The 71,568-nt window shown below is 47.6% G+C and overlaps 1 protein-coding gene across 2 annotated transcripts; it reads right to left on the bottom strand.

The window, feature by feature from the left end:
- Nucleotides 1-12,194: 12,194 nt before the first annotated feature.
- Nucleotides 12,195-63,351, bottom strand: PKD2L1 (polycystin 2 like 1, transient receptor potential cation channel). 2 transcript variants are annotated; one of them, XM_082223578.1, is made up of 15 exons: nt 62,778-63,351; nt 50,168-50,281; nt 40,585-40,712; nt 37,688-37,941; nt 35,711-35,935; nt 34,645-34,873; nt 32,304-32,474; nt 29,338-29,519; nt 24,432-24,552; nt 21,880-21,978; nt 19,743-19,864; nt 18,186-18,303; nt 17,934-18,070; nt 16,211-16,358; nt 12,195-13,137 (listed from the first exon to the last, which is right to left on the bottom strand). In XM_082223578.1, exons 1-15 carry the CDS (start codon nt 63,076-63,078, stop codon nt 12,940-12,942), a joined length of 2,547 nt encoding a protein of 848 aa, XP_082079704.1. In that variant the 5' UTR covers nt 63,079-63,351; the 3' UTR covers nt 12,195-12,939. The 2 variants fall into 2 exon arrangements, with proteins under 2 accessions (XP_082079704.1, XP_082079703.1); XM_082223577.1 differs by lacking the exon at nt 12,195-13,137 and having other exon boundaries at nt 14,467-16,358.
- Between the last annotated feature and the right edge of the window lie 8,217 nt (nt 63,352-71,568).

Genomic DNA, 71,568 nt, shown 5'->3' with positions numbered 1-71,568 from the left:
AGACACAGTATTGCTATCCAACCATACATGTAATGGACGTCGCTGATTTGCGACTGGCCCAGCTGGGTCAAAACTCGTAAAAGCAGATTGTTCCCTCAAAGTTCATCAGTGTTGTTCATGTGACAATTCAAAGCCCTAAACCGCCTCAGTCCTGTATACCTGAAGGAGCATCTCCACCCCCATTGTACAGCCCGGACACTGAGGTCCAGCTTCAAGGGCCTTCTCCCTCATTGCGAGAAGTGAGGCTACAGGGAACCAGGCAGAGGGCCTTCTCGGTAGTGGCACCCACCGACCCACCGTGCGGAATGCCCTCCCATCAAATGTCAAGGAAATAAACAACTATCTGACTTTGAGAAGACATCTGAAGGCAGCCCTGTTTAGGGAAGTTTTTAATGTTTGATGTTTTATTGTGTTTTTAATATTCTGTTGGAAGCCGCCCAGAGTTTAATTGGTTGTTTTGATGGATGTTTTATCTGCTTTTTTATTATTTCGTTGCTGCATTTTTGTGAATTATTGCATTTTACTGTGTTAATTCTGTTGGCGCCATTTAGTGGAAAGGTGGGCTCTAAATTCAAAAATCCCAAAGGCCGTTGCATTGTTTTAGATATTTGTGGGGTAGGTTGTGCTGAGAGAAAATGACTTGCACAAAGCCATGGGGGGAGCTTTGTGGCTTAGCAAGGATTTCAACTGGGTTCATGGCATCCAAGCCTAACATTAAACAAGCTGTAGCTCAAAATCTGCTCCACTTCTCAGTGGGGAGTAGTTGCGGTGGACTGTGTGGCCACCCATTGCTCACCGGGGGCGGGGGACTTTGTCCCCCATTGCCCGGGGGATCCCGGCCACGTCAGAGCCCGGCCAGCCAATCCGCTGGCCGGGGTGGGTGTGTGTGTGTGTGGCCGGGGCAGTTTAAATGGTTTTTCGCCTACCTCGTAGCAATCATCACAACTTTGTTAGGGTTGCGGTTAGCCATTGTTTGACCCTGTTTGGGGGAGGGGAGGTGTGGCCATCACCTGCCCCTCCAAGCTTAAGGGTATTCCGTTACAGGAATCCGGGGGTCTTGATCTTGTTCGAAGCCCGGTTGGGGGCTAGGGCCTTGAAACGACCTTGATGGGAACACCAGGGGGAGCTTGAGTTGGTTTGCATTGACAGCGCTCCCCCTACCAGTGGTTTACCCTTGCTGGACTTCCTGCGCAGAGGGCAGGAATCAGATATAGTCGGGTCCAATCAATGCCTAAGCCAATACCACTCACATTCTGTAATTCAATAAAGCTGTGGCCCAATTTGCCCAATAGTAAAGGTAAAGGGACCCCTGACCATTAGGTCCAGTCGTGACCGACTATGGGGTTGCGGCGCTCATCTCGCTTTATTGGCCAAGGGAGCCGGTGTACATGTGGGCAGCATGACTAAGCCGCTTCTGGCAAACCAGAGCAGCGCACGGAAACGCCGTTTACCTTCCTGCCGGAGCGGTACCTATTTATCTACTTGCACCTTGATATGCTTTTGAACTGCTAGGTTGGCAGGAGCAGAGACTGAGCAACGGGAGCTCACCCCGCCGCAGGAATTCGAACCGCCAACCTTCTGATCAGCAAGTCCTAGGCTCTGTGGTTTAACCCACAGCGCCACCCGTGTACCTTTGCCCAATAACATAAACTTAATGTCTGTGTCCTGGTGTGAGTTATTTCCCAACGAGGGGGTGGCTGAGGGGTCTCGACAAGCAAAGGATCAGACCTGCACATCCTGTTAAAATCGGTAATACTTCATTAGGTTGCATATGGACAGTTGTATTAGGGTTCTTCCAGACTGTTGCTATTTTGTGGGTGAGATTCATTCGCATTCTGGCAGTGAATGCGGATTTGATGCTCTTACACAACAAAGCCACTTCGGACTTTTTGCAGGAAGGAAAGTGCTGAGGAAATGCGGGGTGACAAGTGCTTCACAAATAGCTTAAGAATGCTTAATAACATCAAACATTAAAAAAGCACTTCCCTACAGAGGGCTGCCTTCAGATGTCTTCTAATGGTTGTAGAGTTACTTATCTCTTTGGCTCAAGGGTCACATAACTCCATACCCTCCATCATTTCTCTGATGAAAATTGGGACGTCCTAAGGTACGCGGGTGGCACTGTGGGTTAAACCACAGAGCCTAGGACTTGACAATCAGAAGGTTAGCGGTTCGAATCCCCGTGACGGGGTGAGCTCCCGTAGCTCGGTCCCTGTTCCTGCCAACCTAGCAGTTCAAAAGCACACAGTGCAAGTAGATAAATAGGTACCACTCCAGCGGGAAGGTAAACGGCGTTTCCGTGCGCTGCTCTGGTTCTCCAGAAGTGGCTTAGTCATGCTGGCCACATGTCCCAGAAGCTGTACGCCGGCTCCCTTGGCCAATAAAGTGAGATGAGTGCCGCAACCCCAGAGTCGGTCACGACTGGACCTAATGGTCAGGGGTCGCTTTACCTTTACGAAGGAAGAGTGGTTCGTTCCAGGATCAGAACAGAAACCAGGACGGCTTCTGCAAATCCGGGACTGTCCCTGGAAAATAGGGATACTTGGAGGGTCTATGAAGGCTCGACAAACAGGTAACCTGGAAGCTACTGCAAACACTGCTAACTTGTCCCATTGATTTCAACAAGATTTCAGCACGACTAATTGTCTTTAAATGAGGGGTTTCCCCCTCATGATTTATACAGAAAATGAGCAATGGTATAAGATGCAATAATCACGAGTGCTCCCTTTCAGGGCTAGAATCCTGGAAAATTTTCACTAAAAAGCTTTCTTTGAAGAGGAATCAACCTGATGGCTCTTATTTATCTGGGAATTGAATTTCATAACAAAGACTTGCCTCCTTTTTCTGTGTTTAAATATGTTATCTTTTTCACTGAGCCTCTCCCAGAAAGATGTGAGTTGGCACAACATGCGAGATTATATAGTGGCAGCTGCCATAATCTTCGGGAGCAAAGTTCGGCCTGCTCCGCACTCGCCCTGAATCCATGCGCAGGTCACCATAACCTGGTCTTTCATAACTATATTTGATTTCTCATTTTTACATAACATGCTGCCAGAGGCTTTGGAGGCCAAAGTTCCTGTGGGAGCTGCTCATAATCTGAACTCTCCCTGCTTGAAAAGGAAAACCTCATATTGAGTCAACCCTAGACCTATTTGTTCCCCCCCTTGTCTTAATTTTGAAAGATCTGGGGAAAATATTGAGGGTTCAAGCCTTCCAGTGGCTCACTCAAGAGCACACATTTTTTTGTGTGTAGGGAGACCAAGCAGAGTGAAATATATTCGGAGTCGAGTGTGGATTTATTCAGCTCATAGTAGTGAGGAATGGAAGTTCCCCCGAAATGTCTGCTTTATATACATTATTTACACAATGGGCCACACGTGATTGGCTAATTTTGGGATTCTCCTGTCGGCCAATCAGGTTGCGGATTCACTTCCACCTGGAGTTGGATTGGGTGGCTCCTGCGGACCAATCAGACTGCTGCAATCTGGATCCTATTGTTCTAGGACCAATCAGACTGCTGCATTTTGGATCCTTTTCAACTCAGTACGTAACACAGAGCCTCCAAGTGTTCCTATTTTCTAAGGACAGTCCAGGGAATTACAGAAGCTGTCCCAGATTGCGTGTTCAGACCCAGAAACCTGCCCCCTAAATAAATTCACACTTGACTGAATTTTTTGGTTTGGTTTTTGGCAGAATTTAGGCCACAACTTTATTGATTACAGAAAGTGACTGGTTGCATAGGCTCTGGTTCGACTAGCTCCCTGCACCGTTGCAGGGAGCGCTGACCCAGGGTTCCAGCATAGGTCAGCCAAGGGTGAACACCTGGATAAGCGGAAAGCCAGGAACGGGCTATCTCCGCCACCCAAATGTCCCCCTGGACTCAGGCACAGGCACAACCCCCTCTCAGGGGTTGACCAAACCGTCAAGTCCCTGGATCCTTTAACGCAATACCCTTCACATAGGGATGGCGAGAGCGTTCTCCCATCCCTGTCACCTGAACCAGAGCCTATCTGCAACCTTCCAAGTTGTGACGATTTGCTACGTGGCAGGCGAAACCCAAATGACAGCAGCCAATCAGCCAAGCGGGGAAAATTCCTGCCATGCCCCTGTCCCAACGACAGACGACACACGACGGCATAGCAAGGTCAAGCGCAACAAGCCCTAAAAGTAGGGAGAGGTGGGCGGGTGTTCCGAATGCAAGCGCCATAAGAGGAAGCTCTGGGTCACATGCACGGGCATAAATAGGTCCCTCGAACCATTTGGACTGCATCCCATTGGCCAGATCGTACCCAGCTTCGAGGGACCTACCAATCGGGTGTTGTGGCTGACCAAATGTACCCACCTACAACACAGGGTGTTAAGTTGTGGGTGAACATATCAGACAACACAGCGATTCTTCAGACAGCTCTTGTTTATTCACAGGCCAGAACAGAACTGAACTGAAGGGTTGTGCCAACCTGCTTATACAGCGCTCAACTACAAAGCAACAGTAACAACTTTCTGTAACTATCCAATCACTGAACATCACTTTCAATTCCTTATTTGCATATGTGGACCTGATTGAAAACTATCTACAGCATCCCCCTGCTGGCCCAGGGCGAGAACTTCAGTACATAACACCGGGTGTCGGTTGTCCAGGTCTCACCGCAATACGTGCCCTCTTTAAGGGAGGACCCGATTTCTGATTTGATCTCAGAACGTCCTGGTTTTCTTATTCTCATCCCCTCCACATCTCAGAGAACAATTAAAAGTGGTTTGTGTGTGTAGGTGCCAAAACTGAGTCCTGTTTATGCTGAAAATAAAATTCCTGCACCAAATGAAGGAAATGGTGAAGCTGGCCTATGAAGCTCTTCCTATGATTTTGAAGGAAAATGTCACCCATCCACTTTAAAATTTAAATTATTTAATTACAGGCAGCCATTTTTTAAAAAAGGAAATGCATTTACTGCTTATTCCTTTATTGTAAATGGAAGCTTACTCTGTCTACTGAGAAGTTAAGTCCCACTGAATTCAATGGAGCTTACTCATAGGTAACTGGATAAAGACTGGGCAGCCTTTCACTGCAATCCTAAGCATTTTTACTCAGAACTAAATCTCACTGAGTTCAATAGGATTTACTCTCTGGTATGTTCCCGATCAGGGACGCGGGTGGCGCTGTGGGTTAAACCACAGGGCCTAGGACTTGCCAATCAGAAGGTCGGCGGTTCGAATCCCTGTGACGGGTGAGCTCCCGTTGCTCTGTCCTAGCTCCTGCCAACCTAGCAGTTCGAAAGCACGTCAAAGTGCAAGTAGATAAATAGGTACCGCTCCGGCGTGAAGGTAAACGGTGTTTCTGTGCGCTGCTCTGGTTCACCAGAAGCGGCTTAGTCATGCTGGCCACATGACCCAGAAGCTGTACGCCGGCTCCCTCGGACAGTAAAGCGAGATGAGCGCACAACCCCAGAGTCGGCCACGACTGGACCTAATGGTCAGGGGTCCCTTTACCTTTATGTTCCTGATCATCCTCACAGTTTCCATTATTATTATTATTATTATTATTATTATTATTATTACCCGCATTTTCCGTGACAGAGACTTAAGGCAGCTCACATTTTATTTCTTTCCATTTATCTGTTGAAGGTGTTGTACTTGATCTCTTCCTCCGCACATTTTTTCCCTTTACAACAATCCTCCGAAGTAGGCTAGGCTGAGAGGTTGCACTTGGTTCAAGGCGGCAGTTGTGCATATGATGTCTCTGTGTGTGGCGAGACCAAATGCGGGAGAAGCTTCCTGATGCAGAAAAGGCTGTCCCAATTTTCATCAGAAAAATGTTGGGTGGGGGGGGTACGCAACTCCACACGCCACGCTAGACTTCATCGCGCACATGCGCAGAGGTGTACGACAATGTACAATGCGTTGCAACACCGAATTGAAGTATCTATGAGAAATATCCCAGTGTGCAACCTTCTGGGCATGACGTTCGTACTGAGGAAAGAAGTTTTTGAGGGCACTTCCTTTGCTTCAGTAATGTCTCGACACATGGTTTCACTGGCATGGAAATGCTTCATGTCGTATATGTCAACAATCTAAAGCAAATTATGCAGTCCAGCCCTATGAACTTTACTTAGAAATAAGTCCCACCGAGTCCAATAGGCTTGCTCTAAAGCATGTTTGCATAAGGCTGACACCAACGTTTCCGAACCCTGCCCTTGTCTGCTCCACAAAACGTGTAGAGCTACAGGTGACCTGAGAAGATCAGGTTGGATTGAACAGCTCAGCTCTTACGAAACACTTGCTGATGTTCCTTCTCTTGTTTTTCTTCATAGCCAATAGCATTGTTTAGAAAACTTTGAAAGGAGAAACGCTTTAGAAAGTGTGATAGGAATTTTGAGGTCTTAGATATATGTTAAATGTTCATAAGTGTACCAACCATGCACATACATAGATCAAAATAAAAAAAAATTATTTTGACTATGGCAGACCAACACGGCTACCTATCTGTAACTGATACATAGATCAGCACAGGAAGACCGACCTGGAACCATTTTGATTCCCAAACTGACCAAATGTTTTCTCTGTAAGGTCAAAAGAAAATGGAAAAGCCTCCCCATTGTCTTTTCCTTCACAAATCCTGTCTTAAGGGTATGTCTTTGTTTGAATAGGGCGTGAGTCTGTGACCTGGCCCTGGAACTAAGTATTTATCATTACAAAATACTGGCAATCCAATCAAGTAACCTGCCAGCCAGGAGATAAACAACGACAGGAGAAAAACAACATTCAAATTTCTGTTTTAAGACCGCCTTTTCTGTGATGTAGGTATGATGTATCTGAGGGGTGGTCTTAGGTTACACCCCTTCTGTGACGTATGTATGATGTTTCTGGGCGTGGTCTTGATCTACAGGGTGGCAATTTCAAAAGTCTTTATACGGCCTTGCGCGCCATTGTTCTGGGTTCCTCCTCTCTCCTTCGGGTGAGGGGAGCACCCTGTTGCAACAGATCAATAAAGATCAAGCTTACTAGCTGCTTTGCTTCTCAGTATTCTCTGGTTTGCCTCTGTTATTTTCTCCTACCAATAGGGAACCTATGTAAGGACTCTATATGGGCTCTTGGATACCCCATAAGGGAAAAGGACAAAAGTAAAAAACATTCTGGAAAGAAAGCAAACAAGAAGGCGGTGGTGGGGGCCCGGCCTTCCAAAATGTATGAAAGCTGTTCCAGTGTTGTGAAAAATTTAAATCTCATTTGCCCCATTACTTTTAGGTCACTTACTCCTTTCTTTCTTTTTTATTTCTCCCCCTTTTGGGGGGGGGAGAACGGTTCCTGCTGAAAGGGCGACATACTGATTTTTCTTAAGTGAAATTCCGTCTTTCCACTAACGGGGAGAAGAAACATAAGAAGCTAATCAAAACCTATTACTTGGCGCTTTTGTGGGTCAACCTGCAGCCATATATTCTGATTATTTTTGGTTATGTCTTAATTCCTCCTCCGTGCCCCTCACCACGCAGCCAAAATAGTAAATGGTCAATGACCCACAGCATGCCCTGTTGTCTACATCCCTTTTACTGTTTTCCATCAATGGAGTGCTGGGATAAGGTTCAGGGAAGGACTGAATGGAAAAACAGAAGCTGCAGTGCCTTGTCCTTCTTTCCACTAATACATACATCCAGGGCTGGATTTAGGTTTGATTAGGCCCTAAGCTACTGAAGGTTATGGGGCCCTTTATATGTCCGTATAGTTAAAGCTATGATTTTCCCAGTAGTGACGTATGGGAGTGAGAGCTGGACCATAAAGAAGACTGATTGCCGAAGAATTGATGCTTTTGAATTATGGTGCTGGAGGAGACTCTTGAGAGTCCCATGAACTGCAAGAAGATCAAACCTCTCCATCCTGAAGGAAATCAGCCCTGAGTGCTCACTGGAAGGACAGATCCTGAAGCTGAGGCTCCAATACTTTGGCCACCTCATGAGAAGAGAAGACTCCCTGGGAAAGACCCTGATGTTGGGAAAGATGGAGGGCACAAGGAGAAGGGGACGACAGAGGATGAGATGGTGGGACAGTGTTCTCGAAGCTACCAAGATGCGTTTGACCAAAGTTTTTTTGGGGGGGCCGCAAGAGAGTGGGGCCCTAAGCTATAGCTTGTTTAGCTTACACCAAAATCTGGCACTGAATACAAGTGTGTCAGAAAGTGTGCAAGGGCGGGTAGGTTCAGGGGTGGTCCACAGGCAGCCCACAGGGGTGCGGGTGGCACTGTGGGTTAAGCCACAGAGCCTAGGACTTGCCGATCAGAAGGTCGGCGGTTCGAACCCCCGCGACGGGGTGAGCTCCCGTTGCTCGGTCCCTGCTCCTGCCAACCTAGCAGTTCAAAAGCACGTCAAAGTGCAAGTGGATAAATAGGTACCGCTCCAGTGGGAAGGTAAACGGTGTTTCCGTGCGCTGCTCTGGTTCGCCAGAAGCGGCTTAGTCATGCTGGCCACATGACCCGGAAGCTGTACGCCGGCTCCCTCGGCCAGTAAAGTGAGATGAGCGCCGCAACCCCAGAGTCGGTCACGACTGGACCTAATGGTCAGGGGTCCCTTTACCTTTACAGGCAGCCTGCAGGTGGGCTACATGAAACAAAATGCGTCATATAAATAAGGTGTGGTCCTTGCATCTATCCACGCAGAGCCGTGTGGGTTTTCAGGTGCAGTGCAGACGGGCCCACATATTGTAACTGTCTTGTATGCTTGGCTTACGAAGGGCGCTGTTTCACTGATTTGGTGAAGTGTGAGATATAAAGAAATAAGCAATGCAGTTGCCTGTTAATTGTGCGCTAGAGACATCTAGTGTTCTGCTGGAGAAGTGCCTGATAAACTTAACAGAAGGGTGCAAAAGGAGTGGAACAATTTTTGTGATTTGGCACTGGTGCGGAAGCTGAGGAAAACACTTCCCCAGAGTGGGGCTCTGTGTAGAATAGATCTGTTTTTAAATCCCTTCATTTGGAGATTAACAGCAGCATTTCCACATCTGTGGCACTCCCTAGGGTTGGCATGGAGGCACCAAATATGCCCAACTCATGGAGCACAAAGATTGCATCTTCCATGTGCAATGCCGCTACAGGAAAGTATGTTTGGCTGCCTTCACCTTGAGACTATAACATTAAAACCCAGGGCTTTTTTTCAGCTGGAAATTGCTCCCATTGCTCTGTCCCAGCTCCTGCCAACCTAGCAGTTCAAAAGCACACCAGTGCAAGTAGATAAATAGGTACCACTGTGGTGGGAAGGTAAATGGCGTTTCTGTGCGCTCTGGCTTCTGTCACGGTGTCCTGTTGCACCAGAAGTGGTTTAGTCATGCTGGCCACATGAACCGGGAAGCTGTCTGTGGATGAACGCGGCTCCCTCCATGGGGTCACGAAGAGTCGGACACAAGTAAATGACTAAACAACAACAACAACATCGGGTATTCAGCCAGGACTGTGGTAAGAAACTTGTTCCTTTCAAACATTCAGACGGGGTGTGTGGGTGTGTGGAGGAGGGGAGGAAAAGAAAGCCACCCACATTGTGTACATCTTGTTCACTGAAAAATCCTTTACTCCTTTTGAGTTACATTAGAACTTTTAACCAGAAGCGCCATATTATTATTTTTTACAAGAATACAAGAAGTCACAAATGACAATACGGCAGGTGACGGCACCGCATAGCAATAGCCATAGGATTGTAGATTTGCAGAGATGCGAGAGACCACAATGGACATCTGGTCCAATCCTAGCCCAGAGTGACAATCATTACGCACCACACAAGAGGATGGGAAGACATGACAGGTTACCGTGCCTATTCTAGTCATCAAGCATCAGTAGCAGTGCTGAGATGTGTGTGTCGGTTCACAGGCATGATGGAAGGTGAGTCTAGCACATGGCTGAGTGCTTGCGGGGTCTGAGCAGAGAACAAATCTATACAATGCAAGGAAGTATTTTAAGTTTGGTGCTGGCCTTCACAAGCAGAGCACTGCCAGCAGGAGATCCAGGCAGGTGGACTCCACAGAGGCGGAGGAGGAGTTGGGCGGACTTGGCAGGTGATAGCAATAAGTCCAGCCCTGGGTGCAATGGTCAAGGCTCTGCTTATGGCTTTGGGCTCTGCCGAGAGAGAGGTACAAAATGATACGTGGAATTTTAGATTATTATATCTGCAACCTCTATTTAAAGCAGGGGTCAGCAAACTTTTTCCGCAGGGGGCCAGTCCACTGTCTGTCAGATCTTGTGGGGCCCCCGAACTATATATACACCGTATTTTTTGCTCTATAAGACGCACCAAACCACAAGACAGTTTTTGGAGGATGAAAACAAGAAAATATTCTGAATCTCAGAAGCCAGAACAGCAAGAGGGATGGCTACGCAGTGAAAGCAGCAATCCCTCTTGCTGTTCTGGCTTCTGGGATAGCTGCACAGCCTGCATTCGCTCCATAAGACGCACACACATTTCCCCTTACTTTTTAGGAGGGAAAAAGTGAGTCTTATAGAGCAAAAAATACGGTATATATATATTTGGGGGGGGGGCGGGAATGAACGAATTCCTATGCCCCACAAATAACCCAGAGGTGCATTTTAAATAAAAGCACACCTTCTACTCATGTAAAAACACCAGGCAGGCCCCACAGATAACCCAGAGATGCATTTTAAATAAAAGGACACATTCTACTCATGTAAAAACACACTGATTCCTGGACCGTCCACAGGCCGGATTTAGAAGGCGATTGGGCCGGATCTGGCCCCCGGGCCTTAGTTTGCCTACCCATGATTTAAAGGAACAGTCAGGGAAAACATGTGTACAATAGGCAAAGAAGCCATTTGAAGCTTCCATCTGAGGCAGCGGATTTGCACCAGACCAGCTACGGGCCCTTCCAGATTGATGCTGTTTCGGGATAGCAATCAGTCACACGATGGAAAATTTAGGCGGCACAATTAAATGCACTGGGAAGTGTGGGATAGTAATGGCCTGACGCACGGTTTTGTAACTTCCTCGCAAACAAATCAGAATCAACGCTCCATAAATGGCTAACCTTGCCTAAGCTCCCCACAAACTTTGTGCAAACGGATTAGGGGGAAGGTTCAACACGCTGGCGGTCTGGAACCAGTCCATATGCAATAAATAGACAGGTATCTATTTAGCCATGTATGCAGGTGCATAGCTGTCAACTTTTCCCTTTTTTAAAGGGAAATTCCCTTATTCTGAATAGGATTCCTCGCAAGAAAAGGGAAAAGTTGACAGCTATGTGCAGGTGGTGGGAATTTGCTGCCTCAGATGGGAACGTTATGTTCTTCCTTGTCTACTGTAATTGTCCTATTAGTTTTATTTTAAGCACATGTTGCACATATTATTATTACAGTGGTGCCTCGCAAGACGAAATTAATTCGTTCCGCGAGTTTTGTCGTCTTGCGTTTTTTTTCGTCTTGCAAAGCACGGTGTCGGGAAAGTTTTGGAAAAGCTTCAAAAATCACCAAAGTCTTTAAAAACCTCAAAAAAGGCTACCACACCGCGTTCTATGAGTTGCTCCTCGAAGTCAAGTCGCAACTGTATTAACGGTGTTAAGAAAAAGGAAACAAACTTGCAAGACGTTTCCGTCTTGCGAAGCAAGCCCCTTTCGTCTAGTGAGTTTTTTGTCTTGCGAGGCATTCGTCTTGCGAAGTACCACTGTAGTTTTTACAGCACTCGGAATACATACCATTCAATTATATTTATTATAATATATGGTGTGGGCATGATTTTCCTGCACTGAATTGAAATCCATGTCCAAAAATATTTTTGTGCAAAGTGACAACAACTTTCAGACTTCCTCAGGGCTTTCAATCTATCTGAGCAGGACTAGGGTCCATTTGAAACATACAGAAGCTAGTGGCAAAATTTGAATCCAGATCTGAAATCTGCCCCCCGATTCCAATGCCCAGAGGAAATAGTGATCCTTCTCCATTGCAGTTCATCGCATGTAGCCAAACATGGTTGTGTTGTGAAGACTGTGTTCTTTCTCTTCCAGGGGTGAAATGAGAAGAGACTTTAATTGCCATAGCTGTCAACTTACAGATTTGAAAATAAGGGACCAGCAGCCAAAATAAGCAATTTTCCGAACACAGGTATGTTCAACTTCTCAGCCCTCCGAGCCAAAGGCAGAAAACCCAGCCAGCTGCCAAACGAAGCCTCAAGCGGTGGTTCCCATGGCGCAGCAACCTGGCAAAGGGGATGCAGCAAGGAAAACCACCGTCACCTCTCCGCTGGGAAGCGCTGAGCAAAGGTGAGTCCCCAGGCAACGCGGCTGATTTGATCGGCACAAGGCATGCAAGCTCCACCCCCCCAGTCATTCTTAGACTCCTTATTGGGTGAGCAACGCAGCCAAGCAACACAGTTGGAGCCTCACTCCTCCCTGGCCGGCAGGGAGGGAGGGAGAGGAGCTGCTTCCTTTGAAACCCGGGAAATTTAAGGGACATCATCAATAAGGGGCAGCAGCGGGACACAGCGCTGGGATAAGGGACTTTCCCACCAAATAAGGGACAGTTGACAGCTATGTTAATTGCACTTTTGAATCCCATGCCACAAAAAAGTAGCTACGGATTTCCCCAATAAAGGAAGAGTTATTCTGTGCCCCTGTGCCATCTATCCACTCTAAATCACCCTCCTTGCCAGCTCCGATTTGCTGCAATTTTTAACGACTGAAAATTGCATACTTTTTAAAGAAATCCAGCGGGGCAGTTTTCAGTAGGAAAAGGAGAAGAGGTTAAACTCTCTCTCACCCCACTGCTCTGATCTGGACTGAGGCCCTTGAGGTTCCATTTTGGAAAGAGCGAGATATGGAGAGTCCTAACCACGGGATTAAAAGCACAATTAAAACCACGCATAGGTGTGTTGTTGTTTTTTAGTCCTGACTAGTCTAAAAGTAGTAAAGTAGCGGGAATTGTGGTGGTGTTTTATTAGCGAAGTGGGGTTGTTCAGAAACGAGTTAGAAGCTTTTATTGGATTGTCGTGGGGTGCTCTTGGGGGTCTGAGAGCCGGGGAGCTCTGTCTTGGGGTAGAAAGCGCTGCTGCCACTCAGGGGGGTTAAGCGGACATCGTTCTCCTGCCTCTCCGATCCACCTTCTTCTTTGATGACCCACTCGGCCTTCTGAGGAACCAGACTTCCTTGGCTGAACTGTTCTTCCTGCGAGCAAGAAAAAGGGTGAAATAGACTCAGAGTTGAGAGTGGACTTCATGCTCTTTATTCAGCTCATAGTGGTGAGGAGGAATGAAAGTTTCTCCAAAGTATCTGCTTTATATACATTATTCACACAATGGGCTGCACGTGATTGGCTAATTCCGAAATTCTCCTGTAGGCCAATCAGGTTGTGGATTCACTTCCATCTGGAGCTGGATTGGGTGGCTCCTGCGGACCAGTCATACTGCTGCATTGTTCTAGGACCAACCAGACTGCTGCATTCTGAATCCTATTGTTCTAGGACCAATCAGACTGCTGCATTTTGGATCCTATTGTTCTGGGACCAATCAGACTGCTGCATTCTGAATCCTATTGCTCTAGGACCAATCAGACTGCTGCATTCTGAATCCTATTGTTCTGGGACCAATCAGACTGCTGCATTCTGGATCCTATTCAACTCAGTACATAACAAAGGGAAAGGCAGCTGCTCATTCAGAGGCTTACGGACGGAAGCGGGGAAGGACTTGCTGCAACACTAGGATTACAAGTACAGTGGTGCCTCGCAAGACGAAATTAATCCGTTCCGCAAGTCTCTTCGTCTTGCGAGTTTTTCGTCTTGCGATGCACGGTTTCCCATAGGAATGCATTGAAAATCAATTAATGCGTTCCTAGGGAAACCGCCTTCAGACCAGGTCCGGGGACAGTCTGTCCCCGGACCTCTTCTGAAGGCTGGGGGGGGAACAAGGGCTTTTCTTCCCACCCCCAGCATTTTAAAAACCCCCGGGACAGCGTAGGACTTCTCCGCTGTCCGGGCGATCTTAAAATGCTGGCGGGCGGCATTTTAAAATCGCCCCGGGACAGCGGAGGACTTCTCCGCTGTCCGGGGCGATTTAAAAGCCCCTGGGAAGGCAGGCAGGGGGGACAAAGACTTTCGCCCCCCGCCCGCCTTCAGAAGGTGTTCCCACCCCCCCCCGCCCCGCTTCGGAGCAGCGTTCCGAAGCCGGGCGGTGGGGGCAGGTGTTCCCTCCCCCCCGCCCGGCTTCGGAGCACTGGGAGAAGCGATCTCCCCGCAGCCCCTTGCTTCAAAAGAGGTCCAGGGGCAGCGGGAAGCGCTTCCCGCTGTCCCCGGACCTGGGGCTGCGGGGAGAAGATCGCTTCTCCCCGCCGCCCCTTGCTTCAAAAGAGGAGACCCGCTGTCTCCGGGGCAAGCTTCGTTTTGCGAAGCAAGCCCATAGGGAAATTCGTCTTGCGAGGCAACTCAAAAACGAAAAAACCTTTCGTTTTGCGAGTTTTTCATCTCGCGAGGCGTTCGTCTTGCGGGGTACCACTGTAGCACTCTCCGCCCTCCATGGGTTCCTGAAGCTGGTATTCAGAAGCACCACTGCCTCTTGTGGCAAGGAGTTCCAAAGTTGGACTATGCAGATTATCAAGTGTTACTGAGGTGGAGAGGAGACGCCAATAGGAATCTTTTCACTTTAAACCACCAGTCCACGGAGAAATGTAAAGGTGGGTTCAGATGATGCAAGAAACCACAAACCAGCAGGGGAGGGGTGCTCTGGCAAAACACACACACACCACACACACTCTCTCTCTTTCTGTTTTACAATTTAAAATACTAATTTAAACATCCTTGAGATATCAGTGACTTCCCTTCTTCTCTTTCCATGGTTCATTCTGCATATCACAAATCCCTGCATATTTTACAAAAACTAAACCTTTCAGTGTTCCATCCATCAAAACTTATTTACACTGTTGAATTCATCTTAATGCTGCCAATGTTTTCAAATGTACACAATTCCCCCCAGGTACTCAAAAAACGTTTTCCGCTCTTCTCTAAAGGTATGTTCTTCTGGTTCTCTTATTCTATATGTTAAGTCTGCAAGCTGCACATATCCTTTCAGCTTATGTTGCCATTCTTCTTTAGTTGGGCTCTTGTTCATTTTCCATTTTGGGGCTAACAAAACACTGGCCGCAGTAGTAGCATACATAAATAACCTTTTTTGGCACGTGGGAATTTCAGTCTTAATTATCCCCAACAAAAAGAACCCTGGTTTTTTTTTAAAGGTGCTTTTAAACATCCCCCCCCAATTCATTATGGATGGATTATTTCCCAATACTCTTTTACCCTTTTACAAGTCCACCACATGTGAAAGAACATTCCCTCAACGTCACTGAATTTCCAGCACTCATCTGATTCAGTCTTATACATCTTAGCAAGCCTAGGTAAAGGTAAAGAGACCCCTGACCATTAGGTCCAGTTGTGGCCGACTCTGGGGTTGCGGCGCTCATCTCGCTTTATTGGCCAAGGGAGCCGACGTACAGCTTCTGGGTCATGTGGCCAGCATGACTAAGCTGCTTCTGGCGAACCAGAGCAGCGCACGGAAACGCCATTTACCTTCCCGCCGGAGTGGTACCTATTTATCTACTTGCACTTTGACGTGCTTTCGAACTGCTAGGTTGGCAGGAGCAGGGACCGAGCAACGGGAGCTCACCCCATCATGGGGATTTGAACCACCAACCTTCTGATCGGCAAGTCCTAGGCTCTGTGGTTTAACCCACCCGCGTTCCTTAGCAAGCCTACTCGGAGTTAAATGCCATCTGTAAATCAATTTCAAGACACTTCTGAGCAGTGTGGGCCAGCACAATTGTTGATTCGCATTGAACTACAGCAGGCTTCCTCAACCTCAACCCTCCAGATGTTTGGGGCCTACAACTCCCATGATCCCTAGCTAGCAGAACCAGTGGTCAGGGATGATGGGAATTGTAGTCTCAAAACATCTGGAGGGCTAAGGTTGAGGAAGCCTGACCTACATTTTGTTTTAAACTTGCGTTTCATGCGACTGGCGAACCAGGTCAAAGCCTTGGCCCCATTCTATTGCGTAGAGTGGATACCGTACTTTTCTGTGTATAACACGACCCCATGTACAAGACACCCCCTTTTGGGGGGGACTAAAAATTCAGAAAAGGGGGGGATTGCCCAGAGTTGTTGAGATTTTTTTTTGGGGGGGGAGGATTGCCCAGTGTGGATTCTGCACCCTGAGTAGATAGGATGTTGCAATTGGAACCTACAGATACCTACTTTGCTAATGTTGTTGAGAAGTTTGCTTGCTGAGTCCTTGTTCTTGAATTTGCTTCTCTCCAGTCCCTCCAGCTTAACCACCAAGGCTTCCGTCTTGGATATGACACCACCGATGGAATGCTCCAGCTGCAGAACCCGTCTCAGGAGTCTGTGGAAGAAAGTGAGGTTTGTTCCTGTGCTGACCTCTTTGTGCATCAATCAGCAAAGGAGAGATTATTCCCATGCTCCACTTCTAGTTTTGAGCCCAACTCTTCCAAATTCGTTTGATATCAGAAGGGGAATATTAGACCCTCTGAGTGTCCCTATTTTCCAGGGACAGTCCTGGATTTACAGAAGCCACCCCGGTTTCTGATTTCATCCCCAAATGCCCTGCTTTTCTCCTATTTTCATTGGAGAAATGTTGGATGGTATGGAGTTAGGCGACCCCTGAGCCAAATAGCAAGTAGCCATACAACTAGTGTTTTTTTCTGGGGGGGACGCAGGGGTATGCATACCCCTAAACATTTTGTGAATCTAACGGGGAAGAAGCTAAAAATGTTAATTTTTAAAGGTTTTTTTCTAGCATGGTGAAACATCAGTTTCGTTGCTACCCCCAACGGCGGTCTCATTTCCTGTCGCAGTGTTTTTTCCTGAGTCTCAGACAGAAGCGAGTGTTTAACGTGTGAAGTAAGGTAAAGTAAAGGGACCCCTGACCATTAGGTCCAGTCGTGGCCGACTCTGTGGTTGCGGCGCTCATCTCGCTTTATTGGCTGAGGGAGCCGGCGTTTGTCTGCAGACAGCTTCCGGGTCATGTGGCCAGCCGCTTCTGGCAAACCAGAGCAGCGCACGGAAACACCGTTTACCTTCCCGCCAGAGCAGTACCTATTTATCTACTTGCACTTTGACGTGCTTTCGAACTGATAGGTTGGCAGGAGCAGGGACCGAGTAACGGGAGATCACCCCGTCGTGGGGATTTGAACCGCCGAACTTCTGATCGGCAAATCCTACGCTCTGTGGTTTAACCCACAGCGCCACCTGCGCCCCAACGTGTGAAGTAGGCGTTAATAATAATAATAATAATAATAATAATAATAATAATAATAATTTATTATTTATACCCCACCCATTTGGCTGGGTTTCCCCAGCGACTCTGGGCGGCTTCCAACCGAATATTAAAACAATACAATACAGTTGAAATCTAGCACCGTGATTGGTTAGTTTCATTGTTACCCCCTCCAACAATGGCTGCCTCATTTCCTTTCCTGGTGATTCCTGAATCTCAGACAGAAGCGAGCATTTAATGTGTAAAACAGTGTGGAATGTGGATGTGTGGTGCCAAAGCTGAGACTCCAATACTTTGGCCACCTCATGAGAAGAGAAGACTCCCTTGAAAAGACCCTGATGTGGGGAAAGATGGAGGGCACAAGGAGAAGGGGACAACAGAGGATGAGATGGTTGGACAGTGTTCTCGAAGCTACCAGCATGAGTTTGACCAAACTGCGGGAGGCAGTGGAAGACAGGAGTGCCTGGCGTGCTCTGGTCCAGGGAGTCACGAAGAGTCGGACACGACTAAATGACTAAACAACAACAACAACATTTTCATCAGAGAAATGTTGGAAGGTATGGAGTATAGGCGCCATACCTATGTTTTGCATAACATATAATTTAGTGATCTCTTTTTGGGTTTGTATATTCTGATGGGTGTATTTGACAGGTACTAATAAAATTAAATAATAATACAGACGTTTGGAACTCCTCCTCAGACACCAGGCTAGATTTGTTTTCTTGATTGTTCTTTGCATCCGCAATGGCAAATGGGCCGTCCAAATTGTTGTCCCTGAAGGATTTCCCCAAATTCTCAATTTCTGCATTCAAAGCAACCTAGGAAAGAAGAAGCAGCCAGTCATTTTTATCGTGTTCAGGTTTGACCATCATGCTTTTAAAACTCAGGACCACAAAGGCACTCCTGTGACACAGAGTGAGACTGCATCCTTACTCTCTTCTCCTCCAAGTCGTTCCGCATTCTCTTCTGCTCCTCCTCATCCAGAATCTGGTTCCCATCTTTATCGAACTTTGCAAAGGCTGCTGTGATCTTGTGCTCAGCATGGCCAAGCCTAAGGAAGGAAGGACAGCAGGAGAGAGAGTGGAGCTGAAATACAGGGCCTGGACACATAACGTTCTTGTGATAGACGAAAATTTGGCAAAACACTTTGGCCGCCCCTTCAGCATATGCTGTGAGTGTGGGATGTGATACACGAGGAGCAGTCAAGTACAAGATTCCTTCTTTTCCTAGAGAAGACATCCGGGGGAATTGTGATGGCCTGGGATTCGGACTCGGAGGCTGAACCTGAGGAATCCCAGCCTGCACAGGAGTCCCCGCCTCCAGAACCAGCTGAGCCGGGGCTGGGGCCTGAGCCTGAAGGGTCCTCACCTGTGCTGGATCCTCAGGTGCAGGCACCAGCTGAGTCTGCTCTGGCTCCAGAGGTGATGGAGGACCCATTGTCTGCAGGTGCTCCACTCTCAGCCCCGTCAGGGGAAGCTGGGGTTGCCTCTGGGTCCGGTAACCCTCCAGCCTCTCCTGAGCTGTAGAGGCTCAGGGCAGAGAGGCGGAGGGAACTAAGTTCCCGCAGGAGGAGTGCTCGCCTCCAGGCCAGGAGAGGCGAGTCACCTGTGGACCGGGGCTGCCCTATGCCTCGTGGCAGATAAAAGCCAGCCAGCCCCAGTCCCAAGTTGTGGGAGCAACATTGTTGGTAGCCAGTTCCTGCCTGCACCCTGTCGGCGTACAGCTTCCGGGTCATGTGGCCAGCATGACTAAACTGCTTCTGGGGAACCAGAGCAGTGCATGGAAATGCCATTTACCTTCCCGCCGGAGTGGTACCTATTTATCTACTTGCACTTTGACGTGCTTTCAAACTGCTAGGTTGGCAGGAGCAGGGACCAAGCAACGGGAGCTAACCCCATTGCGGGGATTTGAACTGCCGACCTTCTGATCAACAAGTCCTAGGCTCTGTGGTCTAGCCCACAGCATCACCCGTGTCCCAATAAGGGGACTTACTAGGAACCTTATTGTGAGAGGCTTAAACAAGCCTGCAACCAGCTATCTGCTGTGCGTTTAAAAGGGGAATGTAAAACTCTGCTAAGTTATAGAACTTGCTAGCGCAAGTTAAGAAGGTTATTAATAAACAATACAGTGGTACCTTGGGTTAAGTACTTAATTCATTCCAGAGGTCCGTTCTTAACCTGAAACTGTTCTTAACCTGAAGCACCACTTTAGCTAATGGGGCCTCCTGCTGCCGCCGCACCGCCGGAGCACGATTCCTGTTCTCATCCTGAAGCAAATTTCTTAACCCGAGGTACTATTTCTGGGTTAGCAGCGTCTGTAACCTGAAGCGTCTGTAACCTGAGGTACCACTGTATATCCTCTCCTGCCTCCCTGAACATTCCCACAGTGAGATATGTGAGGAAGTCTAGCATCAAACATTGTTTGTTGGCTGATGCCAGTCTGCAATATGAGGGACTTCCGAGGTTCTCTGCAAGCTCTGAAGCCACTTACTCTCTCAAGCTGTTCTTAAAGTCTTCAAATTCCAGCTCCTTGGTCCCTTTCTGCAAAGCTTTCTGCACGTCAGAGATCCGGTCTTTTTTCAGCTTCAGCTTCATTAGGGTCCTATTATAGCCCTGGAGTTAAAAGGTGCATAGAAAAATTCAGCCTTGCCACCTCACCCTGCTGCAGGCAGAGAGAAGAGGTATGGCAGCAACACGAACAGTCTGGAATATGGTCACAATGAAATCAGAATTCACAAGACATCAAAGTGAGTTCACATGCCCCCCCACACCTTCCAGTTCTCTCTGCAGTGTGTCTGAAGAGAATAATAATAATAATAATAATAATAATAATAATAATAATAATAATAATAATAATAATAAATAATTTTGATTATTTATACCCCACCCACCTGGGCATCTAACAGCATACAGTGGTACCTTGGGTTAAGAACTTAATTCATTCTGGAGGTCTGTTCTTAACCTGAAACTGTTCTTAACCTGAAGCACCACTTTAGCTAATGGGGCATCCTGCTGCCGCCACGACACCGAAGTACGATTTCTGTTCTCATCCTGAAGCAAAGTTCTTAACCCAAGGTAATATTTCTGGGTTAGCGGAGTCTGTAACCTGAAGCATATGTAACCTGAAGCATATGTAACCCGAGGTACCACTGTATCTAAAAACATAATAAAACCATCAAGCATTAAAAACCTCCTGATACAAGGCGGCCTTTAGATGTCTTCTAAAAGTTATGTAATTCTTTATCTCCTTGACATCTGATGGGAGGGCGTTCCACAGGGCAGGCACTACTACTGACAAGGTCCTCTGCCTAGTTTCCCGTAACTTTGCTTCTTGCAGTGAGGAAACCACCAGAAGGCCCTTGAAGTTAGACCTTAGGCTGATTGATGTGGGTGGAGACACTCCTTCACGTATACTGGGCCGAGGCCATTTAGGGCTTTAAAGGTCAGCACCAACTCTGTGAATTGTGCTCGGAAATGTAATGGGAGCCAGTGAAGATCCTTTAAGATCAGTGTTATATGGTCCTGCTGGCCACTCCCAGTCACCAGTCTAGCTGCCGTATTCTGGATTAGTTGTATTTTCTGAGTCCACTTCAAAGGTAATGTTAAGTTGTGGGTGAACATATCAGACGACACAGCGATTCTTCAAACAGCTCTTGTTTATTCACAGGCCAGAACAGAACTGAACTGAAGGGTTCAGCCAGCCTGCTTATATAGAGCTCCACTACAACGCAACAGGAACCACTTTCTGTAACTATCCAATCACTGAATGTCACTTTCGATCCCTTATTTGCATATGTGGACCTGAGTGAAAACTATCTACAGTATTCCCCTGCTGGCCCAGGTTGAGAACTTCAGTACGTAACAGGTAGCCCCATGTAGAGCGTATTGCAGTAGTCCAAGGGGGAGATAAGCGGTTCCTCCTTCTTCCCTCTTCCTGGCACCCAGCGTGATGCATAACAGTGGGGCAGAAGGACCCAAAGTTTTGTGGACCTTGAGGAAATTATGCATCCCAAGGGTTGCTGGGGTTCTGCATGCCAGGGTGCTGCTATGTAGCATCTGAAGCTGCAGAAATCGGGAGGAGGAAGATACCGCCCTTCTTTTCCCTCCTTATGGCTTCTGAAGTAGAGCCTTTGTTGTCTCAGGATGTGGGGGTTCGAAAGGAAAGGGGTGTGTGTGTCAGTGGCGTAGCGTGGGTTGCCAGCACCCGGGGCAAGGCAAGTAATTTGCACCCCCTAACCCATGGATTTGCGCCCCCTAACCCATGGATTTGTGCCCCCTAACCCGTGGATTTGCGTCCCCTAACCCTAACCCCCAGATGTTGCGCCCGGTGCGGCCGGCCCCGCCGCACCCCATGCTACGCCACTGGTGTGTGTTTCTGTAGCAGGTCACCTGATTTGAAAGCTGGTCTTTCCTAGAGTTGACCTTAATCCTCTATCAGGTTTATTCCCCCCCCCCACACACATTCATTAACAGGATTCCAACAAACACCCCAAATTCCCCTCTCCCCATCACCTATTGTTTCCCAGAAAAGCATTATAATGGCAAGCGTTTTCTCAATGTGCAAACCCTCCGAAACATAATCCACATGTCACAGGAGAGGAAATGTGGATTTCAGTTAATGAAGGAACCTGTTTCAAGATGTCTGTGAGCTGCAGTTCATTCTTCTGGTTTGAAAGCTCCTCTTTGACTTCAGAATACGTGTCATTGATAATAGCCAGGAACATGTTCTGTGGGAAGAGAAACAGAAGGGTCGGTTCCTCCATGTGGACTAGACACATAAAGCCCCCTCTTTGCTCCATGGAGCAAATGAAAGTAAATTATACCTCCCAACTTTAACACTTCAAGAATATATATATGCTCAACTGCTGTCATAAATAATGTAGTCTTTCCCACTCCACCTATTTAGTGGCAGTGCCCAAAAGAAGGAAATGCCCCACAAGCCACATAGTTGAGTGCTGGGGGGGGGACACAGTCATTGTATTATAGCCCCCATAATCCCTGACCATTGCATACCCTCCAACATTTCTCACATGAAAATAGGGACGCCCCCTTCCATAATGATAATTTTACTATTTATACTCCATCTAGGGACGTGGGTGCTGTGGTCTAAACCACTGAGAATAGGGCTTGCCGATTGGAAGGTCGGCAGTTCGAATCCCAGCGACAGGGTGAGCTCCCGTTGCTTGGTCCCTGCTCCTGCCAACCTAGCAGTTCGAAAGCACACCAGTGCAAGTAGATAAATAGGTGGGAAGGTAAACGGCGTTTCCGTGCGCTGCTCTGGTTCGCCCGAAGCGGCTTAGTCATGCTGGTCACATGACCCGGAAGCTGTATGCCAGCTCCCTCGGCCAATAAAGTGAGATGAGCACCACAACCCCAGAGTCATCCGCAACTGGACCTAATGGTCAGGGGCCACTTTACCTTTACCTGTACCCCACACATCCTACTGAGTTGCCCCAGCCACTCTGGGCTGTTTCTAGCACATATAAAAACATAATAAAACATTGAAAAAACTTCTCTATATAAGATTGCCACCAGATGGCTTGGGGGGTGTCAAATAACTCTATACCCTCCCCAACATTTCTCCAGTGAAAATAGGGACATCCTACCAAACCCTCCAACATTTCTCCAATGAAAATAGGGACGTCCTAAGGAAAAGCAGGACATTCCGGGATCAAATGAGAAACTGGGACGGCTTCTCTAAATCAGGGACGTCCCTGGAAAATAGTGACACCTGGAGGGTTTGCCATTGGCCATGCTGGTTCGGGCTGATTAGAGCTGGAGCCCAAAAACCTTTGGAGGGCTACGGGTTCCCCCACCCCTGACCTAGACAAACTGAGAAGAAAAGAAGATGGAGGCGCAAAACTCTTCTTCACGACACCACTGATAGGCACTCTTGCTTGAGACTTGCTCGATGTAAAGAACTGCTGCTTGCTCCAGGTAGCACTGCTTTGAGCAAACCCGAATAAAATATACCAGCACTTTTGTTTCGTTAAGTCTGCCACCACTGCTTCACACTCCCTGTATCATAGGGGTCAATGCCCTGGGGCCCTGGGTGCCCGAGCACCCACAAAATTCCCCATGAAGGGGCTGGGCACCCACAAATTTTGGTGCCAGAGAAGAAGAAGAAGAAGAAGAAGAAGAAGAAGAAGAAGAAGAAGAAGAAGAAGAAGAAGAGTAGTAGTAGTAGTAGTAGTAGTAGTAGTAGTAGTAGTAGTTTGGATTTGATATCCCGCTTTCTCACTACCTGAAGGAGTCTCAAAGCGGCTAACATTCTCCTTTCCCTTCCTCCCCCACAACAAACACTCTGTGAGGTGAGTGGAGCTGAGAGACTTCAGAGGCCCAAGGTCACCCAGCAGCTGCATGTGGAGGAGCGGGGAAGCGAACCCGGTTCACCAGATTACGAGTCTACTGCTCCTAACCACTACACCACACTGGCATGGCACCCACATTCCCGGGCTTCCCATGGTCACGAGGCCAAGCTGGGACTCCTTCCATCTTGTTTGCAATATTTTGTTGGTGTAAAGCAGAGATACTTCCCAAATCTAGAACAAAGCCCTACATTGAACTGTTGTGACAATAATCTGTTTGTTTGTTTGTTTGCCTGATGGTGTATAACTTGAGAACAGCATCTAATATATTCCAAAATGCAGGAGGTCTTGGAGTGGTTTCCAGCCGGCTTTTTTGCAGCTTCATCTCTTTGCAAAATACCAATGCATTTGCTCCTATCTGCTTGGCTCAGAGCTCACATCACTTCATACCCTCCAACATTTTTCCAAAGAGAAAAGGGATGTCTTAAGGGAAAGTGGGGCATTCTGGGATCAAATCAGAAACAGGGACAGCTTCTGTAAATCCAGGACTGTCCCTGGAAAATAAGGACACTTGAGAAACAGCAGTAATCTTTGTAAAAGGTAAAGGTAAAGGGACCCCTGACCATTAGGTCCAATTGTGGCCGACTCTGGGGTTGCGGTGCTCATCTCACTTTATTGGCCAAGGGAGCCGGCGTACAGCTTCCAGGTCATGTGGCCAGCATGACTAAGCCGCTTCTGGCGAACCAGAGCAGCGCACGGAAACGCCGTTTACCTTCCTGCCAGAGCGGTACCTATTTATCTACTTGCACTTTGACGTGCTTTTGAACTGCTAGGTTGGCAGGAGCAATAGAAAGCAATAACGCACAACTTACCAACAGCACAAAGAAGACAAAGAAGACGTAGGTGACAAAATATATCGGCCCCAAGACCCGGTTAGCGTTGTCAATGGCGTTGTAGTCAAAGTCGCCGAGGATTATTCGAAACTGGGTGAAGCTGGAAGGTAGGAAGAGGGTGAGGGTCAGCAATGTATGGCAGAATGCTTCGCTGGGTGCAGAAAATAAGTTCAAGTGGTAAATATGTCACAGTTCATCCCTAGACCTTGAATGGAGGAGCTCAGGGCTTCGGCAGTCTAGAAGTAGAGCTTTGTAGTGTTGTGCTGGGCTTGTAGGATCCCTACTTCCCATGACAGAACCTTCTGTGCACAAAACATATAACTGAAGTTGTAAGGTTAGTGCCTCAGTGGGGAACCTCTTTGTCCCACCAGGCCTCCCCATTTGGTCCATGAAGTAGTTTGGACCAAACAAGAACCACCTGTCCATTTCCTGAAATCAGGTGCAGGACAGGTCAACCTGTCGGGCCAAATTCAAGCAGAAAGTGGGGGGCTGCTTGCATCCGTAATAGCTTATGATATCCTTAATGAGAGAGATTAGGGTCAGAAGGTGTCAGGGACTGGGAAGAGGGGGGAATGGTGGAGACCGCCTTCCCATCCTGACCCTTCCAGGAAGGAGGAAGAGGAAGACAGTATAGATTCACAACAGTGAGTTGAGGGAGGTAGCAGCTCAGAGGCAGACGAGCGGGGAAGCTGGGAAATCATGGGACAGCTGGAACAACACCCAGCTGACGTGTTGTCATTAGAAAGCATTCCATCTCCCAGAACCCGGTGAGCCTTAAAAGTAGAAGAGTAAAGAGCTCAAAGACAGAGGGCACTTAGCAGCACCCGTAGATGAGGTGATGATGATACTGATGAATGAGGAGGTGGGAGAGATAGGGGTGGAGATTCATTTGGGACAATGCCCTTATCCAAGAAGCTGGGCTCTATAGCCTCTCTCTGTAAAGACTGAAACAAAAAAAGGATGGTAGGAAACTTTCCCTTGTCTTTATACTTTCTTGGGCAACCATCCGGGAGCCACTGGCAGCATCCTGACAGATGGCTATCTTGTGAATTTAAAAACTACCCCCCCCCCGATATAAAGCACTTAGATTTGCATGTGACCGCTTTGTATGGTCATTCCTTCAAATACTGAACTCTGTGGCTTGGTGAAATGGGTCTATCCTGTAGAGTTGCTCTAGGGCTGGGCGATATTTGGTTTCCAACATTGTGGTATATCACCAGTTAAACATCGCAATATACTGATATATATATAAATATATGGAGCTATTATAGAGGCACTGGCTGGCTTCATGGTTTTCCCCACGCCGTGATTTTTTATTGGCACCTGCTCTTGGGATTTGCTGCCCCTGCATGAGGCAGGGGAGAGCTGAGCCAACAGAGTTTACCTGTTTCGCGATATATTGCTAGGCGGTGCTTTTTCCACTAAAAAATGTTTAGGAGTACTCTCATTTTGGCTCCTCCCCTGCCCCTCCCTCCCCCAAATCCCTGGATGAGGGACTCAAGGTGGCAGAGGTGGCACTGAGAGGACGGGAAGGGCGATGATGGGGTTGGCTTGAGCGAGAAGGAGGGGGAGCCTCCACTGTGGCAGCCCCAGACTCCCCTCCCTGATCACCAGAGGGGAGAATGATGGAGCTCTAGTCCATGCTGCTACTGTGGAGACCGCTGGAATGTCGGTCCATTGGTCGGTCAGTTGGCCACACAAAATATTTAGGGGTACACTGTTGGGAGATTCCGTTCCACCTTTTGTTGCAGACATGGGATTGTAGCGTGTCACATGTCCGTTTACATTCCAGCACAGTTTGCTGCCGTAAGCGGAACTTCCACTGTGTTACTTTTGTTTTGAGACTCTCTCCGTGAAGACAGCAAGGAGAGGCAACATGTTTCTTTTTTTTCTTTTTTTATAAAGATATTTATTAAAGTTTTTAACAATAAATCATCAAACACATAAAATACCATACAAACAATAAACAGAAGAAAAAGAAAAAGAAAGCAGAAAGATTAACTCAAAATGAAAAAAGATGCAACAAAATCAAATGTCCAAGAATCATATTTCTATAACCTTTCGGACTTCCTCACGTCTCCCTTTCATGCGTTCCCAATAATAAAATTGTAGTCAGCAATTTATCCCCGTATTTCAACTCTTATTTTATAATTTTCCCATATTATATCTCCAACTTTAAATGTTTTGATCAAATACTTAAATAGTTAATTTAGACATAATATATATCCGGTTTTTATCTTTGTTTTTAAACATCACTTATTCTCAAATTTCTTTCAATTAGGTTACTGGTGCCATGTTATTTTCTATCCTGCATCCTCTTAACATTCATACAGCTTACAGTATTTTTGTAAATAGTCCTTGAATTTTTTCCAGTCCTCTTCCACTGTCTCTTCTCCCAGGTCTCAGATTCTGCCAGTCATTTCTGCCAATTCCATGTAGTCTATCAGTTGCATCTGCCATTCTTCCAAAGTGGGCAAGTTTTGGGTCTTCCAATGTTTTGCAATAAGTATTCTTGCTGCTGTTGTCGCGTACATAAAGAAAGTTCGATCCTTCTTTAACACCCTTTGGCTGACAATGCCCAAAAGGAAGGCCTCTGGTTTCTTAAGGAAGGTATATTTAAATACCTTTTTTAACTCATTATAGATCATTTCCCAGAAAGCCTTAACCCTTGGGCAAGTCCACCAAAGGTGAAAGAATGTTCCTTCAGAGGCAACATGTTTCTTTCTTCTGATTTATGTAAAATAAATCCGTAGTTTTCGTATGTATCCACAGCCTCCAGCCTCTTCTGTTGTGCAGCTTACTCTGCTACGTATAGTGTGCTCAAGGCAGCAAGCTTGAGTCGCTGATTTACGTCGGAGCCAGAGGTCGATGAATCCCTGCAGCGTGAAGGCTGAGAGGGAGACGAGCCAGCTGGGGGCTAGCCACCTGGCCTTTTGACCCCCGAATGCTGACATACACGTCCCCCTGTGTCCCCCCCCCAGAAAAAGCACTGTTGGCAGGTCAAAAATTATGAAACTGATATCACAATGCAGTGGTTCCTTGGTTCTCAAACACTTTGGTACTCAAACAACTCGGAACCCAAACACTGCAAACCTGGAAGTAAGTGTTCCGGTTTGCGAACATTTTTCGGAAGCCAAACGTGCTCCATTTTGAGTGTTACGCTTCCGTTTTGAGTGTCACACTTCCGTTTTGAGTGTTACACTGAGGTCTGCCTGGTTTTTGCTATTCATTTTTTGTTTTTGTTTTTGCGGCTCATTTTTGGTTTGTTTTTGTGACTGTGGAACCCAGTTCAGCTACTGATTGATTGATTACAGGTAGGTAGCCGTGTTGGTCTTATTGGTGTTTTGCAACTTTGACCTGTTGCAGGACCTTAACCAGACCTTAGCAGAGCATACGCAGAGTTTTCAAAAGCAATCAGTTGCAGGCAGGATGGACGAAGCAGGAACAAGACATTGCTACCAGTAACTTGATTACTTAGAGGTGTTTATTATTTACAGCAGACTTCAAGTTACTATATACAAGAACAGAACAGATACACAGATCTTAACTAGCTCTCTCTTAACAAACTCCAAATGACTCTCAGAACACCACACTGACCAACCAACACATTCCAGTCAGTAAGGTTATAAATCATCATGCCTGTGTGAGACCTTAACCAATGGTAAAGCTGTTTCCAGGGTCCCATATTTCCAGACAGATAACTCCTCAGTCATCCTTGGCTGTCTGCCAACTCTTAATTGATTCTGTGTGAAGCTGCACAGAATTGCATGCAGTCAAAATCCCAACAGGTCTGCCGTAGTCGAAACAAAATAAAAAAAATTCTTCCAGTAGCACCTTAGAGACACGAAAGCTCATACCAAGAACAAGCTTAGTTGGTCTCTAAGATGCTACTGGAAGAAATTTTTTATTTTGTTTTGATTGATTGATTGTTTGACAACAGTACACTGTTTATTGCTTTTGTTTTATGGATCAGTGGTCTTGTTAGATAGTAAAATTCATGTTAAATTGCTGTTGTAGGGGTTGTTTTTAAAAGTCTGGAACAGATTAATCCATTTTGCATTACTTTTTATGGGAAAGCATGCCTTGGTTTTGGAATGCTTTGGTTTTGGAACAGACTTCCAGAACGGATTAAGTTTGAGAACCAAGGTGTTGGGATACTGCCAGGGAGATATAGTCCATCATGGCCCCAAGCCGGCTGCCAGACAATCCATCGATCCCTGTAGTCACGCAGTATCAGCAATAGCGGCATGAGTGTCTAGAAATACCTTGCCACATTCCAGAGCTCATGCACGCTCTATCAGCAGATAATGCACAGCCAAAAGTTGCACGCAGAAGAGTATTATTTACAGACTTTATTCAGCGTTGATCAGAACAAAAGAAAGACATGACTGTTCTGCGTCAGTGTCTCCGACAGAGAGAGAAATCGAAAGCAACAGCAAACATAAACATCCTGTGAACAGGAAATACGCAGGCTCTGTGACTCACAGCCTGCTCCCTTTTAAGGTGGAACGGAAATATCCTAACATAAGGTACCACTGTATGGAGTTCAAACCAGTTTTGGACGATATAGCGATATATCGCCCAGCTCCGAGTTGGTCTGGAAGCTGAACTCCAGTCCTGAGAGAAAGGTTATTCACTTACCAACATTACTTAATTGGAAAGTTTTCTGATTAAGCAGTCTATACTTTTGTCCTAAACAAACAAGCAAACAGGAGAACAAACAAACCCCGTACACGCTAGTCTACACAATCAGGCACACACTATAAAATGTAGAGCAGGTGTGTGATGCGGTACAATTCAGTGCTTACCAACCTATGTGGTGGCATGCGACCCAAAACCTTAAAGGAGGGTGAGGAGGAAGAGAAGGAAAAGGAGGCTCACTCACATGCATTTGACAAAGGTGCTGAAGTTTTCCACTTGGGTCCCGAAGAGAAGGTATCCCAGCTGGGCGTAGGCAAAGAAGACGATGAAGAACATGATGGCAAAGCCTAGGATGTCCTTCGCGCAGCGGGCTAAGGTGGAGGAGAGCTGTGTCATCGTTTTGTTAAAGCTAATGTATTTAAATATCTGGATGGGGAAGGAAAAGAGAAGGACAGGTTAAGGTGAGATGGGATGAGGAGAAAGCCTGGGGGAATTTATGGACTTCCTCTCAAGTGACAAAGATTGACAGGGAGCTAATGGTATACAGTGGTACCTCAGGTTACATATGCTTCAGGTTACATATGCTTCAGGTTACAGACTCTGCTAACCCAGAAATACTGCTTCAGGATAAGAACTTTGCTTCAGGATGAGAACAGAAACAGCGCGACGGCAGCAGGAGGCCCCATTAGCTAAAGTGGTGCTTCAGGTTAAGAACAGTTTCAGGTTAAGAGCGGACCTCCAGAACGAATTAAGTACTTAACTTGAGGTACCACTGTACCTCAGATGCAGGTCTTCTGTGGCTGATGGTTTGAGGGAGCAGGGTGTGTCTGTTCCATAGTCTCCTACACACGTCTGGTGAAAATAGAAAATGTCCCCTCCAAAATGGGGTTGTCTGTATGTGTATCAGGTTGTAAGGGGTTGTACTGTGGTTGTGCGACAGTTTTCCAAACAGGCCCGTTTTATTCATGACAAAAGGGGCAGACATTGCACACAACATCCGGTAGGTGGCTCCCTCTGCAAGTTTTGTTGCCCTGGAAATTTCTCATTTCAACATTTGAAACGCATTCACCCCATATTGTCTGGCCAGCAGCTGCTGCCTTAGCCTTCAATGGAGCAGCGAAACCTGAATGACTTTTGAACTACTCAGGACTTCACCCAGCCAATGAAAGCATGCCGTCCTCAGCCAGCTTGAGTACAGCACATAAATAGTTTTTGCCAAAAACCAGAGAGGGAAAATGATATGCCTTGTAAAGAACCACAGTTAAAAGTGTCAAGGGGTCCATTTCCAGCACGTTTCCAGCATAGCTGTCAACTTACAGATTTGAAAATAAGGGACCAGTAGCCTTGAAAATAAAGGACCAGCAGCCAAAATAAGGGATTTTAGCCAACGAGTTAAAAGGGACCAGATAATTTTGGAGAGCAGCACCGGTTTTTAGCCCTTCATTTCCAGAGGTCAAGACACCAGCCGATGCTCAAGACACCAGCCGATGAAACACTGCAATTAAATAACTACATGCAGCAACCACTTTTTGTGCAAAACGAAGTCCAAGCTACGAAGATGCTGCTGCAGTTCTGTATCTTTTCTCTCATGCTCCATCTGCAGCTCTCAATTCCATCAGGTGGGGCGGGGGGAATAGCACCCGAAGTAAACCCACAGATGAGACCATCTATGCTAGTCTACCACTACAAATCTATGGGAGAAGCACTTGCGGTCCTTCCCTTGTAGCCCTTGGAACACCTGCCCGCACCTCCGCCTCCTCCTCTTCTTCCTCTCTCTGAACTGCTTTCTCTATGGTTGCCCTCGCTCTCCTCTCCTCTGGTGAGAGGAGGCTGGAGGGTGCCGGGCAAGGCAGCCAAGCAACACAATTGCAGCCTCCCTCCTCCCTGGCCGGCAGGGAGGGAGGTAGAGGAGCTGCTTGCTTTGAAACCCGGGAAATTTAAGGGACATCCATCAATAAGGGACAGCAGCGGGACATGGCGCTGGGAAAAGGGACTGTCTCTCCAAATAAGGGACGCTTGACAGCTATGGTTTCCAGTTGCTGTGGTACAGTTGCCACCCATCCTGTATAATACAGGATCCTCCCCATTTCAATGTAAAATACTACATCCTGTATTCATTCAATACAGCATGTGGTTTGCCCTGTATTTCCGCTCTGCCGTGTGCCTTGGACATGACTTCTGGTGTTTCACGAGGCACCAGAAGTTGCTTTGGGGGCCATGCGGTGTGCATGCTGGGCACCCACCCAAAAATTTTGGTGGGTGCTCGAGCACCCAGGGTCCCCTAGAGATGGCACCCTTGGAGGGCAGGGGAGAAGATGAGGGTGAAGGAGAATGAGCGGAGATATGATAGACATCTTCAAGTATCTGAAGGGCTGTCACATGGAGGAGGGAACAAGCTTGTTTTCTCCTGCTCTGGAGAGTGAGACCAGAACCCATGGCTTCAAGTTACAAGAAAGGAGATCCCAACTAAACATCAGGAAGAACTTCCTGACAATAAGAGTTGTTCAATAGTGGAACGGTCTCCCTTGAGAGATTGTGAACTCTCCTTCCTTGGAGGTTCAGAAGCAGAGGCTGGATAGCCATCTATCACAGATGCATTAGTTGAGATTTCTGCAGGGCTTGGCTTAGATGGCGCTTGGGGTCCCTTCCAACTCCACGAATCTACGATTCTAGGCATAATGTAGATGCTCCATCCTAGGAGCGCTGGGATCTTTGGCTGACAACAGACAGATTCATAGTCAGGAAGCCAAGTTTTTATCTTGTAAATCGCCCTGTGATCCTCAGATGAAGGGCAGTATAGAAATCAGATAGATAAATATATAGATGATAGATAGATAGATGATAGATAGATGATGATAGATAGATGATAGAGATAGATAGATAGATAGATAGATAGATAGATAGATAGATGATAGATAGATAGATAGATAGATAGATAGATAGATAGATAGATAGATGATAGATAGATGATAGATAGATAGATAATAGATAGATGATAGATAGATAGACAGATAGATAGATAGATGATAGATAGATAGATAGATAGATAGATGATAGATAGATAGATAGATAGATGATAGATAGATAGAGACAGATAGATAGATAGATAGATAGATAGATAGATAGATAGATAGATAGATAGATATAGATAGATAGATAGATAGATAGATAGATGATAGATAGATAGATATATAGATGATAGATAGATACCTTGATCCAGGCAAAGAACAAGTTCACAGCGTTCATGTTGTTGTACTGAGTCTGCCAAAAAGCCAGGAATTCAAAGTCCGCATAGATGCTGGGGTTTCTCAGAAGCTGTCCCATCAACCTGTTGACCTCTATGGTGCGAAAGATGTGGAATCCGATGGCTACAATAGAAAGCTGAGGGGGAAAGCCTGGGATTTAAAGGAAATTCTACAGAGAGTGGAGCCTCATCATTCTTTTGGACTTTCTGTAGCCATATTGCTCGACTACACCAGGGGTGGGGAACGTCACATATGATGTCAGGTGTGAGAAAGGTTGGCTTGGCCCAAAGGGACTTTGACAGCACTGCTGGTTTTCAGGTGCTTTAGAACTGCTAAACAAATTGTTTTGCCAGCCTTGCGCTTGGTGCCTAGGAAAGATACCGTGCCCTATCACACCCTCCCAATGAAGGTGTCCCAATGAAGGTTCATTAGGTGAAAGTTCGTTTTCGAATGAAGACTATTGGGGCAGGGCAGTTTCTCTCGTCGCCTGCTAATTAGTCGAGAAACACATATGATTTCTGCAAAGGTGAGATTGCAATCATACTTAACATAGTCAGCTGCTTCGCATATTGCATACCACCAGTGCTGGAATTACCTATAAGCTAAACAAGCTATAGCTTAGGGCCCCACTCTCTTGGGGCCCCTAAAAAAATTAAAGACCCTGGATGTACATTTCCAAAATATAAGATAAAAAACAAATAAAACCTACATGCAGCAGGTACTGGTGTTGTGTAGGCTCCTATGATGTAAGCCTGCTAGCCTGCTCCCTAAAATATCACTGGTTTGCTGATTTCAATCAGCATAGTTGAATTTTAGGTCAAGCTGTTGTACCTGTTATCTAATATTAAAATACATATTTTGTTATGTGCAAATGGCTTTAGATACCTATGAGGTCCATAAATTACCATATAGCATATATTCAACACAAAAAACAGTGACAATCTGTTGTTGACAAAGGACAGCTGGACATATAAAGGGCCCCATTACCCAGGGCCTCATCAAACCTAAATCCAAGTGTCCCTTTTTTCCAGGGACTGTCCCAGATTTACAGAGGCTGTCCCAGTTTCTGATTTGACCCCAGAATGTCCCCCTTTTGCTTAGGACGCCCCTATTTTCATCAGATGAATGTCGGAGGGTATGTTGTTTCCCTGTCTTTCTCTGATCTGCGCTGCTCTCCTTGTCAGCTCCCGGACAACCTTAGTCTTTGGTGGAGGGGCGGTTGCAGAGGTATCCTATTAAAGGGATCCAGGAGGAGCCGCTTTTGTCTGGAAACCCAGTGTCAGGAGTCCAGGTTCTCAGCTTGATAACACAAGTAAGCGTAGCTAATTAAAAAGGAGGATTTATTGCAAAAAACAAACAAACACCCAGATAGCTCCGGGCGGCTTGAACAAAGCCTCCGGCACCATTATTCCAGACGACCCTTCTGAAGACTGCATGACCAGAAGCAACTGAACTTTCGCTTCTGACATCTTTTGTTTTGCTTCCTATCTTGCAGCACTCTCATTCATCGAGATCTCGGACTGAGTGGGTCAGCTCCCGCCTCTTCCCCCTTCTCTGAGAGGCTGTCTCTTAACTCTTCCCTGCCTGTTTGTGCTTCCGGTGAGCTTTGACAGCGTTCTAGGCTGCTCTCCATTCCTGACATCAGCTTGCACATCAAGGTCAGGAGGAGCCGGAGCATGCAGCTGCCGGCTTTCCTCTGCCTGACTAACATCAAAGCAGCCTCTCTGTTCCTGGCTGTTTTCTGCATTAAGATGCAACCTTTCGCTTGGAACTGACTCATTCCTGACACCCAGTCAGGGGTGGGGGCCATAGCACTCTTCAAGGTGTCAATCTCACAGGGGAGACCTCCTTGATGCGTGTCATTAGGTCCCCTTCTCCTCGGGTTGACCCCAAACGGTATACAGTGGTACCTCGGGTTACATACGCTTCAGGTTACATACGCTTCAGGTTACAGACTCCGCTAACCCAGAAATATTACCTCGGGTTAAGAACTTTGCTTCAGGATGAGAACAGAAATTGTGTTCCGGTGGTGCGGCGGCAGTGGGAGGCCCCATTAGCTAAAGTGGTGCTTCAGCTTAAGAACAGTTTCAGGTTAAGAATGGACCTCCAGAACAAATTAAGTACTTAACTCGAGGTACCACTGTATATCTCAGCAGGCAGGCTGATGGTTAAATTAGTTACCCAATACCTTGCCAAACCCCTCATCTGTCATCAATAAAAGTTGTGGCCTTCTTGGACCCAAGCTATGTGTCTTTCCTGTGTAATCATTCAATGGTTCATTCAATATGAATGGAAAGAAATCTCACCAATATGACAACAATGTCCAAGATGTTCCAGATACTGGTGAAGTACTTGAGCCTGTGAATGCGCAGCTCCAAGATCTCTTCCACCACGTAGTAGAAGATGAAGACGCAGAAGACGATCTCGCAAGCGACAATGAAGAAGTCCCAGGTGCTGACGTAGCGGAGGAGCTTTACTGTTCGGATCTGCCACGAAGGGATGGCTCCACCGGTGGCTGGGAATTCAATCACTAACCTAATATGGAGGGAAGAGGATGCGTATGGGCAAAAACCAATGCTGCATTTTCCATTGACGTGCCTCAAAGAAGAATGGCAGATCAATAGGCATATAAACAAAACGTGATTGAAAGATGAACTCACCCGCTCTGCAAATTGGTTTCTGCAGTCTTTGGTAATCATTCTTATTAGTTTTCAATTGCATTCCAATAATAGCCTCATTATAACAATGCCAAATTATAATACAATTACTAATACCAATCATCCTGATACCAAATTAAATACAGTGGTATGCCGGGTTAAGAAGTTAATTAGTTCTGTAGGTCCATTCTTAACCTGAAACTGTTCTTAACCTGAAGAACCACTTTAGCTAATGAGGCCTCCTGCTGCTGCCGCACGATTTCTGTTCTCATCCTTTAGCAAAGTTCTTAACCCGAGGTACTATTTCTGGGTTAGCGGAGTCTGTAACCTGAAGTGTCTGTAACCTGAAGCGTCTGTAACCCGAGGTACCACTGTAATTTAGGTGACACCCCCGCCCCCAGCTGTCAATGTTTTCCTTTTTTTAAGGGAAATTCCTTTATTCTGAATAGGATTCCTTGCAAGAAAAGGGAAACGTTGACAGCTATAACCCCCCCCCCTCCGTGTGCTAGAATTGATGGTTTGACGATTTTCTTTATTTCTACGTTCCAAAGTCTTATTAATTTCAATCGCACTCCAGTTAAGATAACAATTCCTTACACAACAACTGCAATACTAACAACTTCCCTTTGTATTGACACATTAAACGATATATGAAATGGATAATAGATGGTTTCGCAGAAATGAACAGGAGAAGAGGGAAGAGCTGCTCACTCACCTCAGGACGCAGAAAAGGTTGATATTGGCATTGTACACAGAAAAGTCAATGAAAACCACGCGAGTTCCCCGATTCAGCCACAAGTTTTCTTTCAGGACTCGGAGAGCTCTAGCGCTTTCCCGACGCGTCATTTTGAGATCCATGTAATAGCCTCCTCCGCTGTAACTTGTCAGTCGGCCCCAGTGAGAGGAACCGTCCAACTCTTCCTCTGTGTGGTACTGCCACCTGCACACAGAAGGCGCGACAAGAGAAAGAGGCGGCTGATGGACAAATCCAAAATGTTATCTATTCCAGACTTGGGATGCCATGTTCATATTGCACATGAATCCCCCCCCCCAAGATTTTAATTAATGCCCCAGAGGTGAACACAACCAGTAACACAGTTCTTGGGACTCCGGCCAATATTCTTTACATCAAATATTTTCAGAACACTTTATGCGACGTTGGCTCAGTCTGTGCTGAAACAAGGCCTGGAGCAAATGCACAGGCTTCCAGAATGGAGATTATGGGTGGCCTCTTTGCTCTCCCACAGGTCCTCCTGTTTGGCTCCATGGTTAGGCTTAGCATGTTATCCGAACCCTGGGTTCATGGTTTATCTAAAGGTAAGAACTATCACCTTGAAGGGACGTGGGTGGCACTGTGGGTTAAACCACAGAGCCTAGGACTTGCCGATCAGAAGGTCGGAGGTTCGAATCCCCGCAACGGGGTGAGCTCCCGTTGCTCGGTCCCTGCTCCTGCCAACCTTTACAGAAGCCATCCTGGTTTTTTATTTGATTCTGGAATGTCCCACTTTCCCCTAAAGGTAAAGGGACCCCTGACCATTAGGTCCAGTCGTGACCAACTCTGGGGTTGCGGTGCTCATCTCGCTTTATTGGCCGAGGGAGCTGGCGTACAGCTTCCGGGTCATGTGGCCAGCATGACTAAGCCACTTCTGGCAAACCAGAGCAGTGCACAGAAACGCCATTTACCTTCCCGCTGGAGTGGTACCTATTTATCTACTTGCACTTTGACGTGCTTTCGAACTGCTAGGTTGACAGGAGCAGGGACCGAGGAATGGGCGCTCACCCCGTCACGGGGATTCGAACCATTGACCTTCTGATCGGCAAGTCCTAGGCTCTGTGGTTTAACCCACAGCGTCACCTGCATCCCTAGGATGTCTCTATTTTCATCGGAGAAATGTCAGAAGGTATGGAGTTATGTGACCTCCGAGCCAAGGAGATAAGTAACCATACAACCTTTAGAAGACACCTGAAGGCAGCCCTGTCTAGGGAAGTTTTAAAAAAATGTTTAATGTTTTATTATGTTTTCATGTATTTTGGAACCTGCCCAGAGTAGCTGGGGCAACCCAGTCAGATAGGTGGGGTATAAACAGAATAAAATAATGAATAGAATAAAAATAAAATTGAACATGCCTATTTTCATGAGAAAAACGTTGGAGGATATGAAGGCGTAGACGTTACTTTTGCTTTCCAACCCGTGCCAGATTTACGTATAAGCTAAACAAGCTATAGGCACCCCAAAAAATAAAGGGGGGGAACTGGATGTACATTTCCAAAATATAAGATAAAAAACAAATAAAATAAAACCTACATACAGCAACAGTGTTTTGTGTTGTGTAGGCTCCTGTGATGTAAGTCATGGGCCCCACCTGCTAGCCTGCTCCCTAAAATATCACTGGTTTGCTCATTTCTATATATAGGGTGCCTACATTCTGCATGGACTGGTTGCATAGCAACATGCGCAAATGGCTTTAGATACCTATTACGTCCATAAATTACCATATAGCATATATTCAACGTGAAAAACAGCACCCATTTGTTGTTGACAAAGGGCAGCTGGACATATAAAGGGCCCTATTACCTTCATTGGCTTAGGGTCTCATCAAACCTAAATCCAGCCCTGTTTCCAACAGTGGAGAGGATGACCCAATTCTTAGTTTGTGAAACTCAAGAAAGGCAGAAGTTATGATCTACTCACGCTGTTCCATTGAGGAGCCCAAAGGGGGACCTGTCTTCCTTCTCCTCACTGTAGACATCATAACAGCCAAAAATGTCTTCCTTGAAGTCTTCATGCACCACACACGAGTTGTTCTGCACCTTCAGTTGACGCATTCGTGGGACCCCCAGCAGCAAGTTCTCGTAATAGATGTACGACTGAGTGTTGTGGCCTAGAGATTCGTTGTTGTACCATTTGGTCCAATACAAGCTGTCCAATAAAGGGCCTTGAGTATACTGCGGATATATGCAGAAGGGGGCAAGAAGAAGGACGTGAGATCTAAGACAGCAACAACACACAGAATGGCCAGAGACTGGAAACTAGGGCTGCCATATTCCCCAAAGTCAAAATCCACACAAAGTTGTTGGAACTTTTTGGGAGGAACATCCCCTCCTCCCATCAAGCTTTTGGGCTTTTCTTGGATTTTTAAAGCATTTTATAAAAAAGAAATCGCCCTAGAATCATAGAATCATAGAGTTGGAAGAGACCACAAGGGCCATCGAGTCCAACCCCCTGCCAAGCAGGAAACACCACCAGAGCACTCCTGACATATGGTTGTCAAGCCTCTGCTTAAAGACCTCCAAAGTAGGAGACTCCACCACACTCCTTGGCAGTAAATTCCACTGTCAAACAGCTCTTACTGTCAGGAAGTTCTTCCTAATGTTTAGGTGGAATCTTCTTTCTTGTAGTTTGGATCCATTGCTCCGTGTCCGCTTCTCTGGAGCAGCAAAAAACAACCTTTCTCCCTCCTCTATGTGACATCCTTTTATATATTTGAACATGGCTATCATATCACCTCTTAACCTCCTCTTCTCCAGGCTAAACATGCCCAGCTCCCTTAGCCGTTCCTCATAAGGCATCGTTTCCAGGCCTTCGACCATTTTGGTTGCCCTCCTCTGGACACGTTCTAGTTTGTCAGTGTCCTTCTTGAACTGTGGTGCCCAGAACTGGACACAGTACTCCAGGTGAGGTCTGACCAGAACAGAATACAGTGGCACTATTACTTCCCTTGATCTAGATGCTATACTCCTATTGATGCAGCCCTACTTGCCCTACATCCGGATTTCCCCAGACATTTTGCCGATTCAGCAAAAATCCGCCCGGGCGCCATTTTTGCCACCCGATTCCCGTATGTCTCCAGGAAAACCCGCATGTATAGCAGCCCTACTGGAAAACTGCCTTTCTCATATGGCTAAATGTATTATTGGGTTCTGTTTGCAAAGAATCTCAGTTTAAAAGGGGATGGGGAGCAGTTAGGACTCTCCTTGTATAACAGGCCTCCCTAAAAGGTTGGGGAGCAGAGCCAAGTTGGGAGTGCACTGGGGGTGAGGCAAGCAGATAAGAGCTATGACTCTGAGCACCCAAGGGTGGGAGGGTCCCTTTGTGTGTGCTGGGGGAAGTATCTTTGCCAACGGGCTACTAGCTGACATGTGCACAAATTGCTAACGCATGATGGCATGGGCTGTGTGTACATTTTCTCACATAGCTCATTGTGCAGTCACCAACACAACTGATTCCCAAGTCCAGGCAGCCTTGATGTCTATACAAATTGAAAAGGAACCCTGATCAGCTGGGATGAACAGGTCGTTCTATTTCTGGCCTGGGTCTCTATCACATGGGTTCATTCGTAAGTCCATACCATTCATTTTCTCCCTTCATTCGAATGTTTAAAAAAGAGTCTTCAAAGATTTTTAAGTACACATTTTATCACAAAAATACATATTTAAACATGTATTTTATAGCAATATTTTTAAGTGCACATTTAAACCTAAAATGCACACATTTCTTCTTTAAGCATTTTTGGAGCTAAGAATTGTTTTGCAAAGTTTGGAGAGGTGCAAAATCCAAAGAATGCAAAATCCACGTGTTCCGGAGGCACAAATTTGCTTTCAAATGTGGACCGAATGAAAATTCTCCCCTGTTCCTGCTAATCCATTTTGAGCTGTTGGATGAACAGCTTTCAGCTAAACCTGTGCCGATTTGTAAGTCAGTTAGTTATGATAAAGCGTGTTCTCCTTGAAATGAGAGCACGTGTTGCGGTGGGGTCTGCTAAGCCAGCCCTCTGTTGCCAGGCAGGTTAAAAGTGAGCTGGCCTGGGGCAACGATTGGATGGTTGGGTTGCTGGGGCAAATTGCATGGGGACCAAAGGCTTTAAATATTGGGGCACTCAGCTTTTGATTTTGTTTTCTCTTTCGCTGAGGGCATCGGATCACCTGCGCGCCCGCCCTGAGTTCCGGTTGACCTTGCTATACCTGTCATGGGGTCGTCTGCTCTCGGGGCAGGGGCCTAGTAGGAATTTTGTCCATTTGGCTGGTTGGCTGGTGCCATTTGGTTTTTGCCTACTACTTAGCAATTTGTCACAACTTGTAAGGTTGTGGTTAGGCATTGGTTATAAAAATTGGTTGGAGGAGGGGTAAGGATAGGCTGGGCCTGCCCCTCCAATGGTGGTGTGGAAGGGAATTCCGTTAAAGGAATCCAGGGGCTTGCCCCGATTTCGTCCAATCCCTGAAATGAGACCAGGGCCAGCAAGCCCTGGGGAACAGGTTGGGTGAGCGGTGAGGGCCTGTGACTCAGCTCCATTGCTCCCCAATATTGTTTTCCCTTCACTGGCTTCCGAGGGAGTTCGGAAGTCAGTTCTGTCCCAGGCGGGGGGACAGTTAGTCTTAACCAATGCCTAAGCAACCACTCACAGCTTATGTATTTTAATAAAGTTGTGGCCAAAATTATGCCAAAAACCTTGAACAAAAATTATGTGTGAATTGTGAATTATTTTGAGGGGTGGCTTGGGGACCTTGACACGCAAGCCAATTTACGAGAGCCACTTTCAGTTTGCTAGGAAAAATCTGACACGGGAAACACAGAGCTTGTTTGGTACTCACCCTCCAAAAGTCAGCCATGCTTCCAATCTCCTGGAAGGAGATACCACTGTCCGTAGGAGTTTCCAAGAAGAGTTCAGACATCACTTTGGTGTAGTAATAGGCGTTTGAACTTGTCATCCCATAAGTCACTAGAGATAAATCAGGTTGGGGGAAACAGGACAATAGGATTTAGACATTCATTCCACCGGACTGGCTTAAGTACGCAATATTAGGGCAGGAAGGTAAGTTTTATTATACTGATGAGCTGGAAGAAAGCAGATATGATCCCCATTGATCAATGAATTGACAGTATGACAACACTCGTAAAGTATGAACAGACTGCTTAAAGATTTAGATTTTGTTTGGATAAATATTACAACACTTGGAAAGCGTTTGTACAGGGCGAAGTATGCAATTAATATCTACATACATATTAGGATAATAACACTAGATAAGAATGCGTGGGAGTATATTATATTGCGGGTGGGGCTGTGGTCTAAACCACTGAGCCTCTTGGGCCTGCCGATCGAAAGGTTGGCAGTTCGAATCCCCGCGACGGGGTGAGCTCCCATTGCTCTGTCCCAGCTCCTGCCAACCTAGCATTTGAAAGCACACCAGTGCAAGTAGAGAAATAGGTGGCGCTGTGGCGGGAAGGTAAACGGCGTTTCCATGCGCTCTGATTTCCACCACGGTGTTCCATTGCGCCAGAAGTCCTGCTGGCCACATGACACGGAAAGCTGTCTGTGGACAAACGCTGGCTCCCTCGGCCTGAAAGCGAGATGACCGCCACAACCCCATAGTCACCTTTGACTGGACTTAACCATCCAGGGATCCTTTACCTTTTTACCTGATATACACACACTTTTCCTCACTCCCCCCTTTTTTTCTCTGTATCATTGTATTTCTTAAAAAATGAAATTCTTTCAATAAAATATTAATATTTTTTAAATTTGGCATTTTTTATTCGAGTATCTCGAGGCAGGAATGGGAAGGGGTTTGAGTGATAGGAAAATCTTTCTTAGGTAGCATTGATCATAGAATCGTAGAATCGTAGAGTTGGAAGAGACCACAAGGGCCATCAAGTCCAACCCCCTGCCAAGCAGGAAACACCATCAGAGCACTCCTGACATATGGTTGTCAAGCCTCTGCTTAAAGACCTCCAAAAGAGGAGACCCCACCACACTCCTTGGCAGCAAATTCCACTGTCAAACAGCTCTTACTGTCAGGAAGTTCTTCCTAATGTTTAGGTGGAATCTTCTTTCTTGTAGTTTGGATCCATTGCTCCGTGTCTGCTTCTCTGGAGCAGCAGAAAACAACCTTTCTCCCTCCTCTATGTGACATCCTTTTATATATTTGTACATGGCTATCATATCACCCCTTAACCTCCTCTTCTCCAGGCTAAACATGCCCAGTTCCCTTAGCCGTTCCTCATAAGGCATCATTTCCAGGCCTTGGACCATTTTGGTTGCCCTCCTCTGGACACGTTCCAGTTTGTCAGTGTCCTTCTTGAATTGTGGTGCCCAGAACTGGACACAGTACTCCAGGTGAGGTCTGACCAGAGCAGAATACAGCGGCACTATTACTTCCCTTGATCTAGACGCTATACTCCTATTGATGCAGCCCAGAATTGCATTGGCTTTTTTAGCTGCCGCGTCACACTGTTGGCTCATGTCAAGTTTGTGGTCAACCAAGACTCCTAGATCCTTTTCACATGTACTGCTCTCAAGCCAGGTGTCACCCATCTTGTATTTGTGCCTCTCATTTTTTTTGCCCTAGTGCAATACATTTCTCCCTGTTAAAATTCATCTTGTTTGTTTTGGCCCAGTTCTCTAATCTGTCAAGGTCATTTTGAAGTGTGATCCTATCCTCTGGGGTGTTAGCCACCCCTCCCAGTTTGGTGTCATCTGCAAATTTGATCAGGATGCCCTTGAGTCCATCATCCAAGTCGTTGATAAAGATGTTGAATAAGACCGGGCCCAAGACAGAACCCTGTGGCACCCCACTAGTCACTCTTCTCCAGGATGAAGAGGAACCATGGATGAGCACCCTTTGGGTTCGGTCAGTCAGCCAGTTACAAATCCACTGAGTGGTAGCATAGTCAAGACCGCATTTTACCAGCTTCTTTACAAGAATATCATGGGGCACCTTGTCAAATGCCTTGCTGAAATCAAGGTAGGCTATATCCACTGCATTCCCTTCATCTACCAGGCTTGTAATTCTGTCAAAAAATGAGATCAGGTTAGTCTGACATGACTTGTTTTTCAGAAATCCATGCTGACTATTGGTGATCACAGCATTGCTTTCTAGGTGCTCACAGACTGTTTGCTTAATGATCTGCTCCAGAATCTTCCCTGGTATTGATGTCAGACTGACTGGGCAGTAATTATTTGGGTCCTCTCTTTTCCCCTTTTTGAAAATAGGGACAACATTTGCCCTCCTCCAGTCTGCCGGGACGTTGCCTGTTCTCCAGGAATTCTCAAAGATGACTGCCAGTGGTTCTGAGATCACATCTGCCAGTTCTTTTAATACTCTTGGATGCAGTTCATCTGGCCCCGGAGACTTGAATACATCTAAACTAGCCAAGTATTCTTGTACTGTCTCCTTAGTTATTCTGGGCTGTGTTTCCTTTGCTGAATCATTTGCTCCAAATTCTTCAGGTCGGGCATTGTTTTCTTTATCGGAGAAGACTGAGGCAAAGAAGGCATTGAGGAGTACAGCCCTTTCTGTGTCCCCTGTTTGCATTTCACCATCTTCTCCTCTGAGTGACCCCACTGTTTCTTTGTTCTTCCTTTTGCTACGAACATACCCATAAAAGCCTTTTTTGTTGCTTTTAACCTCTCTAGCAAGCCTGCGTTCATTCTGTGCTTTAGCTTTTCTGACTTTGTGTCTACACATGCTGGCTATTTGTTTGAATTCCTCTTTGGTGGTTTCCCCCCTTTTCCATTTTTTTGTACACATCCTTTTTTAATCTTAACTCAGTTTAAAGTTCTTTAGATAGCCACCCTGGCTATCTAATACAGAATTTACAACAAAGGCAAAATCTTGATGGCGCCTATATCAATAAAAATGTGAAAGATTTCAACTTTTATATCAAGGGGAAGAAAACAGCATTAGCAAGCTCTGTGGCTCAGGCTAAAATCTCAGGCTATCGAAAGCACCTGATCTACAGATTAGCCAGCATTGCAGCAGTCAAGGGTTGCCGCCCTCCCTTTCTGCAAAAAAAATAATATCCTTAACACATTTTACAGAGTTTCCAACATACAATAGATCCTAAAGGGACCGTTTAACAGGCAATGAGGCATTTAGGACAGATCCCATGGCATATCAGCATATGGTGACTGGGAGTCGCCACTGAGACCATAGAACACCAGTCCTGAAAGACCTACATTGGCTCCCAGTATGTTTCTGAGCACAATTCAAAGTGTTGGTGCTGACCTTACAGCCCTAAACAGCCTCAACCCAGTATCCCTGAAGGAGCGTCTCCACCCCCATTGTTCAGCCCAGACACTGAGGTCCACAGCCAAGGGCCTTCTGGCGGTTCCCTCACTGCGAGAAGCGAGGTTATAGGGAACCAGGCAGAGGGCCTTCTCGGTAGTGGCACCCACCCTGTGGAACGCCCTCCCACCAGATGTCAAGGAAATAAACAACTATCTAACTTTTAGAAGACATCTGAAGGCAGCCCTGTTTAGGGAAGTTTTTAATGTTTGATGTTTTATCGTGTTTTTAATATTCTGTTGGGAGCTGCCAGATGGGCGGGGTATGTATAAATAAATGAATGAATAAATAAATTGCAGTGATTATATAAAACAAACATGCGAGACCAAAACTTTTGTGGAATCCATAATGCTCCTCACATCTGAAGCCTAGCTTCAGGGAGGGCTGTCTGTACTCCTAAAAGAAAACCTCTCTGGTGAGAGAAACCGTCCCAGCTAATAACCAGAGTTGGTTGCTGGAAATTAGCATCTGAAACATAGGAGCCAACTCTTAGGGGCCGAGGGGTCTAAAAAAATTGAGCCTCTTCCAAGTTGATAGGCTTTGCTATTCAAATGGTGTGCGTGTACTGCGTCATGCAGTGGCGTAGCGTGGGGGGTGCAGGGGGGGGCCGGCCGCACTGGGTGCAACATCTGGGGGTTAGGGTTAGGGGGCGCAAATCCACGGGTTAGGGGGCGCAAATCCACGGGTTAGGGGGCACAAATCCACGGGTTAGGGGGCGCAAATTACTTGCCTTGCCCCGGGTGCTGACAACCCACGCTACACCACTGGCGTCATGTGACCAATTATGCAGGATGGGGCTTATCTGGGCCCCAACAATATTTTATTCAAGTTGGCACCCTTGATCTGAAATACCTCTTCAGCTTAATTTCAATCCCTATTCTGTCCCTGCCCCCCTAATTCAAAGCTATGACTGTGGCCTTAACAGCACCTCCATTTGCCTTGCCAATTTTTGCGGGGAAAGCCGACTTTGAGTGCTGAACTGGAACAAACGGCAATTGCTCGAAGCCTAGAAATTGTGGGGCAAGTTGACAACTACTTGGGCCTGTCTAGGCACAGAACAAGGGGGCGTGTGATGTTAAAGTATTTTTGTATGCCACAACTGCTGCACGGATTTTACTAGCCAAAAAATGGAAAACACAAGAACTACCAACGGTAGAAGAATGGCAGATGAAGATAATGGAGTTTATGGAGCTGGCTGATCTCACCGGGATAATCCATGACCAGAAAGAAGAGGAACACCGAGAAAACTGGAAGAAATTCAAAGACTATTTGAATATATATTGTAATATTAAAGATATGTAATCACTTGAAAGCATCTATTACGCCTAGGATTTAATTGGGATTACATATATATAAAAAAGAAAATGTACGATAAGAAAAGTTAGGAAATATGATTATGACTGTGATATGGTTTTATGAAATAATGATATTGGAAACTGCTATATATAAATACTAAGAAACTCAGATGGAAGAGATTTGAGGAAGCCAAATAATATGTTTATGAAGATGGATTCTAATTAAGTGTTAGTTTATGTGGTGATTTGTTGTATTTTATGTTTTATGTTCTTTTTTCTTTTTTCCATTTCATTCCCCCCCTTTTCTTTGTTATTGTTAACTTTTTCTTCTGTTATGTTTATGTATGGAAAATAATAAATATTATTGGGGGGGAGAACAAGGGGGCGTGTGCATGAGCTCTGAGCCCTGTGACCAGTAGGAGTCCATGTCTTTTTCCCCTGAGTGGAGACTAACCCATAGAAATAGTAGATCCTATCTGAGGCTGGTGTTGGAGGCCTCAAACACAGGCGTTTCCCAATGTCCTCCTGACTCATCCGATTCACAGGCTTTAGAGTAGGGCAGCCATAGTTATTTGCTTCTCGTGTCGGCCTGTTCAAATCAGGCTCCCAAGCCAGTTCAGTTGTACAGAGAGTAGCAACTGTAGCCTTATTGGAGTTCACTGATTGGGTCTGCGTTGCTCTGGGACAGGAGGAAGGAAGACAAAATGACACCGAGTTGGTTCAAAGAAAGAGTTTATTCTGCTCTCCGGATAGCAGAAGGCACTTGCGTGATTAGTCCACAGCAAGTCCAAAGAAATGACAAGTTTCATGCAGTATTTATATCCTCCAGGCACCCTCTCCCTCCTTCCAACCACGTCAGCCTATGTATGCAGGTTGACATCACATATGTTCCTGCTCTGGTACTCTCAACCATAAAAGGGATTTCCTTCCTGCACTCCTGACCATAAAATGATATTCCTGGTCCTACTCCTATCTTGGAGCAAGAGGTCACTACTTCCGAGAACATGCTCTGGCGTTAGTCCCAGACTTGGGTCTCCCCGTCATTTGTGGTCAGAACATAAGATATGTCTGTGTCTGTTCTACTGGTAAAGTCAAGGCCAGTCTTGCCGTCAAACTGATAAGGGAGAGAGCTGTGTTCTTGTTTTGCATTTGCTCAACGGCTAAAGTTTATGCATTTTAGCTAAGGAGAAATGGGATTTTGGTGCAGTTTAAAAATGCCTGCACAGTCAGTTTTGGGTTTGGGAAACCCATCCCTTCACAACGAGACGCAGAGGCATAGCATGGTGGGGGGAGCCAGGGAGGCTGTGGCCCCAGGCGCACATTTTTGAGGGGACGCAATCAGGCGCCCGCGCGACAGCTGAGGCATGGCAGTGGGTGGGTTTGTCTAGTGGGCAGGTGGGATAGAGGCAACGGGCAAGGACGAATCTGTTGGCGGTAGGCTCTGTTCACCCTCCATGCACCCCCCTGCATGCGCCCCCCACCCCAGCTGCCCAGTCCATCACAGGGGTGCAACACTTGCTGTTAAGTTGTGGGTGAACATGTCAGACGACACAGCGATTCTTCAAACAGCTCTTGTTTATTCACAGGCCAAAACAGAACAGAACTGAAGGGTTCAGCCAGCCTGCTTATATAGAGCTCCACTACAACGCAACAGTAACCATTTTCTGTAACTATCCAATCACTGAACATCACTTTCAATCCCTTCTTTGCATATGTGGACCTGAGTGAAAACTATCTACAGTACCCCCCTGCTGGCCCAGGGTGAGAACTTCAGTACATAACACTTGCCTCGCCCTGGCCACCAGCAACCCACGCTACACCACTGGAGGACGGTGGCTGCTACTCTCAAAACACAGCCTTGGAGGTAATTTTCAAGGTCACAGATCTCCACATAGCATGGGTTTGGGCTACATTTGGGGAAACGGTTGCATCTCTGAAGAAACCGATCTGGATATTCGCTACTCCAGAGATTTCCAAACTTTTCATGTTGGTGACAGACTCCTTACACTCCTTACACATGCATCATTTTGCAACACAGCAATTCAGTTTTAATGGCAAACCGGAGGTTAAATTAACACCTTCCCAGCCCTGGGAGGAGCTCGGGGAGGAACGTGTGACACACCTTACACCAGGGGTCAGCAAACCTTTTCAGCAGGGGGCCGGTCCACTGTTCCTCAGACCTTGTGGGGGGCCAAACTATATTTTTTTGGGGGGGGATGATTGAATTTCTATGACCCACAAATAACCCAGAGATGCATTTTAAATAAAAAGACACATTCTACTCATGTAAAAACACGCTGATTCCCGGACCGTCCGCGGGCCGGATTTAGAAGGCGATTGGGCCAGATCCGGCTGCCGGGCCTTAGTTTGCCTACCCATGCCCTACACACTGCAGCTGACACAGTAACGTGCCACAACACACAGTTTGGAAAGCTCTGATCTACACCAAAATGGGAGGTAAGAAGCTTCACCCTTAAACATATAAGAAAAGGTAAAGGTACCCCTGACCATCAGGTCCAGTTGTGACCAACTCTGGGGTTGCGGTGCTCATCTTGCTTTATTGGCCAAGGGAGCCAGCATACAGCTTCCAGGTCATGTGGCCAGGATGACTAAGCTGCTTCTTGCAAACCAGACCAGCGCACGGAAACACCGTTTACCTTCCTGCTGGAGCGGTACCTATTTATCTACTTGCACTTAAGAGTGCTTTCGAACTGCTAGGTGGGCAGGAGCAGGGACCGAGCAACGGGAGCTCACCCCGTCGCGGGGATTCGAACCACCGACCTTCTGATCGGCAAGCCCTAGGCTCTGTGGTTTAACCCACAGCGCCACCCACGTCCCCTCAAACATATAGCAGCAGTGAAAGTTTTTCTTTCACACGTGAAGTGATATAAGGGCTTGTGTGACAAGAAATCATCAGGAATTATGGCCATAAACATGGTTTGGGATTGTCGTTGCCATTTTAACCAGTCCCAGCGCCTTGGACAAATGCCTCATCCATTCAGCAAAGGGGTCAGGCTGTGCTTGCTCCGCTAAGAGCGGGATCAAACTTATCACATGCATGCATACACTCAGAGAGACGTAAGTGCTGCCTAAGCTGCAACGTCAATGGCAGGATTCTCAGTGGGGAGAAAACTCGATAGGCATCCTACACAAACAACAAATTTTGAAAGCTCCTCTTTTGCCCGGGTCAGAACATCATTACTGTATGGGAAGAGTGATTTGAGCTTTGTCCCCCTGTTTGCAAGTGATAACTATTTTTGCCATACCTGTTCTGCCATGGAGTGCATGAAATATAATCTGTTGCCCTATGAGACATCACAGGTGCACCTTTGAGATAACAATAAATCTTGCCAAAACAAACAGCCATTGTTGTGCCCACACAAAGTGGCTTAGTATTTGGCACACAGCTGCATTAAATCTACCCAGAGAACACAATAGGAACGGCCATCTATGTTATCGTCCAGACCATCCTTCCTGCATAGTTCTTTGCGATGGAAAGGGGGGAAACATCAGGGTGTTGTGGAAGTTCTAACCACGCATGTCAAATTCCGAGTAGCTGCAATAAAATGTGGATGTTCCTACGAAATGAGAGTGGGTCGTTCCTTCCACTACAACAGTGTCCCCCAGACTTGGATCTCCAGCTGGTTTTGGACTACAATTCCCATCATCCTTGACCACTTGTCTGCTAGCTAGGGATGATGGGAATTGTAGTCCAAAAGCAGCTGGAGACCCAAGTTTGGGGAACACTGCCCTAGAATAAGGTTATCTGGAGACACTTTTCCACTTCAGTAGGAATGATAGGATTTTGTATGGGGATTGATTTGTAAATCCAGGGACTGTCCCCAGGAAATGGGGACATCTGGTAACCTTACCCTAGAAGAACCAATGAATTTGTGGGCAGGAGAGGAAGGAGGGGATACCAAGAAGGCACCATTGCTTTCTCTTATCCAATCCAGGAAGCCAAGTTCAAAGCTTGTGGGTTTGGCATCATTTGAGACAGCCCCATGGTTACCATGGAGGTCATGAAGTTCTGAGCTACTCTCAACAAGGGTGTCCCAGTGGGAAGTCTCACTGCTTTGGGGCAATGAAGGGGACAGTATGCCAATCGGATTCCTGTTCTGTCCCAAACACCCAGCCTCAGGAACAAGCACCAGAAACTGGCCACAAACACCTGATAAGGGAGAGCTGGACCATAAAGAAGGTTGATCGCTGAAGAATTGATGCTTTTGAATTATGGTCTGGAGGAGACTCTTGAGAGTCCCATGGACTGCAAGAAGATCAAACCTATCCATTCTTAAGGAAATCAGCCCTGAGTGTTCACTGGAAGGACAGATTGTGAAGCTGAGACTCCAATACATTGGCCACCTCATGAGCAGAGAAGACTCCCTGGAAAAGACCCTGATGTTGGGAAAGATGGAGGGCACAAGGAGAAGGGGACGGCAGAGGACGAGATGGCTGGACAGTGTTCTCAAACTATGAACATGAGTTTGACCAAACTGTGGGAAGCAGTGAAAGACAGGAGTGCCTGGTGTGCCCTGGCCCATGGAGTCACGAAGAATCGGACACGACTAAACGACTAAACAACAACAACAAGGGAACTAGGTACCAGTAGACTACAGTATCTCTGGCTCCCTATCCTCGGGGCCCAGTTTGCTGCTGCATGGAGAACTCGTCTTTTCAAAAGCCACCTTGTCGAAAGGCAGGATGCAAGTGTAATGAACCAACACAAGCCATCTATAAGAATATTTGTCCCTCGTTTGGTTGGAACCAACCACATGAATAATAAAAAGGAAAAGCAGCCCAGGCAAACTTACATAAACAGATATCCACCAAGAATACAATGTAGACCAACAGTTCGCGCAGTGTGGTCTTTACGTAAAGCTCTCGGTTCTCAGCAGTGTTTTCCGTTAGTGTGGTGCCCCAAAGTCCTGCAAAGAGAGAGAAAGGGGAAATAAGTGAATAAATGTGCTTCTGTATTTACCTATTTTAGGTGCTAATCTACAGCACAATTGCCCCAGAGTGCTTCATCTGATGTGAGCAGTACAACCCCAGAAAAACTGAGTGAAGGGGGGAAGATTTCAGGGCTGCTCACAGGAAATACTGGGGATGTATGTATGACAGGCCCCAGCCCAGCAAGGGCCCCAGATTCTTAGCTTTCTTTCTTTCTTTCTTTCTTTCTTTCTTTCTTTCTTTCTTTCTTTCTTTCTTTCTTTCTTGTAAGTTAATTAGTCACTTTTAAAGAAAGTTAGCCCCTTCATGGATCACTGCCTTGTTGTGGCAAAGGGGCTTGGATAACTCAGAGAAGCTATGAGCTATGATGCCGTGCAGGGCCACCCAAGATGGACAGGTCATAGCCGAGAGTTTAGACTAAATGTGATCCACCTGGAGAAGGAACTGGCAAACCACTCCAGTATTTTGCCAAGAAAACTCCACGGACATAAAAAAGGAGAAAAAGAAAGTGAGTGTTTCCAAGGCATGCTCTGGTTCATGGGGTCACGGAGAGTCGAACCCGACTAAGACGACTAAACAGCAACAACAGAAAGTTATAAAACAAAATGCAGAGGCAACTCTAAGGCTTCAGCACTTAGCAGGCAGCACCTTTGCTAAGGACACATAATCACTTCAACACTGTTGCCAAACAATCCAAAGATGGAATGCTGACCACCCCCATCTGGGATTTGAAAAAGGGGCCCCCTATCAGAGCAGCAACTCCCCAAGAGAAACTTCTTGTTACTGCTATTCTAATGCTGAATAGAGGAGGATTCTGGAGTGGTTTGCTTAAGCACCTTCCTTGTATCTCATTCACTCTTCAAGGGTGCTGTCTTTACAGAATAAAGCACAATTACTTGGCTTTGGTATGTTGTAGTCAGAAGCAGGGCTTTTTTCAGCCGGAGCATGGCGGAGCCCAGTTCCAACCCCTCTAAGGAGAACGCCATTGCGGGGCGGTGCTCCCCTGCCTGCTTCTTGCCTTTACGTACTTCCGAGAAGCCCAAAACGAACATTTCAAGTCAAAATGGAAGCTGACCAGTGTGTGTGAGTCTATAGGAACCAGCTCTTATAAATTAAATAGCGGTTCTTATAATGACCAGCCGGAGTGGAAACCAGTAGCAGTCAGTATGGCAGAGCATCCCCACTCCTCCTGACAGTGAGGTCAGTGCAATGCGAGGACACTAGTGGGAGCGATTGGCTCTGCTGCTGCTTTAGCACCGTGCTGGTCTCACCCGGTCTACCGGTCTAAGCCACAGTGATGCAACTAACCAGGGCCCAGGTGAGTGTCCTTTCGGCCGAGCTGACGGGACGCATTCTGCTCCCCACCCCTTCCACTGAGGCAGCCTGACGGAGCTCATGCGCTCGACTGCCATTCCAGATTCAAATCAAATGCTCTTTGGTGCTCCCAGTGGTGCCAAACCTGAGCCTAAGAACATGGGCTGGCCTCCGTTTGAACATTGTTTTCTTTCATCAAGTCTCTATTTCATCAGCTAATAAGCTGATGAGATAGGTCAGACCATTAATGGCTTCTTCGTTGCCTTCTTCTTCTTCTTCCTACTTAAACTTTGATCTGGTGTGCATGTGACTCCCCCACTTAAAAGCCGAGTAGGTGTACCGACATCAATAGCCTAAGGGCTTCCATTCCTTTAATATAGTCTCAAGTGGTTCAGCTCTAAGGACACCTGCTATCAGCCATCTGTGATGGATATTGCTGCACACCCCTAATCAAAAGCACTAAGTACAGAACAGAACAAAGTGTTCTGTACTAGGGAATGCTAATATATTGTGCAAGAGAAGCTTTTTCCTCCTTCATACTCGCGCTGCGAAAGCTTCTTTATCACGACATCAGTCTGTCTCGGTGTTGAGATAGCCTCTGGAGGCCTCTCCTCACTGCCACCATCAGAATTAAGGCAGGGTTTCTGATTTTAGTCCATTGTCTAGAAGGACAGGGGCTAAGGTAAAGGTAAAGGGACCCCTGACCATTAGGTCCAGTCGTGACCTACTCTGGGGTTGCGGTGCTCATCTCGCTTTATTGGCCGAGGGAGCCGGTGTACAGGTTCCGGGTCATGTGGCCAGCATGACTAAGCCGCTTCTGGCAAACCAGAGCAGCGCACAGAAACGCCGTTTACCTTCCCGCCGGAGTGGTACCTATTTATCTACTTGCACTTTGATGTGCTTTCGAACTGCTAGGTTGGCAGGAACAGGGACTGAGTAACGGGAGCTCACCCCGTCACGGGGATTCAAACTGCCAACCTTCTGATCGGCAAGTCCTAGGCTCTGTGGTTTAACCCACAGCACCACCCGCATCCCTGTTTAGAAGGACAGGGTAGTGAGTCTTTAATTCATTAATTCAATCTATTGGTATCTGTGAGAGATGAAAGACATTGGGTTCACTCGCAAGTAATAACCCTCAATCAGCTATGTGGATCCACATGAACAAATAAACATGTTTCTGAATGCACATTCCCATCTGGATTCAGTCTGGTATGATAAAAAAAATGTGTTGCGCATCGTGCAGTGTTAAAAACTCTACTAGTATTCGCAAGGCTACTAGTTGGGCTCAAGGGTTTCTGGCTTAGGGATATTGTATTTAAAAGTGGTGGTGGGATTTTCCCCTACCCTTGACTTTTCTGTCTATTTTTAATACATAATGATTTCTCACGATCATCCTTGTTAGTGTATCAGTTGCCTATTATTTGCAGAATTTATGGGGGGATTGTGTTCTTGTTGTTCTCCTTTCTGTCTTAAACTGCACCTGAACAATTGTGCCAAGAAAGAAAGAAAGAAAGAAAGAAAGAAAGAAAGAAAGAAAGAAAGAAGGGAAAGAAGGCACCAGACAAATATCCCTTCTCATTTCTCCAAGTCTTTCATCTCTCAGTTTTATCAGACCAACGTCCATGCAACTTTCTTTTATCTGTTGCCTTTTGGATTTCATGGGTGCTATTTGATCAGGAAGCTGGGTTGCATTTTATCGCTTTACAGTCATACCTTGGATCTGAAACGCCTTGCGAGTCCTGAACGTTTTGGCTCCCAAACGCCGCAAACCCGGAAGGGAGCGTTCCGGTTTGCGAATGTTCTTTGGAACCCGAATGTCTGACACGGCTTCTGCAGCTTCTGATTGGCTGCAGGAGCTTCCTGCAGCCAATCAGAAGCTGTGCTTTGGTTTCTGAATGTTTTGGAAGTCGAACTGATTCCGTTTGACTTCCAAGGTATGACTGTATTTATAAGCCACTCTGAAAATAGTTTCCTTGCATTATGAATTGTTCCAGTAAAATATATACCCTGTACTGGTCCCACTGTGTTTCTGATTCCCTACAGACCCTTTTTCTTTTTCTTTTTACCAAATCTGTCAGGGGTGGGAGAATATCTGGCCGTGAGCTATGTGTGAGCTCAGCTGGTAGAGCACAAGACTGTTAATATCAGGGATAATGGACACAGGTATAGCAAGAGAAGATCAGAAAATATTCCTCTATGCCACAGGAGCGGCAAGGATCCTAACTGCTAAAAACTGGAAAAAAGAAACTGTGCCAACAAAAAAGGAATGGCAAGACAAACTGTTAGAGTATATTGAACTGGCTAGATTAACAGAGACAATTAGAGATCACGCTAGACAAGAGTTTCAAAAAGCATGGGGGAAATGCAGAGAATACATCACAAAAGTATTTTGTGCAAAGAATACTTCACAAAAGCCAAAGAACTGATGCTTTTGAATTCTGGTGCTGGAGGAGACTCTTGAGAGTCCCATGGACTGCAAGAAGATCAAACCTATCCATTCTTAATGAAATCAGCCCTGAGTGCTCACTATTACCTATAATATTAATTTCCCTTGACAGAGACTCAGGGCGGCTTAGAAATAAAAGCAAGATGCATGGAATGGTCTGTAAAGTTTAATAATACGTTACAGTTTCGTTTTCTACACACCTGTGCCCAGGGATATATTTCTAGGAAACATTCCAGATTACGACACCTATCTGAGGCAAAGTGAGCTCCGGTTTCCGAAAGCTGAAGCCACCACATTTGTTACTAAACCTGTTCGGTTTTACAAAATGAAGGAGGAGATATTAGCATAGCATGCAAGCCAACCTTATGCATGTTTAGTCAGAAGTTAAGTTTCGCTGTGCAGAGTAGCATTCACTTCCAATAAAGTGTGTATGTATATATGGGATTTGCAGCCGAACAGTCCCTGACCTTAAAGGGATGTGGGTGGTGCTGTGGAGCCTAGGACTTGCCGATCAGAAGGTCGGCGGTTCGAATCCCCACTACGGGGTTTGCTCCTGTTGCTCGGTCCCTGCTCCTGCCAACCTAGCAGTTCGAAAGCACCTCAAAGTGCAAGTAGATAAATAGGTACTGCTCTGGCGGAATGTAAACGGGATTTCTGTGTGCTGCTCTGGTTCGCCAGAAGCGGCTTAGTCATGCTGGCCACTTGACCCGGAAGCTGTACGCCGGCTCCCTTAGCCAGTAAAGCAAGATGAGCGCCGCAACCCCAGAGTCGGCCACGACTGGACCTAATGGTCAGGGGTCCCTTTACCTTTACCTTAGTCCCTGACCTAATTTTGTTTCAAAGTTTTTGTCTTCCCTAAGAGCAGAGGTATGCTGAAAAAACTGTGGTAACTTTTAATCAGTGTGTGCATGTGTGTGTGTTTATTAGTAAAATCTGATGCTTACATCAACTGGGTGAGGGATTCATCACAACCCAATGAAAATTGACCTCTTTAAGGGCATCTTTTATCATATGTGGTGGAACTGTAAAAAGATAAAGGGATTCTGATATACAATGAATTTAAAAAAAAATGTTTAAAATAACCTTTGCCAAAAGACCAGAAGCCTTTCTCTTAGGAATTTTAGGTGCAAATATACCGAAGGATTTGAGAAGACGGTTCATGTATGCGGCTACAGCTGCAAGGATGTTGCTTGCTCAGTGATGGAAAGAGGACAAGACACTGACAATGGCAGACCAGCAGATGAAATTATTGGACTACGCAGAGATGGCCAGATTGACTGGAAGAATCAGAAATCAGGAGGATCAAAACTTCAATCGAGAATGGGACAAATATAGATTGTGTTTAAAAGAATACTGTAAACACTTTGGCAGCCTCTGAACAACACTTGCAATGTTCCGAAGACTTTGGATATATTGGAGGACTATAATTCGGATGAAATTTGATGAGCATTCCCTCGAAGTGTTTTTTTACAAAGACACTGAACAACAATGGGCCCAGGACAGAACCCTGCGGCATCCGAATTGCCACTTTCCCCCAGGTTGGACAGCGCTCCAGTAACCAGAGGACGAACGTTGGAGGAACTTTTTCCGTGCCATCTCTCTGTGTTTCAGGGAATCCACAACCACTGTTTCAGTAAGAGCACAAGTGTCAGCCAGAGGTCATTCCTCGAGCCAAGGGAGCTGGAGTCATGCCCTGAAATTGCTTTGTAATTTACAGGTGAAACCTACGTAGAAAGAAAAACATTTCCGGGCAGTGGAATGGCTCTGACACCTTCCTAGAAAACCAAGTTCAGTTCTGCTTTTGGGGATGATCAAGAGAAATCCGAAGACCGATGGTTCTATTCAAGCTGAGAGTCTCCATCATTATATTGAATACGACCAGGGAGGGCAGATGTCTTTGAACCCAGCTCGCTGGGGCACCCCTGAGAGGCCGGTGCCCTGGTGTGACGCACCACTAAGCCTTATGGGAAAGATGGCTCTGAGTCTAATATAATCTGTACTGATAATCAGTCACTTCTAACCAGGAGCCGCAGTGTTCAACCCACAAGGACTAATGGGAGCCGCCCAGAGTAGTTGAGGCAACCCAGTCAGATGGGTACCATATACCGGTAAACAATACAATTATTATATGTCTATCACATCCATCTCATACATAGCATACATAGTTTCTTCCTCCCCATTTTATCCACATAAGATCTGTGTGAGGTAGGTTAGGCTCAGAGACTGTGACTAGCCCAAGGCCACCCAATGAATTTCATGGCTGAGCGGGGATTTGAACCCTGCTCTACCCAGGTCCTAGGCAAGCACTCTAACCACTACACCACACTACACTAGGTACTTTCCAGGTTCCATCAGACTCCAGCTCCAACCAACGCTAGGCTAAGGTTTTAGCAACGGCACATTTATCATCTTAATGAAGACTAGGACATAGCCTGTGTCAAGCCTTGGAAGTTTCTTAGCTCTGTGAAATGGAGGTATGCAGTTTAGCTGTGGCCCTCTGCCTTGTGACCTGTTTCTTAGTGCCTGGCTCAGTACTGAGCAATTTGTTCCAAGATGTCTCGAAGGTTGTTTATTGGGCCTGTCTTAATCCTGCCCTTCCTGGCCAAGACAGGGGACATTGACAGCTTTCTTTGATGCTTACCGCGACCATGTAAAGTAGCTTGGTTTGCTTATTGCATTTTAGAGCCTAGCAAAATTGAGAAGAAAATCAAGGAAGTCACCCACACGGAAAAGACTCTCCACTGGACCCAGAGCTCTGGGCTAGCTAGAAGAACAAAGCCCAGTAGCAGTGTTTCAGTTTGGCAGTTTTTGCTTGATGTGAGCAGGAGGGGAAATCGTTTCAGCCTGTTAAACACGTCAAGCTGAAGGCGGCGGCGGCAGTGATCAGAGCACCATTTGAGCTGATAGTTTGAATCCAAGGCAACTACGGGAGAAACAGGACCCTCTTGGAGTGTAATCCTCGAAGCCCTTCCACCATAAGCCCAGGTTGTATATATGTAGAAATAAACCACATATCATAAAGACACCATCGTATCTGCTGTGCCTTATTTCCAAAGGAAGCACGAACCCTGGACCCCAAAATCTTACACTGCTCAGTGATAGTGAAGCCATGTCACAATATGCAGCTGACAGTGTCTGCTACAGTAGCTTCCATTGTCACCCCTTGTTCTCTCAATGTTACAGAGAATCTAGCTGACTTTTTCTGCATTGTCCTTCCATCTTTTCCCAGGCATGATCCCCACCTCCACCCCCGCCATACATTTCCAAAGCTGAAGCAAGAATTTGCAGCCCTTCGTTTCCAAATGATGTCCACAGCTAGGATCGGCGGCAGATATTCTCATACCTCCTTGGCGCTCCCCTTGCGTATACGCAGGGCCCCAGAAACTGAGGATCTGCCTCACTATTTGTTCTTTGGTTCACTTTACTCTGAACCAAGAACCAAATTTCTGGGACCTGTTCTGCCTCATCTATATGCCAACACCATTCCAGAAAAGATTTCCTACCTCCGATTGCAGGGTAACCCTCTTTTTGCCCTAGCAGCAATAAAAACCTGGGCAAGAGTTATTGAGGAGTTTGCAGTCAGCTGCTTTGGGGGTGCTCTCATTTAACCTCAATATCTGTTCATAATTAATCTTTTTTATCTGTATTAAATTTTACCCTTTCAGTCTGTACATTCTATAGATGTTACATGTGACTTGTGTAGTATCGCAAAGATGTAGGTTTTATGTATGAATCGAGGCAGCAAGGTGGTTTTATGCAGTATCTATACTCTTGGGATTTGTACTGTATTCATTTATCTTATATGTGAATGGCTTCTGGTCCAAGTATTAATAAACTACATCTAAATATGTTAGTGGAACAGCTGTACAGGCTTTCGAAAAGCTATGAAAACTTTTCAGAGCAACTTTGCCTCTGAGTAAAGGTAAAGGTAAAGGGACCCCTGACCATTAGGTCCAGTCGTGACCGACTCTGGGGTTGCGGCACTCATCTCGCTTTATTGGCCGAGGGAGCTGGCGTACAGCTTCCTGGGTCATGTGGCCAGCATGACCAAGCCGCTTCTGGCGAACCAGAGCAGTGCAGGGATATGCCTGGCGTGCTCTGGTCCATGGGGTCACGATGATTCGGGCTAAACTACTAAACAACAACAACCATGGGAAGGACTTTAACTGGTTTCTTTTCTTTCTTTTACAGTACAAGAGCACTGTTAAGTCAACAAACACAAAGCACTCCAGTTTTACAGTACAGTTGATGTAACATTCAAAAACCAAGTTCAAAACTCAAAACTTTCCACTCAGAATTTAAATTTGAAATGTTACAGAAAGGTGTTGTTTTTTAAATAGCTGTTCGGGATGGGCTGGGGGGATATTTTCTTCAGTTCATCCACAAAATAGTTAATCCCAGGCCTCTAATGGCTTCATTTGAAGCGTTACGGGGAACCAGGCAGAGGGCCTTCTAAGTAGTGGCGCCCGCCCTGTGGAACGCCCTCCCATCAGATGTCAAGGAAATAAACAACTACAGTGGTACCTCGGGTTAAGTACTTAATTCGTTCCGGAGGTCTGTACCTGAAACTGTACTTAACCTGAAGCACCACTTTAGCTAATGGGGTCTCCTGCTGCTGCCGCGCCGCCGGAGCACGATTTCTGTTCTCATCCTGAAGCAAAGTTCTTAACCTGAAGCACAATTTCTGGGTTAGCGGAGTCTGTAACCTGAAGGATATGTAACCCGAGGTACCACTGTATCTGACTTTGAGAAGACATCTGAAGGCAGCCCTGTTTAGGGAAGATTTTAAATGTTTGGTGTTTCATTGTATTTTTAATATTTTGTTGGAAGCCACCCAACAACAACAACAACAACAACAATAATTGATGATGATTTGGATTCCTGCATTCAAACTCAAGGGTCTACCATTGCCCTCTCTTATCTAAGCTATGTCTATTCAGAGCAGGGGTATTTAGATACACTGATACAACACATCACAACCCTACCAGCCAGCAGCTTAACAGCCGAAATCTCTGCGCAGGACCAGGCATGTAAGAGCTGTTGTATCGGAAGCAAACACAAAATCTGCCCAAGCAGTCCTTAGCAGCACATTTGCCATTTAACCAGAATTTGACGCAGCAGTGGCACTGAATTGGTAATGGGCTCTGGGTCTAGAAGGGAGCTTGCATCATATCACAAGGTGCATTTGACAAGACTGTGTGCCCATTTGCTGATCTCATTGGATGAGATGAGCCAAGGGGCCCAGGGCAGACCCCAAACTTCTGCTTCTCATCTCAGCCACTCTGCAATCTCTTTATCCACCTTGAGCACACCTTTGACTCCCTCATCTTCAAAGGACCAGTTGCCTCCTAGCCAGTTTCAATAATAATAATAATAATAATAATAATAATAATAATAATAATAATAATAATTTATTATTTATACCCCGCCCATCTGGCTGAGTTTCCCCAGCCACTCTGGGCGGCTCCCAATCAGTGCTAAAAACAGTACAGCGTTACATATTAAAAACTTCCCTGATCAGGGCTGCCTTAAGATGTCTTCTGAATGTCAGGTAATTATTTATCTCTTTGACATCTGATGGGAGGGCGTTCCACAGGGCGGGCACCACTACCGAGAAGGCCCTCTGCCTGGTTCCCTGTAGCCTCACTTCTCGCAATGAGGGAACCGCCAGAAGGCCCTCGGCGCTGGATCTCAGTGTTCGGGCTGAACGATGGGGGTGGAGACGCTCCTTCAGGTATACAGGACCGAGGCCGTTTAGGGCTTTAAAGGTCAGCACCAACACTTTGAATTGTGCTCGGAAACGTACTTGGGAGCCAATGCAGATCTCTCAGAACCGGTGTTATGTGGTCCCGGCGGCCACTCCCAGTCAGCAGTCTAGCTGCCGCATTCTGGATTAATTGCAGTTTCCGGGTCACCTTCAAAGGTAGCCCCACATAGAGTGCGTTGCAGTAGTCCAAGAGTGAGATAACTAGAGCATGCACCACTCTGGCGAGACAGTTCGCGGGCAGGTAGGGTCTTAGCCTGTGTACCAGGTGGAGCTGGTAGACAGTTGGTAGACAGCTTTTTCAAGAAAAAGAGGTGCCGGAACTCACCATGAACATCTCCCTTGTTCTCTTATAACAGCGCCCACCTGAGAGGTGCCAGAACTGGGGGGGGGAGCCCTGCTAGTCTCCTGCTATGAGTATATTAAATGTTTGTTGATGATGCTGATATTTGTGTTTTGAGCAACATGCTCCTCAGTTCATTTTTAGCATCCTCTTGGCCTTGGGGGTAGCTTCCTTCATCTTTGGCATACATTCAAGCCAAGCTTTTGATATTGTGGTTTAAAAAAAAATCTCCCGAGCACTTTAAGGAGACTTGACACCCTCTTCCCTTTGCATTTCTGCTGCCTTTTTTTTAAACACCCCCCACCACCAGTGGTGAAGCTGCATGCTCCTCTACCAGGGGGGGAGAGCAGGTGTGGGTGTGGCTGGTGCTCCCGGGGGCATGGCGCTTATCCCGGTGGCATGGTACGCCACCCGCGAGGGCATGGCATGCGTTCTGGGGGCGTGGCGCTGCTTGTGGGGGCGTGGCACCCAGCACGCCTGGGGGATACGCAGTGCGTGTCCGGGGGTGGGGGGCATGCTGCGATGGCACCCTACTGGAATAGGGGTACCAGAGGCGGCCCACTCCATAGGTGTCAACTTTCAGATTTGAAAATAAGGGATCAGCAGCCTTGAAAATAAGGGATCAGCAGCCTCACCTGCCCTGGGGACAGTCTATGGGATATCTAACTATCCGGGAAAGCAGCGGGAAGCAGCAGGAATAAGGGAATTTCCCGCAAAAAAAGGGAACGTTGACAGCTATGGTCTGCTCCCTCCACACTCCGGTTCCTCCGCCAGTGCGCCCCCCCCCCACTTTTGGGATGTTTCCTCTTTGAAGACAAATGTGACTGTCGGGTCCGTCTTATATACAGTGGTACCTCGCATTACATATGCTTCAGGTTACATACGCTTCAGGTTACAGACTCCGCTAACCCAGAAATAGTGCTTCAGGTTAAGAACTTTGCTTCAGGATAAGAACAGAAATCGTACTCTGGCGGCACAGCAGCAGCAGCAGTGGGAGGCCCCATTAGCTAAAGTGGTGCTTCAGGTTAAGAACAGTTTCAGGTTAAGAACAGACCTCCGGAACAAATTAAGTACTTAAACCAAGGTACCACTGTACCTTTCTGTGAGATAGCAAAGGCTGAGAAACAGCACTATTTAACCTGGGGGGGGGCATGTATGGAAATCTAAGAAACTCCACGTTCATTTAACAGATGAAAAACTGGTGGTGTTCAGAACCACCCCTCAAAGAAAGGGGAGACAGAGCTCTCCCCAAACCCAAGCAACCCAAGATGAATCGAAAAATAATAAAAGAAATGGGGGGGCGTCAGGGGATCTTCTTGGGCATACCACAAATGCCCACGACTGCCACTGTGGGGACCCCAGGATTAGCTTACCCAATGAGCTTCATAGCTGCATGGGATATGAACCAGGGATTTCACAATGCTAGTTCAAGACTTGGCAGAGCAGCAAACATAGAGTAGCCGCCTAATAATAATAATAATAATAATAATAATAATAATAATGTTATTATTTATACCCCACCCATCTGGCTGGATTACCCCAGCCCCACCAAAGGCTGTGTACACAGCTTTATAAACACATTATTGTGCTTCAAGAATTTAGGGCACTGCTATTTACCTCTCACCGAGTTCAAATCCACAGCAACTCTTAACCACTCACAGTGCCCAGAATTCTTTGAGGGGAAATAATGTGCTTTGAATACGCTTTAAAGGTACATTGCGTACACAGTGCCTCCCCACACAAAAAAAGTGCCAAGAGAGTATAAGCTCAGGCAAGTGAGTCAAGCTACTACAAGATAAAGCAAATACAACAACATTGTGACCACCTCACATGTAGCAGATCGTGGGATTAGAGTGATGGATGTGTTTATGGAGGAGGGTATCCCTCTTCGTTTCAAAGAAACACTTCCATTGAACTTTCGAAAAGTTCCCCCCTACCTTCAAGTTTTTAATCAGCCTCTCCTGTTATTGTAACAATCCTCTATCAACATTCAGGACAGAACACACACACCCCATTAAAAAGAAGCAGCAGCAGCAATAAATAAATATTTCATTCTCAAGTCATTGCAAAAATGTATAAAGGTCACTCCGGCTCCAAGCTCTATGGCTATCCATGGCCATGTAAGCATCTTTGATATTATCCTATTTTTCTACACGTGATGTTCGGTCTAACTGCCCTGTGATCCTCGGATAAAGGGCGTTATAAAAATTTAATTACCGGTAATTAAATTAAATTAATAATAGTAATAATAATATGTTTGGAGCTCAGGGAAATTACACTGGCATTGCATCCCTCTACGAGTTCAGCAGTTGTGAACTCTGAAGTTCAAGCTCTCCAGTTGGAAAAGGCTTTCAGATAACCCCTCTTCTCCTTTCCTGTCTCTCTATCCCTGCTTTTCATCCTGTTAATCAAACAACACGGCCGATGCAGTACAGAGAAGTGCTAGGCGCAGCTGTTTTGCTGCAAGCCACTTCCACAGCAATCGCTGTACAAAAGTTACCGTTCTTGCTTCCCTCCTGCATGGAGGTGGAGTTGCCGTGAATCGCTGGCCCTCTCCTGAGTCTAGAAACCAAGCCTCACCATCGCTTCCACCAACCACCCTGTTACCTCGGATGCCTTTGCAGATATAGAAGCAGCACGCAGAGAAAGGCTTCTTCCTGCCAACTCTCATCTCATCTTTCTCTCTCTCCTTCTGGTAGGGCAGGGAGTCAGTCAGCTTCTCAATATTCTCATAGGGGTTTTCCAAGATGGATTTGGGATTGTAGATGGCCCTGATCTTCAGGGAAGAGGAAGGCGAACCGTTATATACGGGGTTGTCCCATGCCTTATTCCCCAGAGTTTCCAGCTCGTGCTCTTCTCGGGCTTGGAAATGGCTCTCAGCTCGGTTGTTCAGGTGGGAAGAGCTCATGGCGAGGCAAACTGAGCCGAAGTTTCTGTTTAGTTCAGTTGCTGGTTTGTTTGGAGGAGCACAGAGGAGAAAAACTCTGTGTTTTTCAGGTCAGCAATAGGGAGAGCATAGGTTCTGTTCTGCTCTCAGCTGTTGAACGGCCTCCTTCTTTTATACCAATTCATTGGGTGACAGGTACAGAATGGAGGCAGAGACCATTGTTGGAACAAACGCGAGGTCTATTCTTCGGTGAGCAAAGCTACACCCAGGGGAGGATCTCTTCTTCGCTGTGAACAACAGCCATGAAAACCAGCATGATGTGGGGAGACAGAAGACGGCGAAGATATTGGCTGATTTGGCCTGGCTTCCAGGGAAGGAGGGAGGCAAGAAAAGGCCGGGTGTTCATTGGACACCTTGGGTTGCCGATAATGGTGAGTGACACCTGGCAGATCCCCAAATGTGCTGCTTTTTAAATAGAGCTGCGCCGGCAGAGCGTTTGAGGCCTGTAAATCAAAACGTCGACTTGTTTTCTGAGGCCGCTCTTTGAACTGGGGCCTTTCAGAACTCCTGCATTCAAAATGGCAAGCTGGGAACAGGATCTAATCAGCAACAGCGGCGGCCATATAAAATCCACACGCAGGCCAATTGTAGGATCAAGGGTGGCAGTTCCTGGGGGACAAGCCCTTTAGGGGGCCCCCAATATTTTGGGAGTGCGGGCTGGACCCACCAATGTCCAAAAAGTACAGAGGCAAAGCGCGGAGCTTCTTGGGAGAAAAGCAATGACAAACCTAGACAGCATCTTAAAAAGCAGAGACATCACCTTGCCAACAAAGGTCCCTTTAGTCAAAGCTCTGGTTTTCCCAGTAGTGATGTATGGAAGTGAGAGCTGGACCATAAAGAAGGCTGATCCCCGAAGAATGGATGCTTTTGAATTATGGTGCTGGAGGAGACTCTTGAGAGTCCCATGGACGGCAAGAAGATCAAACCTATCCATTCTTAAGGAGATCAGCCCTGAGTTCTCACTGGAAGGACAGATCCTAAAGCTGAGACTCCAATACTTTGGCCACCTGATGAGAAGAGAAGACTCCCTGGAAAAGACCCTGATGTTGGGGAAGATGGAGGGCACAAGGAGAAGGGGACGACAGAGGACGAGGTGGTTGGATAGTGTTCTTGAAGCTACCAGCATGAGTTTGACCAAACTGCGGGAGGCAGTGGAAGACAGGAGTGCCTGGCGCGCTCTGGTCCATGGGGTCACGAAGAGTTGGACACGACTAAACGACTAAACAACAACAACAAAGTGCGGAGCTGAGCTCAGCATGGCTCCAGTAGCCAACTCCTTCCTCTCCTCCTCTTGCCTAGGAGGGGAAGGAGGGTCAAAGCAGATTCCCGCTAGTGGCAGCACTAGGAGAGTGTCAGGGACTGGCTGGATGAGGAAGAATGGTGGGAGCCCCCTGCCTAAGAGCCCCCCAGGGAGGGCCCAGAAGAAGATGACTTAGATCCCAGATCCTGAAGGTGGGACACCAAAGAGCAGTCTGTGGATCAATCTGCACACAATGTGTATCGGAATATGTTCAAAGTAACTGACCCAGTTATTAAATCATTTTAAGTTAATGTCTGGATCAGAGCTGAACAGGATGAGGGAGAAGAAATACTGCTAAACACTGAGGTTCAGTTCTCTGTTAGGGTAAGGTCTCAGCTATGCCAGTTTCAAAATTAAATTATACTGTACACTTCAAGGAAAGAGCGGTAGGAGAGTCAGTGTGGTGTAGTGGTCAAGAGTGGTGGACTCGTAATCTGGTGAACCAGGTTTGCTTCCCCGCTCCTCCACATGCAGCTGCTGGGTAACCTTGGACCAGTCACACTTCTCTGAAGTCTCCCAGCCCATCTCACCTCACAGAGTGTTTGTTGTGGGCGAGGAAGGGCAAGGATATTGTTAGCCGCTTTGAGACTCCTTCGGGTAGTGATAAAGCGGGGTATCAAATCCAAACTCTTCTCCTCTTCTGCTGCTGCGCTACTTTGCGAGCCAGCTGGCTCGTGGCACAGAAGACTTTTGGGGTTCTGGATTTTGGCATCTGTCAGGGGTTCAGAAGCAGAGACGCAGAGAAGGGTGGAAACAGAGAGCGAGGGGGAGGAAGCCGAAGGGAGAATGAGTGATGATGACGACCCGAGATCTCCAAGCCTAAGCAGTGAGTCAGAGGACTCCCAAAAGGGAGCCCCAGTGAGCAGAGCAAGGGGGGGATCCGGGGGGACACCCCAGGAGGAAGGGAACAGAGGAGATTCAGAGAGCAGCAGCTGGAAGTCGGGACCCACGCTCATAACTGAGGGCGGCAGCAGCTGGAAGTCGGGACCCACGCTCAAGACTGAGAGCAGCAGGGAGGAAGGTAGCCAGGCATCGGGTTCCGGAGGCTGTCAGCAGGAGGGAGGGCACGAGTCAGGGGTGGTCACGCCCTCCTCAGAGAGCGAGGCAACGGTTAAGAGGAAAGTAGAGAGTTGGGCGCGCGCGCCAAGTTCAAATGCAGCGGAAGCTGGAGCAGTAAGCAGCCCGGAGAGTGAGCCAGGTCCTAAAGCCCGCCGCAAGGAGGCAGAAGGATCAGGGGGGTCAGCGTCAGAGGAGAGTAGAAGGGAGGAGGCCCAGGGGGGCAGAAGGACCCAGAGACGTAGGGAGAGGCGAAGGAGGTGGAGCAAGGCTAGGGTATTAAGCTGGTGTGCAAGAGGCGGGGACTCAGACGGGTCTTCGCCGACCTAGAGCAGAAGGTGTAGAGCTGCACGCTGCAGTTCGGAAATGAAACCTGTAAATCAATAAAGACTCTTTTAAAGTGGACGCTGTGTGGCGTGGTCCTATGTGAGCTGGGACCTGGTAGCAGCTCTGACAGTAAGACCCGTCTCTGCAAAGCTTCAGAAACCTGAAACCTCGCAGCGGGAGCAGAAGCCGCTAGGGGAGGAAGAGGGGTGTCTGTAAGCGAGCTCACAAAGGTTAGCAAGATGACGGAAGAACAGAGGATCTCCGCGCTGCAAGAGGCAGTGACCCAGTTGTCCTCAGAGGTATTGGCTTCCAAGAAACGGGAGGAGGAGACTACAGCCGCCTACAGAGACCTACACGCCAGGTTTGAAATGCTTGTTAAGCAAGGGCAACCGGGACCCAGACCGGAGGGCGTGGGATTGGCACGGAGAGCAGGAGGGCTTGTGGCTCACTTCGATGGGACTTTGCAACAGTACCCTAATTTTAGAGCAGACGTAATGTGCGCACTGCAACTGCTGGCAAAAGACTTTAGAGATGAGGAAGAGAAGGTGGGGTTCATATTGTCTCATTTGCATGGGGATGCCAAAGCCTGGCTGCGCAATTTGTGGAGGGATAAAGATCCGGCGCTTCAGAATGCAGATGCCTTTATCAAAGCGATGGATGCGTGTTTTTTGTCTACTATTGATGTGGATCTTGCCAGACGGGAGATTCATGGACTAAAACAAGGGAGGGCGAGCGTCCGGCAGTATCACGCCCGATTTTTTGCGCTGGTCAGTGCTTTAGAATGGGATCGGGATTCGCCCCCTGTCAGAGACCTCTTCTGGGAGGGTCTAAGTTCTGCGGTTAAGGATGAAATTGCAAGGGGGGAGAGGCCCCGAAGCACGCAGGAGGTGGTCCAAAGGGCGCTGACTGTGGGGGTGAGGCTGGAAGAACGTCCATGGTGCAGAGATGAAGGACGTGGAGGGCGCGAAGCAGCGAGAAGTTTCTCTTTCGTTCCGAGGGAAGCAGCGCGTGCGCAATCCACACCTCCGCCAGGAGGGGGAGGGGAACCGATGGAGGTTGGAGGTGCAAGGGCTCAGTCAGCAGCCAGAGCCCTAGCACCGACAGCAGTGAAAGCGAAGCCTCCTAGAGGGAACAGGAAGTGTTACATCTGCGAGGATCCAGGCCATTTGGCGAAGGAGTGTCCCCGGAGGCTCCACAAGCACACTGCAGCCTCAGCAATGGTGACTGCAGCAACGCAGCAAGGAGAACCACAGCAGGGAAACGACGATGTCTGGCTGGAGACGGAGGCACTGGGGCCCAGCCAGACGCATCTGTGAAGCAGTCCCCAGCAATCTTGCAACCCACGGATCCCCTCCCACCCAAACCAGTAGTGCAGCTCACAGCATCTCTCCAGCTACCCGACGGCGTCACTATCGAAGTGCCGCTTTCTGTGGATTCTGGAAGCAACGCAGACTTTATAGCGCAGAGCTTTGTGGAGCAGCACGCTATACAGCTATTGCCTGCCACTCTGCCCCTGCAAGTCGTCACAGTGGATGGCAGAGAGTTGCTAGGGGGGCAGGTGGTGAAGCAGACGCCACCGATGGTGATGCGCCTTGGCAACCACAGGGAAGTCATCAGTTTTAATGTCACCCAACTGTCGGACACGCCCATTGTGTTGGGCATGAGTTGGCTGGACAGGCACAGTCCGACACTGGCTTGGTACCAGAGACAACTGATCTTCGGCTCCTCTTATTGCGCAGAACACTGCATCCTGCCCCGACGGGAGGGAGAGGAGGAGGAATCACAACTGCAGTTGGGAACGTTGCAAGCGGTACCCCACAAATACGCGAGCTTTTTGGAGGTCTTCTGCGAGAAGGAGGCGGACAAGCTACCCCCTCACCGGCCATATGACTGCAAGATTGACCTCCTACCGGGGGCGACGCTGCCGAAGGGGCGGCTATACTCCATGTCTGAAGATGAAATGCAGGAACTCAAACAGTTCATCGAGCATAATCTGGAGCGTGGCTTCATCAGAGAGTCCAAGGCAGTGGGGGGCAGTCCCGTTTTCTTCGTGAAAAAGAAAGACACGCCCCAAAAAAGACTAGTTGTGGACTACCGCCTTTTGAACCAGATGACCAAACCGTCTGATTACCCCATGCCCAGGATTGACGACCTCCTCGCGACGGTGCGCAAGGGACGCGTGTTCACCAAGTTGGACCTGCGAGGGGCGTACAATCTCATCCGCATGCGGGAGGGCGATGAGTGGAAGACGGCCATGTTCACACCGCTGGGCACCTACGAATACAGAGTTATGCCCTTTGGATTACAAAATGGCTCTCACTGTTTTCAAGCTTTTATGCATCACGTGTTGGAGGGACTCCTCTACAAGACATGCGTCTGCTTCCTGGATGACATCCTGATTTTCTCTGACTCGCAGCAAGCTCACGACCGAGACGTGAGGGAGGTGCTCAGCAGGTTGCAACAACATAGACTGTACGCCAAGCTGGAGAAGTGCCAGTTCGACACGACGGAGGTGGATTTCCTGGGATACAAGTTGTCGGACAAGGGGATAGCCATGGACAGCACCAAGGTTCGTGCGGTATTGGATTGGAAAAGCCCGCGCAACCGGAAGGAGGTCCAGCGGTTTGTCGGCTTCGCCAACTTCTATCGCAAGTTTATCAAGGGGTTCGCGATGCAGACGGCAGCAATTACGGACACGCTCAGCTCCAAAAAAAAGAAATTCATCTGGACGGAGCAGGCGGAACAGTCCTTTCAAGCGCTCAAGCATCTCTTCGCATCGGAGAAGCAACTGCTGCATATCGACCCCAGTAAACCGTTGAGGGTAGAGACAGACGCGTCAGACAGAGCCGTGGGAGCTGTCCTGCTGCAGCGAGACCCGCAGGGGGTGTGGCGGCCGGGAGCGTTCTACTCCAGAAAGCTCAGCAAGTCGGAGCAGAACTACACCATCTGGGACAGGGAGTTGCTGGCCATTCATGCAGCTTTCAAGGCGTGGAGGCACTTCCTAATCGGCGCCAAGCACACGGTGCAGGTCTGCACGGACCACAAGAATCTGGAGCACTGGCGCACGGCTCAGTTCCTGAACCAGAGGCAGATACGTTGGGCGGAGTTCTTTGCTGACTTCAATTTCCGAATAGAGTACGTCCCAGGCGACACCAACATCATGGCGGATGCACTGTCCCGAAAACCGCAATACCTAGAAGAGGTGACGCCAGCGGCGGCCATGCACATCTTCGCACCGACGGCGTGGGCGTGTGCCTCAGCTACAGTAGACCTGGATGCGGTGCGACGTGCATTGCGGGACGACTCATTCGCGCAAGACAAGATGGCGGAACTGCTCAGAGGCACGGCTACCACGGACGAGTTCCAGGTGCGGGACGGCTTGCTCCTACGCAAAGGGGCGGTCTATGTACCAGGAGACGACCTTCGCGCCAAGGTACTGCAACAGTTGCACGACGCACCCACGGCCGGTCACTTTGGCACAGAGAAAACGATGGAATTAGTCGCGAGAGACTTCTGGTGGCCCAGGCTGAGAGGAGAGGTCGCGGACTACGTCGCGAGGTGCGACACCTGCCAGAGGGCCAAGCCGGTACACAGACCACCGGCGGGACTGTTAGAACCGCTGCAAACACCGTTTGAACCGTGGGAGAGGGTGGCCCTGGACTTTGTGACGGATTTACCCAACTCGAGAGGCAAGACAGCTGTGCTAGTGGTGGTGGACTTGTTCACCAAGATGGCACATTTCATTCCGTGTGCGAAGGTGGCCACGGCGGAACAAACCGCCAAACTGTTCATAGATCACGTGTTCAAAGTGCATGGCCTGCCACGGTCTATCCTGTCCGACCGCGGACGCCAGTTCATCTCGTCTTTCTGGCAGAAGCTGATGGGTTTTCTAAATGTCAAGGTCAATCTGGCATCAGCAAGACACCCGCAGACCAACGGGCAAGCAGAGAGGGTCAATGCCATCATGCAGCAGTACCTGAGATGCTATGCCAATCAACAGCCTGCGACGTGGGTGGATTACCTGCCGCTAGCCGAGTTCGCTTACAACAACACGAAGCACGTGTCCACAGGAGTGACGCCGTTCTTTGCCAACAATGGGAGGAATCCCAGAACCTTCCCGGGACTGGAGAGAGTGGGGGAAGGAGAACCACAGACGGCGGACGCGTTCGCGTCAGAGCTGCAGGCGGTCCACGATCAACTCAGACGGCAGCTGGAGCTAGCTAAGCACGCCTACAAGGTGCAAGCTGACAAGCACAGGCGGGTTGGCGAAGTGATCCAAGTGGGAGACTGGGTCTGGTTGGCAGCCCACGCAGTGCCGACCAGGTCGCTTGCCAAGAAGAAGTTGGGGCACAAGCAGATCGGTCCGTACCAAGTCGAAGCGCAGATCAACCCGGTAGCCTTCCGACTGGCGCTGCCGGAGGGTTCCAGAATGCATCCGGTGTTCCACAGGTCGGTGCTCACTCCCTACAAGGCACCTCACAGGTTCCAGGAGCCAGGGACGGCGCCAAGTCCGCTCCGGGAACGGACGGAGACGCGGGAGGTGAAGCACCAGGACCACATCAACGAGGTCACGGAGATTTTGGACTCCAGATGGGGGGAAGAGGGAGTCGAATACCTCTTAGCCAGAGAGGGCACCCGGGCCAGCGCCAATAGCTGGGTACCAGACTACGCTTTGGAGGAACCCCTGCTCAAGGACGAGTTTCATGCCCTCTTCCCACACAAACCCATGCCAGCGAGCTTCTTCGACGACTGGTTGTTCACACCCACACTTTCTTCCAGCACGTTCCATGGATTCGACTCAGAAGGGGAACCCGCACGGAGCACCCGTTCCCCAGAAGGTTCACCGGCAGGTTCGGCATCAGGCAACTCGTATTGGTGGGACGATCGACCAGAGGAGCGATGGCGCAGGAAGTGGCTGGAGATGCCAGGTCGAGCGACCGACGCAGAGACTGACATGGACGTGTTCGGGGAGGATCTCGGGTTCGAGCACGGCGGTACAGAGATGGAAGAGCAACAAGTCAACGTCGACGACCGCGAGGGGGAAGACTCGGAGGTCTTCAGTTGGCGGCCACCCACGGGGAGCGACCTGTATCCAGCATTCCCTCCCATGATGATGGAGCGCCCAGCACCCACACCTGACAGCGGGGAGGGGGGAAGGGGGGGCTTCGAGGGGGGGATGGATGTCAGGGGTTCAGAAGCAGAGACGCAGAGAAGGGTGGAAACAGAGAGCGAGGGGGAGGAAGCCGAAGGGAGAATGAGTGATGATGACGACCCGAGATCTCCAAGCCTAAGCAGTGAGTCAGAGGACTCCCAAAAGGGAGCCCCAGTGAGCAGAGCAAGGGGGGGATCCGGGGGGACACCCCAGGAGGAAGGGAACAGAGGAGATTCAGAGAGCAGCAGCTGGAAGTCGGGACCCACGCTCATAACTGAGGGCGGCAGCAGCTGGAAGTCGGGACCCACGCTCAAGACTGAGAGCAGCAGGGAGGAAGGTAGCCAGGCATCGGGTTCCGGAGGCTGTCAGCAGGAGGGAGGGCACGAGTCAGGGGTGGTCACGCCCTCCTCAGAGAGCGAGGCAACGGTTAAGAGGAAAGTAGAGAGTTGGGCGCGCGCGCCAAGTTCAAATGCAGCGGAAGCTGGAGCAGTAAGCAGCCCGGAGAGTGAGCCAGGTCCTAAAGCCCGCCGCAAGGAGGCAGAAGGATCAGGGGGGTCAGCGTCAGAGGAGAGTAGAAGGGAGGAGGCCCAGGGGGGCAGAAGGACCCAGAGACGTA

This window comes from Podarcis vaucheri, assembly GCF_965113315.1.
Source record: "Podarcis vaucheri genome assembly, chromosome: 5".
Lineage (NCBI taxonomy): Eukaryota > Metazoa > Chordata > Lepidosauria > Squamata > Lacertidae > Podarcis > Podarcis vaucheri.
This window is presented reverse-complemented; position numbering and strand designations above follow the sequence as displayed.

What these genes read in the sequence shown, in the direction of transcription:
- PKD2L1 (XM_082223577.1), bottom strand. Translation starts at nt 63,078, where the DNA reads ATGAGCTCTTCCCACCTGAACAACCGAGCTGAGAGCCATTTCCAAGCC. An exon ending in GCATGGCTGACTTTTGGAGG is followed by an intron (nt 37,942 to 40,584) that starts GTGAGTACCAAA and finishes ATATATCCGCAG; the next exon opens with TATACTCAAGGCCCTTTATT. An exon ending in TCTGAGGAGGAGTTCCAAAC is followed by an intron (nt 16,359 to 17,933) that starts GTCTGTATTATT and finishes TTTCTTCCACAG; the next exon opens with ACTCCTGAGACGGGTTCTGC.